General features: G+C 44.1%; 1 protein-coding gene across 1 annotated transcript; it reads right to left on the reverse strand.

The window, feature by feature from the left end:
- Positions 1-517: 517 nt before the first annotated feature.
- Positions 518-30,165, reverse strand: PLAT (plasminogen activator, tissue type). The gene is made up of 14 exons (XM_054998369.1): positions 30,044-30,165; positions 17,398-17,497; positions 15,189-15,228; positions 13,039-13,170; positions 11,938-12,051; positions 10,102-10,276; positions 9,770-9,861; positions 8,751-8,922; positions 7,493-7,578; positions 6,678-6,873; positions 3,322-3,458; positions 3,077-3,217; positions 2,290-2,438; positions 518-1,695 (listed from the first exon to the last, which is right to left on the reverse strand). The coding sequence occupies exons 2-14, from the start codon at positions 17,464-17,466 to the stop codon at positions 1,537-1,539; spliced, it is 1,662 nt and encodes a 553-aa protein (XP_054854344.1). The 5' UTR covers positions 17,467-17,497; positions 30,044-30,165; the 3' UTR covers positions 518-1,536.
- Between the last annotated feature and the right edge of the window lie 25,782 nt (positions 30,166-55,947).

Consider the following 55,947-nt stretch of genomic DNA (forward strand, 5'->3'; position numbering starts at 1 on the left):
ACATAGCATTAGCTGCCTCTACTGAGGGCTGAGCACCCAGGAGCCTTTCATTTCTTCATTACAGAATGATTGTTTCATGTGGGTAGCTGTGCTGGTCTACAGTAGAAGAGCAAGACGGGGGTCCAGTAGCACCTTCAAGACCAACTAGATTTCCAAAGCTTTTGATAGACAAAGCTCCCTTCTTCAGATACATGCTAGCAATTTTCCTAGAGCTTATTAGAATCTCTTTCACCACCACTGGGGAATTACTAGGCTGGAGCCATATAACCCACCATTCTATCTATTCGTGCTCCGTACTTTATTTAGGCACAGCTACTTTCATAGTAGTAAGACAAGATCCAGTAGGAACATCTGTGCAAGCCTCATCGGAATGATTGGGAACTGTGAAAAAGGAAGTACTGTGCTACTTTCATTGCATCCATCCCCAGACCCTCAACTGGTTTTTTTCCAGCTTCACAAATGCTTTGATTTGTCAGAAAGGAAATGAAGCGCTCACCAATTAATTAAAAAAACAAAGTCCAGTAGAGTAACAGTTTAATGCATGACAGACACCAGTGACAAAAAAGTTGCCAGTCTTGCTGAACAATAAAAAAATCAACTCTGCTGTTCAAGTGCATTGCAAGAAGGTTTAATACCTACAGAGTATAAAAATAATCTTTCAAATTTGGCCAGGAAGGGAAGTGTCAAGGACGCTCAGTTTGAGAAAACTTTGGATAGCAGTTCAGCTGGAGTGTGACACAATTTGATCCTCTGACAGGAACAAAAGTACTTCCTAACAGCCAGTTGCGCTTTAGTTCTGTTTTGCCAGTTGCCTTTTGTTGAAAGAGCAGGAACCCCCCTTCCAAAGGCTCTCTTCTCTTCTTGGTAACACGGCAGGCTTGAAAGGGTGACAAGCTCAGGCATGGGCAAGGGGCTGCAGGCCCTGCAAAGGACCCACTGCCTCAAAAGAGCACCATCATTCTCACTTAACAGAGGGTGCCCTTGAAGGTCAAGGGCGGGGGAGATTAAAACATTCTCCATGTGCCTTGACAAGACCCACCCATCCCCAATTCTGGAACTGCTGCCATCATTGTAACTTCAGAACAGACTGGAATGGGAGTGCTCTGAGATGTAGCCAGTCACCCAAGCATTGCACCCATGCTTCTCTGTACACAAAGTTCACAGTTCAAGCACCACTAATTTTTCTCCTCATTTAAAAAAAAAAAAAACTAAAAGTTTCCAGATACTCTTGCATGTATTTCCAGCAGCACGTGGGGCTCTCCTACTACCAATCTCTAGGGCTGCCTGGGGAGGGATGTTGGCACAACTGTGTCCTTGTGACTTGATGAATACGCAGAGAACACACACATGACCCAAACACCTAAACTAATCACCTCTGAAGAGGAATGAAAGGGTACAGGCCAAAGCATGCGCCTCCTCTGCCAGCCTATCCTGATGCTCGTGAGAAACACCCTCATTTTGCCATCCACGGCACCTGTAAGGAGATTCCAGAGTGGAGGACAAGAGGGAGGCTCTAATATGGTTTCACTGAGGCCATCAGGGCTTCATGTTTTCCTGAATCCAGTTCAGGTAGCGAATCACATTTGTGTAAACACCAGGTGTGTCTTTCTTCCCACAGCCGTCACCCCAGCTGATGATGCCAATGAGGTTCATGTGGCCATCTTTCAGACAAACCAGCGGCCCCCCAGAATCTCCCTGCAGCAGAAAAGAAAAAAGAGAGAAGTGAGAATTCGGCACTTTGGTCATAGTTACGTGCTTGGGACTGGTCGGAATAATTTCTTTGGAATCCTTCACAAGACCAACTCATGATATTTTGGTGCCCCATGAGGAACATCCAAAATGGCGCATGCACACACAAGTAAAAATATAATACGTATTTGGGAAGTTGTCTGGAAAGGTTATTTTTTGACATCTTCAGGAAGATCATTCAAAAGAAGCGGCTACTGCAGAAAAGGTCAATCCGTGGGAAGAACAACTCTGAGGCAAATTTACACATTAGGGATCCCACAGGTTAGTCTTAGTTAATCCACCCTGTATCACAGTCAAATGTGAGTTGTGGTTTTGCTTCAATTCCTATGCACACAGATTAAGACTACAATACACATGGAAAATTGGGTTCAGCTTCAACACACACACACACCCCATGCTGTTTTCCTAACCTAATGCGTGGCTAGTTGACCTTTTGGGGAAACCACCTGGCTGGTCACAGTCAGAAACATAGTGCTTGACTAGATGATCCTTGGTATGATCCTACAAAACAATTCTCATATTCTTAGAACTTGGGTTTACCTTGCAGGCATCATCCAGCTGTCTAGTATCTCCTGCACATAACATGTTCTCTGTGACAGTCCTGTTAGAGAGTTGGCGGGGTGTGCAGCGGCTGTCCGGATAAAGCCTCACATGACCTTCCTTCAGGCGTTCCGAGTAGAAGGGAGAAACTGGTGAGAGAAAGAGAACATACTAAATGAGCGAGAACAATGAGGACGAACTGCCCATGCCTGCTCAGCTTCCAGGACTTTTTGCACCCTCCCCCTCCCCACTCCTTGTTTAGTTTTGAAAATCAAGACACAAAAGTTTGAAAATAAGCAGGGAAGTATGTGAAGTTTTGGAGATGAAGGGCCAGGACTCTGATGATCTGACTTGCTCTAATGGAAGCCAGATGCCCTTCTGGTGTATCAGTGGCTCAGTCATAAGTAACCAGATAGGAATGCTGCTCATGGATGTTTGCTACACCAGATTCCCTAGAGGAAAGAGGTCTGTTTAGGGAGTTGCTATCGACAAGGCCATTTCTCCAGCTGCAAACGAGATGAGATCTGGCATCTGATCACTTTCCATTTAATCAAGTGGCCTGAATTTTAGGAAGTACAAAATCCGTTCTAGGGTGCCTCCAGTCCTACCACAAGACAACCCCCTCCCTTAAACAGCAGATTCTGGATGCCATAAAACGTGGCAGATGGAGAGACCAATGACTCAAAACTTAGAAGTGGCCTAGGAAGAGATTCCAGCCATTGGGCATACAACTCTTCCACAGCACAGCTATTCTTGTGGGGCAAGTACGGAGAGCAGGCATTCTTACATTCCTCGTGTTTGCCATAGCCCGAGATCTCACATTCTGTCCAATCAGGCAGTTTCAGCCCAGGCTCTGGGAGACAGGCAGTACGAACAGTGTCTGTTTCCTTTGCACACTCTCCTGAGCTAGTTTTAAGTTTCAGCAAAACTGGAGGGAGAAAAAAAAAAGAGTGCATAGGCATTAAGATGGAAAGGTTGCATCTGCTCCCACAAGTGTATCTGCTCCCACTCGTAAGCGGCAAGAAGTCTTACTGATATCATTGTCGTATGTATTTCCGTCAAAGTTTTCGTGCATAATGTATTTCTCCACTTGGAACTGCTGCTCATTTTCTTCGGGGATCACACGGTATGTTCTACCCAACACAACCTTGAGGCGACTGACAATGAACCTGCAGAACAGAAGATTCTTCCATGGGAGTTTGCAAATTTCACATGCAATAACTCTTTCTCTGAAAGTGAAGACTCCCCTTTCCTTGCACATCTAATAAAGGACTTTAAAGGCCCACTTACAACCAAGATTTGGATCGTTGATGTAACACAGAGATTGAAGTGAGAGCTGGAAGCGTTTCTAGATTCTCTCAACATGGACACAAACACGTTGAGGTGGCCTTCAGTACACCTCCTCCTTCCCCTCATAGATAATATTTACTTCATTTACACCCCTCCTTTCTTCCTAATGGGGACTTAAAGTGGTTTACATCATTCTCCTATTCTCCATTTTATCTTCACAATAATCCTGTGAGGTAGGTTAGGCTGGGAGTGTGTGACTGGCCCAAGGTCAGCTAGCAAGCTTCCATGGCAGAGGAGCAATACTGGTCAACTCACAGACGTTCGCTGCATGGATTGTTAACATATGGGAAGCATTAGGAGCAGGGCTTTTTTTCAGCAGGAACGTGGGGGAACGGAGTTCCCGAACCTGTTGAAAATGGTCACATGGCTGGTGGCCCCGCCCCCTGATCTCCAGACAGAGGGGAATTTAGATTGCCCTCTGTGCCGCTGGAGCAGCACAGAGGGCAATCTAAACTCCCCTCTGTCTGGAGATCAAGGGGCGGGGCCACCAGCCATGTGACCATTTTCCCCGAGGGCAACCCACTGAGTTCCACCACCTCTTTTCCCAGAAAAAAAGCCCTGATTAGGAGTCTTAGAAAAACTGAGTCTCCATGCTCTGAAGTATCATATTCCACTACTAGGAATATTTGCAAGTTAGGATAAACTCTACAAGTGAAATGCATGTGTATATGTTGGCATAACTTTTCTTGGTCTATTCTACTTCCATCTTCCAAGTTTTTGAAATGAATTTCGAATGCTTTGCCAATACAGAGACTGGAGAGGAAAAGAAGCAATGCAAGAAACAGGCTGATACTTATTTTAAAATGTATAGCAACAGACTAAAACAGTATCATTACCTAAAAATCTAATTCACAGTCACTGGAATTCAAGCTAGTGGCAGCGCATCTCTTCCCTCACTTATGTAGCCCCGGAACTAATAGCAGTAGGAGCAAACACCCTTCTGACAGGTATAGGGAAGGGGTGATGTGGTGTGGAAAAGAAGCAGTCTCTCAAAAACTGTGGTTCTATGCCCAATGGATGGGACCAGCTGCCCTTGCCCTTCTAGGCAGGAGGGGGCTACAACCTCCCAGTGCCCCTTAGACATCTTACTCTCAACAGATTGTTGCAAACTCTTGCGCCATCAAGAGGGCTAGAAACGTATTTTCCCCCCAAATGAATGTCAAGACTTTTTTTTGGAATACCATGGCAGGCTACTTTCACGTGGGGATTTTTTTTTTCTGCATGGAACACAGCCAGCCCCCACATTAAATGGGAACATCCACAGGATGATGAGCTCATGATCTGTGGGTTTCCCAGAGCCGCTACCTTTAAACCAGATAAAAAATAAATGTATTTTGATCTTGTTCAAAGTGGGAACAGCATTAGTTTGGACACTCCAGTCCTTACCACCGTGGGGAGCGGGGAACAGAGCTAAGATCCACTTTCAAAATAGTGTGGGGTAGCTTGCTACAGAGTGCCACCCCCTCCCTTTGGCTACCAATCGGCAAGTTAAAGATTCTTTGCCATTGGGGGCGAGGGAGCAGCACAATCATTCTAGTGCCTACACTTTTGCACAGGTGTGATGGAGGTAAGGGGGGAGCAGGGGGTGAAGGGCAGTGGCAGCAACAAACAGCAGAGGGCAGGTGGGTGACACTCTCATCCATCCCCAAGCTACTGCTGCTGTGGTGGGGGTTGTGTTTCTTGCCCCAGGTAGATGCAGTCCCAGTTAGCAGATTCCACTTGCACAGCAACACATGCAGCTCTCCGGATAACGTTTTTTTTTCCCCGCAGACTCAGCATTTGGGCAGGGCCGTATCTCAGTGGCATGTAGAAGGCCCAAGGTTCAACTTCTAGCAACTCCAGTTGCCCAGTCTTGGAAGGATCCCGTCTGATGTTTCAAAGCCTCCACTGACCTACAGGCTGACTCATCAAGCATCTGCCTATGTGGCTATTAAAAAATTGTTACCATCTCTTGCAAAAAGAAGAAGAAAAAAAGAAGGATGCTGTATCCTTCCAAGTTTCTTGAATCCACAAGAAGGTTATGAAGTCTGAAGAACAGATTAGACTTTACAAAATATACTATTTTAACTAAATACTTCTCCAATATGTTTAATACCATATGCAAAATGAAAGGCCAGGGCTCGGAGCTAGAGCATCTGTTTGGCATGCAGAAGGTCCCAGGTTCAATACCTCGCATCTCCAGTAAAAGCATCAGGCACTTATTTATCTGGGGACATTTTTAGGCTGCCTGTCCAGAGTATTGCTAGTAGGTGATGTCGAGGACCTCTGCCTGAGACTCCAGAGAGCTGCTAACAGTCTGATTGTGCAGTATTGGCCTTGATAATCCAGTGGTCTGACTCAGTCTTAGACAGACTGATGTGCTCATATGAAACACCAAACCTTTCCCTTTTGGCAAGCAGTTGTTTCCCTCTTGCAGGCAGCTCAGACTAGCTCTTGGGAGCCTGACCTGAGATTAAGATTCTGGATGGACCATAGGTCTGTGTTACCAGGGTCTGCCTCAATCAGTAATCAGGCTTTGCTGCTACAACAGCTATGAAACCCTAAGGCTGGGCCCACAGCAGCCCCTGTGCTGGCAACAGTCATTGCAGGGTGGAGATAGTTTCAGGCGGGTAGCCATGTTGGTCTGCAGTGGAAGAGCAAAAGGCGAGTCCAGCAGCACCATAAAGACCAATAGAATTTCCAGGGCATAAGCTTTCAAGAGTCAATGCTTTATACCCTGGGAAATCTTGTTGGTCTTTAAGGTGCTACTGGACTTGAATCTTGCAGGGCAGAGGATGAAGACATACTACCAGCCTGCTGCCGCTGCTCCAATCAGGGAGTTTATAATTCATTAGTCATGGAAAGCAATGACCCCAGAAGCCACTCCACTAAAGTGAGAACTCCAGGGGCATTGAGACAACTGTCCCATGTTGCCTTAGGGGTGCTGTTCCACTTCAATAGGTGAAATGTTAGTGACAATTCCAGTTGAATGACAGGTCAGCATGCTGTAACGAGACTTTCAGGAAATGCAGAGATGCATCAGGCACCCTTTTCCTTACCTCTCTGCAAAACAATGGGCTGCTGAGAGGACCCAGCAGGAGTTGATTAGGATCCCTCCACAGAGAAAGTGTTCTCCACGTACCCTCCGGTATCTGACAAAAATGGCTGCCTGCCACGGGTGCGACTGGATGTTTGAATAGAGACCGCCTTTGATCCGGAACTGGGCCTCTTTTTGCTTCCTCAATCCACATGTGGCTATAGAAATGTAAAATGAAATTAAGAAATTCCACAGTGTGCAAGCCATTCCTTAAAGCTAACATTGCCAGGAAAGAGACCGGTGCAGAAGACAAGGAGTGGATCTACACCACAGAGTTACGCAGGTTGAATAGTCATTCCCTTTTTCTGAGAAACTCTGGTAATTGTAGTTCTGCATGGGAGATCATGCAGACCTGGAGGGCCAAGGCTAGCCCAATCTCATCAAATCTTGGAAGCTAAGTAGGGTCGGCCTGTGTTAGTAACTTGGATACGAGCCCTCCAAAGAGGACCAAGGTCATAATGAAGAGGCAGGCAATGGCAAAACACCTCTGTTAGTCTGTTGCCTCGAAACCCCTATGGAGTAGCCATAAATTGGCTGTGACTTGATGGCACTTTCCTCCACCACAGGAGACCAAGGATGTCTAACAGAGAATACCCAGATTACAATTCATAAAATTCCCTCGGAGAGGAGCCATCATTAAACCAGTATGAAATCAGTGTTAAGTCTACCCCACACTTCCTCACTGCCCTAATGTGGACAGCATTAGGCCTGGGTGCTATCAGCTAGCAGTTATGGCTCAGACTGGGCAAGGAAGGCACTACAGCAGTGTTCTCTTACAGCAAGCTGGCACACTGCAGAATTCCCAGTGAGTCTGGCTGCCTTTCAGGATATGGCACCATGGTCTGGTGTCGTTGTCTGGATTCCTGCAATACACAAAAGAGAGAGAGGAATATTTCAGGGTTCGCCTCTCCCACAAGGCACCATGGATACAAGTGCTGTATTATTGGGAAAGGCTATGGCTCAGTGGTAGAGCATCTGTTTTGCATGAAGAAGGTTCAATCCTTGGTTAAAGGGATTAGGCAGTATGTGATGAGAACAGCCTCTGCCTAACACCCTGGTGAGCTGCTGCTGCCAGTTTAAGTAGGCAATATTGACCTTGATGGACCAATGGCCTGACTCAGTATAAGGCACTTCATGTATTCATGTGAGCAGGGATGAAAGGAAGCTGGCATAGGCTCCAGTAAGAAACTCGCTTAAGTGGTACCTTTCATCTTCTGCTTTGAGCACCACAAGAGAGTTGCTACTGATAGGATATTTAAGTAACTTTCCCCCCTGAGTGCACAGAACAGTTAAAATCCCCACATTAGCCAAGAGGCCTTGCAGAATTCACTGCTTCATGCAATACTTTTTAATCATGTCTAGGCTTAAAACCCTTACTGGTTGCACTTGGGACATAAATATAAAATGGGAGATCAGTCATTAGAGAGAATTGCAAGATTTTACTACTAATGAGCTGCCTCACATAACTACAATGAAGACTGGGGAAGTGGTGCTGAAGGGGGGTTTAACCCTTTCCTCCTGTGTAATTTCCCCCAAATATACACGGCTCACAACTGCAATTATCTTGGGTAGGGAAAAGAGTCCAGATGGACCATGCACTAATTGCCAGCTGGGACATGCATTTATATTGGAGAAATTATATGAGAAGGAAGTGTCAGAATCTACCCTCCCCCAACACATACCACTCCCACAAACTTCACAACAGTTGCACTGGAAAGCTATTTATTAATACACAACACACCCCTTCATGGATTAAGTAACGGTTCCCAAATCTAGCCCTCCCTGAGAGGGGAGAAGGGAACAGTGTAGTTTACTATGGCCACCAAATCAATGGGGCACTTCCCAGCCATAGTAGCCCTCAGAGGCAGTGCACAAGAGCCTGGATAGGTATGTCTCTGGCCACCCCTTTGGAAACCATCATAATCTCCTATAATAGGCCAAAGCGGGGGGGGGGGGGAGCTGCCAGCTGGCTGTTCGGTGGTCATACAATGGGCCCTTTAAGAGGCTCCAGAAAGAAAGTGGGGGCTGTGTTTACCGGCAGTAGTTGTGGCTACCAAGGCCTAGTTGCTGCGCGTTGGTCTTCCAGGCTGTGTAGAACTTGTTAGTAAGGATTTTGGAGTCCCATCTCAGGCAAGTTACACCAGATTCTGTGTGGCTGTGGCTGCCTCGGTACTCGGTGCCCCTTCCAGAAACACAGTTGTCCTTTCCTTTGACAAACATAAGAAAACATGGCAAGTTCAAAATCAGAAATAGTGGGTCACAACTCACGTACCAACAGACTGAAAAAATATAGAAGTAAATGTTCCTTCCTTCGCTCTGTTGTCTCCCTCACTGACAATATGTCAGTGTCATATTGCAAGATTTGTGAGACAAGGACCTGTCCGCTTGTTTCCAAAATTGTGTCAAGCGTCATGGGCACACCATTTGTCAAGACAGCACTATCAAAGAAGACTAGACTCAACATTTGTTAGTTATGCATTTCAAATGCATCCATACCAGTGGTGTAAATAGGAAAAAAAATTCCATGCAGACAATGGGGGTTTGGTTCTGTCCTTCTTTCAAACTTTCCTCCGTATATCCCCACTGACAGGAACTTAACCTCAAAATCCCAGAGAAAATGGTATCCTGCCAAACGCTTCATACATACCAGGAATAGGGTTTCAGTGTTTGGTTTGAACCCTGGATTATTTTAATGAAAATGTCTCTCAGCACAAACAAAAACATTTCCCTCACTTCTGACCTACTGCAGCCCACTCTTTCCCTGCACCCCTAGAGCCAAGGAAAACAGCAGCACCAGCAACGGCTTATTCTGGGATCAGTGTATTTTAGTAAAGTTGAGTATGGGATTCAGAACCAGATAATAAACTGTCGCCTTCATTATTCTTCTGCGCTAATTTAGTCAGCAGTTGGAACTTGAAAGTGAAAGCCTGGATACCCACAAACCAGAAGCTGACCGGACCCCCACCCACCCAATCCAGCCTCATTTTGCCCCCCCCCCCAGCCATTTTCAAGGCATAATCTTCACCCTCCCTTCAGAAGGAGCCATGCACTTACCTGTGGAGCAGGAAGAGATGCTGCAATATTCCCTGGAATATACTCCTGCTTTGAAAACATGGCACCAGGGTTTAGTGTCCCCATCTGGATTTCTAGGGAGTTATTTAAAAAAATAAATAAATAAACCCTACAGCCTCACAAATGCCAAATTTCATAAAATAGAAAAAAAATTCATATAGGCCTATATGTACATGTGTCTTTGATAAGTGCTGCTTTCTCCCTCTCCCAGACTTAGATATGGAAGAGCAACTTGGGCACAGGCGGGCTGTGAAGTGGGGATGGAATATTTGGCAGGCAAGGTTTGCAGATCACCCCTGGGTCCATCCTCTCACCGGCAGTAGTTGTGATTGCCGAGCCCCAGCTCCATGGCGTCCACCCGGCGCCCATTGTACCGCTTCTGCACCAAGGCACTAATGTTCCAGTTTAAGCAATCGGCTCCACTCTCAGTTGTGCTCCACGTCCCCCTATAAGTAACTCCTGCATCCTTGTAACAAGTGGCTTCAGCATCTGTACCAGAATAAGAAAAATCACCTGCATTAGTCCTGTTTGGCTGACACGAGTTCCAAGCAGCAGGGCCTTAACAGAGGGCGATTCTGCACATGCGTTACTCCAAGTAAGCTCTGCACTGGCACATCAGTGAAATTAAAACAGAGGACTGGGTGAGCCATCCCTGCTGGTGTCTGCATGGGGCTGGAGTGAAACTTGTACTAGATTATTTTATAGCAGTGGGAGATGCATTCATAGTCCGTTAATGACTCTATGGCTTATGCCTGTACACTGAGTCTTGCTTCCCTGCTTGGGAGCAGGGGTAACTCAGTCCAGCTAGTAGAGTTCCTAGACTGAGCAGTAAAGCAGGAAACACTCACTAGGGTGTCCCCAGGCAAGCCTTTCTACCCCCTCCCTAATCTGCAACATAGGGATAATAATCCTAACCTACCTTTATCAAGATGTTGTAAGGATTACTAAAATGAAATGTAGCGCACTTTGAATACTCTAAAATGCTACATAAAACACAAAATGTTGTTATGAAATTCAGTGTTGTGTAGTGCATAGAAGGCTGGCCTTAAAGTGAGGAGATCCAGGTTCAAATCCTGTCCCAGCCATGATATTTAGTGGCTGATTTTGGTCCTGCCAGCAGTTTCCAGCCTCTTCTGAGTCCTTATGGGGATAAAATAGGGAAATCACTATGTACCCCAACCCGAGTACCTGGCAGGAATGGCAGGATAATATTATAAAATGTGTGGAGAGAACCGTGTGAGATCAGCAGCTGCGTATTAGAACTACTTCCCTTGTGCAGTCTGGAGCTATTGTAGGATGCCCTAGTCTATGGTCCAGAGAATGCAGGATATTTTATGACACCACGATGCAAATCTCCACCAAGGTGACTCCCAAATTCCACGTGCAGAAAGCCACAATGATCTCAGAATGATTTCTGCAAACCGTGCCCTTTGGACCCACGGATCTATTTTCAGTTCCCTAATTTCTGTAGATGTCATCACTGAAGATTTACAGAATGCAGAAGAATTCAGGCACTAAGGAGTAAAACAGGAGGGGAAGGGAGAAAAGTGATATAGCAGTAGCAAGTGTACAGAGATTAAGATCCATAGCAATGGACTGGAAACTGGGTAAGGCACCGAACAAATTTGCAGTTGTCTGTCTCTGCATAGCAACCCTGGACTTCCTTGGTGGTATCCCATCCAAGTACTAAGCAGAGCTGACCCTGCTTAGTTTCTCAAGATCTGATGAGATCAGGCTAGTGGCCAGATATTACAGCTGCTGAATTTCACAATTATATATCAGGGTTTTGAAAAATATTTATTATAATAAGCAAAGACTTGGATCCTAAGCTTTGCACCTCTTGATCTGTTGCTGAGGCAGTCCTCCGATGCACTGCACTTTCCTCTGGCACCAAGTGCATTTTGGGTCATTGAAAGATGCACATCTTAACGGAGCAAAATTCCTAGGGCCAGAAGAACATGCTCCACAGCAGGGGACTGCTCCTGTGACACAGTACAAGTGGAAGCACAGCCTTAGGACTGCACCAAATCTGGGATTGCACCATGTAGGAAAAGAATATGGCATCGGGTATAGAATTCAACATCCTAAGGATTTCATTTTTCAAAAGTAAACTGAATCTTTCCATTCGATCTCCAGAATGGCATACTCACCAATCTCACACTGCTTCCCAGAGAAGCCCGGGAGGCAGGAGCAGATGAAGTGGTTGGGGGAGTACAATGCTTGCTGGCAGATGCCCCTATTGTAGCACTGTTGCTGCGCACAGGCTGCCAGATAAAAACACAAAGATGGAGATTCTTAGTTTCCTCTTTCCATGATCACTTGGATTCTCCTGCCATATTTCCACTGCAGACTGAAACTAGGTCAGTCCTCATCCCAAATGGTGGGGGAAAGCCTAGGAATACATTATGGCACTTATGCATCCTTCTTTTGTCTCCTCTCCTCCTTTTGAGTCTTACAACCATCACCCTGTGAGGTAGGGTGGGCTGAGAGTGTATGACTGGTGAAGGCCACCCAGTGAATTTCCATGGCACAGTGAGGATTCAAACCTGGATCTTCATATTGTAGTCTGGCGTTTTAACTACCACACCACCTTGGCTCTCTATATTGATGAGATGGTCTTAAGGCACCTCTTAACAAATTTACTGTGGCATAAGCTTTTGCGTAACAATGCAGCTATCAAGCTTCAGTTACACAAGGCCCTCCTGTTTTTACTGTAACAAACTCCCATGGTTACCTCTGCAGAATATATGCTGATGGTGCCATTTAAACAAACAAGCGCTATAGCGCTATAGGAATTTCTCATTTTTTAAAAGAAGCTCATCTATGGCACAAAGGAGAAATGGCAGGTGTGAGGGGCTGATGGCAGAAAAATGGGGCTGATGTGGTCAGAAGCTTTGAAAATGTGCACCTTCCCATCCAGACAGTGTGCAGATGCACTTTCCCTGTGTTCTTTCAAACCAAGTTCGAAAAAGACCATGCCAAGGAAGGGGGACGATTAGATGCTGATGTCATGAAGATGCTCCCCAAACCAGAGCTCCAGCGTGGAAGCAAATGAAGAGGAAATGTCTAGTGTGGAAGGAACCTTAGCTGAAATTATTTTTGGTACACTTTGGAATGTTTGTCTTCTTCCTGCATTTCCCAGGAGTCTTCAAAGGAAACCGTGACTGTTTCTCATCCCCATGCCATCTCTTTCCTCAACCAATCTCAGTTTATTCCGATTTCTGTCTCATTCACTATCCAGACTGACCTACCTCTGACAGGCACTGCATGGCAGCGGCTGCGGCCACTCTCACACCGACAGTATTCGACCCTGCTATTCACTAGACGAAGCCAGCTCTCCCTCTGCTGATAAATCTGTTGGGTTGATGGGTCTCTACATATGGCTGCAGTCAAGAAAGAGGAAGTCCTCATGAGAAGACAGATCCTGCAACTCCATTTTCACCTTCCCCCTTTTCCTTCTCAGCCCTCTCTTCCTCCCAAATGGCCCCTCTTTCTTTGTCTTGTTTTTTCCTCTCTCTACTGTATGTGGGGTGTAAAATGATTTGTAGTCCCTCCAGGGTTACTAGTCCTGTTCAGAGGGAAGGGAAACGCCTTCCTTCTCTTCTAAATTCTTGGCAAGATTTGCAGGTCTTGTCACATTACCCGTATATGAAATATCCAAAAACAATATTCATGGGTCTGTTCTTAATTTGCACACACACAGAATTGCCATGCAAACACAAACTTTTGTATCCTGATAATAATCAGTGTTTTCTAACAAAGCAAGTTTCCAGTTCTCATGACTGCAGAGAGAAGGATGAAAATCAAATCAGAGACGCTAGAAAATGACTGAACAGGAGAAGTTCTTCTAGTGCTCTTTTGGTAAAACCCTTAACAATTACAACTTTCTAAGTCCATTGACTTCAATGAACTTAGAAGGGCAGGATTGCACTGTTAGGGTCCCAAAAAGACTCACATAAAGGGATGTGCAGTCACACAAAGAACACACACAACACCACAATGCAAGCAGCCCAAAATACCCCAAGCTGCTTTGAGGATTCTTTTTACAACTCAGCACAGACATTTAGGGCTAAACTACACAGTATGTCTGTGCATGAGTCGAGTCAGGGTTCTCATGAGCTGACGCATTTTCTCTACAACCCCTGATTGGGCGGGGGGGGTGCAGCTGTGGGGAACTTGCTCACCCAAGCACTGCAGGACTTGATTCAGACAGGGACCACAGCACCAGGCAAGGAAGGGATCCAGTCTCCCCTCCCCACTTGCACCATTTCCCCTGAGCTGAAATCGAGTGGGCAGATTTTTTTGCCCTATTGCAGGACTGCACATGCACTGCTTTGCCCTATACCACAAATGTAAAATTCTGCATGTATGTTTGTTTTTTTCTATGGAAGGGTGACCTGAGTGTATGGAACGTTAGACTCTCAGTATTGTTGCCCATGTTTGCCTGCTTAGCCACTGTGTACATTGCTCCACATAATATCCTAGAGTGTGGCACTCTTGTGTCTCAAACGTGAATACGGTATACATGAATTTAATATACAACTAATCAGAAATATTCTCTCAGTCTAAAACTCTGATATCCAGCATCCGGTGTTTAAATGTGGCTGTCTTGTTTTTAGCACAACTGAGCTTGTCACTATAGTTTTGCCTAACCTGACACTATAATATCTGCAAATCTATTTACAGCCTTTGGAAAGTCATACACATCAACCAGTAGAAGGATTAGTGAATAATATGAATGATAACAGAGAAAAAATGCCAGGAAGTTTAGCAGAGCTGGACCTTGGATGCAAACTGGGTAGATGTGGTCACAATTGGTGCTTTTGGGAGAATCAGAATCTAGAGGATTAATTCCTGTGAGGCCAGTTTTAGGAGCCTGCTTTTTTTCAAACATGCTCTGCTTTCACATTTGTAAACAACAGATGATTCAGGCACCATCGGTTTCAAGAACTCTCCCTTGTTCCAAGAAAACAGATCATGACAAGAGGCCACCTCTGGAATTTTCTTCCGTTTGGGAACATGGGATGAGCTCCCCAATTGCAACAGTATCCCACTACAAGTCCACAGTACTTCTCCTTATCCCTGAAAGTTCATTCCACCCTAGCCTCTATAGCTCTGTGTCCATTCCCATTCTCCTAGTTCTTATTAAAAGTTTGGTTCACTGAAAACCCAGATTGAATCAATTGTTACAATTTTCCAGATTTGCTCAATTGCTTAATTCTAGTTGCAGAACCCAGAGCTTTCCTGGACACAGCACTTAGCTGTAGATGTTTTTGAGCATGTAGTATGCTCAGAGCAGTCTGTGCACAGGGTCCCCTTTTGCATTACAAGAGATGGGTCCATTTTTGCACTGTTTTCTGCTCAGCTTGCATGGGTCTCTGCAGTAAGCATCGGTCCTTACCTCTTGATCGAGCTCCTCTTTTTACACGCACAGGAAATTCCTACAGGGAGTGAAATAATATTTTTTTTTAAAAAAAACAGGCACTAAAAAAAATCAGTTACCGGTGACTGCTATTTCCCAAGCTCTAGAGGAGCTTGCAGCACAGATCTTAAACATCAGAGTGCAATGCATAGCCAGCCCAGAGCTGAGCATCAACAGCTTTTGAGCCTCAAACTGCTTTTTTATTTAACCAACTTTTAAAAATTAACCCAAAGTATAGTAGTAGTAGTAGCAGCAGTAGTAGTAGTAGTAGCAGCAGTAGTAGTGGTATTTTATTCACGGTCAATGACCAACACTTAAAACAATAAAAAGGGTACCACAGAAAAGATAGAAACATCAGTAAAATCATTCAAAATACAATAGGTTAAAATTTAAATACTTGGTGGTACAATAAAATCTTAACATTCATTCACATGAGCAGATTAAAACCTAAAGTGGTTTATAGTACAATCAGTCAATGGTGTACCAATCGGGGAGGCCTAGCCTCCCAGTGATATTCCAGGGTCTTTCCCTGAATTTTCAGTTGGTATTTTTTTAAAGAAAGTTTCTAGCACTCTTGATTTTGGACCCAGAAGGAAAAGCAGAGAGGCAGAATTCAAATCAGTCGCTCATTCTAGACATGGGCATGAACCGCATTACGAACCAAAAAACCCCACGAACCGCCTGATCGTCTATTCACGATAGGGTCCATGGCCAACGAACCAGCGTTCGTTGGAAAGCCCGGTTCACTGCGTTCGCCCATGGTTCATGAAGCCAGACAGTCAGGCACCATCAATCAACTCCCTTGGAAACTGAGCTGGGGGAATGCCTGAACTCTGTCTGCACTCCTTCTGTCACCCTGGAAACCTGAATAGAAGCCCAGCTTACTTTGATCGGCAGGTCTTCCTTCCAACCATGGAGCTGCAAATTGGTTACAATTGGTTACATGGGAGAAGACACCCGGGGGGAGGGAGGGGGAAGGGGGGGTGTTCTGTAGCCATGGGAACTCCAATCTCATCCCTGCAAACCCTGATAGGCAGTTCTGACAGCCAACCCCTTGTATACTGGGCCAACATCAACTGGTGGCAATAACTGTATCGAATGGGAGTTTCCTGGAGGCCTCGGATTGGAGAGGGTATAACTCCAAGATCCCTATTGCAATCTTGACCAAACTTGGGTGCTGGCTGGAGGAGAGCCTGCTAAACACTCCCTGGGAATACAGGCTCTCTAAGTCCAACGGGGGCCGTTCTGACGCCCACGAACCAGTTCGTCAGTGGGAAATGTTCATTTCAGTTCATTAGTTCGGGTTCAGTGGCGGCACCGAACCACAAACCACTGGTTCTTTAAATTTTTTTTGGTTTGTTCCCATGTCTATTGAGGACTTGTAAGCTTACTGTTGCCTTCCAGGGTTCCAGTCAAAGGCACGGGCATAACTGCCAAAGTCTAGGCTTTTATTTTACATATAAGGCTATTTTAAATTCTGGTTGTTTATCACAGGGTTTGCCCTGATCCGGAGAGCCTGCTCTCATCAGATCTCAGAAGTTAAGCAGAGCTGGTCTAGATTAGTAATTGGATGGGAGACCTCCAACGAAGATTAGGGTTGCAGTGCCAGGCAATGGCAAACCCCCTCTGTTAGTCTCTTGCCATGAAATCCCCACCAGGGGTCGCCATAAGTCAGCTATGACTTGAGGACACTACCACCACTACCACTAGTTGGCCCCCTCACCACAAAGTTTCTGGTCACAGTCTTAACATGAGACAAAAACACAGCATCATAGGTACAAAAGTCAAGGCTGACCAGAGGTCTCCTGAAAAGTTTTATTTCTGTGTCCCCTGAAATTCCTTGGATGTTTCATTCAAGCAGAAGCTCCCTTGTTGGGCTGAAAAAATTGTGGTCATTCTTACAATCATCCATACAACAAAATCATACAACTGAAGCCCTAGCCAAAAGCCCTTCTGAGTAAGCTAGTTTTCACCCACTTAATTCATATCATAAGGCCAGAATTAGACACAGGAACGAATAGGGGGTTCCCAGCAAAAAAATATCTCATCCCAGCCTACTGTTTGGGGAAAATCAACTCTGCAGCACAAACAACCGTTTCCTTTGGGCACGCCAAGGTACCTGGCAGCAGAAGGACAGAGAAACCACAGCAACAACAAAAAAAATACTGGCATGTTGGCAAAGCCTTACCTGGCACTGGAAAGTGGTGATTGCTCCCAAGAGCAGCAGAAGTGGGAAGAGTTCCTGTTCCAGTCTCATGGTAATGCTTTCCTCACCAGAAGTCAAAAATCTTAAACAAAAATATGGGGAAAGAAGAAGTTGATACCTAATAAAGAGCCAATAAGACCATTTCAGATACACATCTGGAGCAGAGGTTGCACATGACAAACACGAGAACCAAGCAAAACAGCTTCCTTGGGGGAGCTTTGCTAGCATCAATAGAATACACAACAGATGGCTGAGAGCAGATTTGCTGGTTCAAGAGCTGAAAGCAGAGCAGCAGCTGCTACAGCCCAGCAGTATTTACTGGGGGATTTAAAACCAGACTCATCTGCTCAAGTAGTTTAACCCCGTCTTGTAGTGTTGCCTTCGGCTTTTAATTTCCATCCTGTTCCCTTCCTTTGGCTGGCTGCTGAAAGTAGGTTACTTGGCCTGGGAAATCTGGCTTGTGGACTTGGCACTCTGACTGTCTCGGTCACTGGTGCTTTGGCCTCCTTGACTCACTTCCCTGAAACCACAACAGCCTCCCAAACCCTTTTGAGTAGCTCCAGGCTTGAGTGGTTCCAGCTCTTTGGGCTCCTACCCTTGCATTTTTACAGTCTTGCTTTCGTTATGGCACTGGGTCTCCTGTAACCATGGGAAAAACTCGATCACTGTGGCAACTGCCAGCTAGACCATCTTCCAAGAAAGAATTTGTTTCCCTCTTCTGTATCTTCCTAACTGAAAACCATCATACACAGAAATGTCTCCAGGACTTATAGTGACAAAAGCACCCTTCTAGGGAGGTCTGCCAGAGCTTGCAGATGTGTGAAGCAATCTGAGATAATTATATTTATACTGGCTTTTATTGACTGGGGTAGAGCTATATATTTAATTTGCATTTTAAGCTGTAGATTAAGTTCTCCCTTCCCCGCCAGTCGAGAGAACCTGTGCTAATGAGCATTCTGTCACCACGTTGGATAAGGACTGCCCTGATTGCTGGGAGGGAGAACCTAATTAACATAAATGCTTATTAGTGCTTGAATTAATTAGATATTTGGAACCTAATGCATAAGCCTGGATTAAAATGGAAAAGAACTAAACAAACTGCAGGGCAATCCTAAACAGTTACATCCTTTGAAATCCACTGAAGTCAATGGGCTTAGAAGAATATAACTTTGATTAGGGCTGCATTGCTAAAAACTTAATTTTAGAGAAGCACCTTTCTTACCCTGACTTGAATAGCCCAGGATAACCTGATCTCATCAGATCAAAATAATATAGGTTCTCTAGCCCACATTAGACCCTTTAGTCTTCCAGAAAAAGCTGCTTAAATCCACCCTGAATTGATAGTGATCCTATTCTCAATAAAATTCCAGAACACAGGCTGGATATACTGTTCGCAAAAGTGTAAATGAGGCTCATAATTTGGGGTACTACATCAGCTCCCATAAATCACTTTGCTTGCTCTTTAAACAAGCAGTGCACCAATCAAAGAGAGGGCTAAAATCTGTTGGAAGGTAACCATTTTTAAATCCAATTTTCTGCAACAGATTCCACAGGAAAGACAGTTTATAGCAGACGAGTGACTGCAGCACTGCCTGCATCTCTTCTCTGGAACCCTTCAACATCAGGGCAACTTTTCATTTTTCACCCTAAGACAGAATTCAGTCTCTGCAAAGCTGATGAAGGCAATTAGATAGCGGGATGGGAGCATAACAAATCAATTAGTCACCAGTCCAGAAACCAAAACAAAGAACAAAAACTACTTTAGGTTAAACAAAGTGAGCCTTTGTTTAAGCCCAAAACTGAGTTAACTATTTCATACCCTCTCAGTCGTTGCAGCCCATGCCCTCCCCTATTACACACAGTGGAAGGCCTTCTGTCGAGTACAGGACCTACTTTGCTTGTTTTGCATGGACTTCAAATTCAAAGTGTTTGCACTTGTGGTTAAAGATCTACAAGAAAAATGCAAATAGCTCGGAACAGGTTAACCAGACCTTTGCAGCTGCAGCATGTGAAAGTGGTCTGCAAAGATGGCGCATCAACATCTTTCTCTCTCTTTTTTTTTTACTTCATTTATACCCTGCTTTTCTCCCCAGTGGGGATCCAAAGCTGCTTACGTCATTCTCCTTTCCTCCATTTTATCCTCACAACAATGCTGTGAGGTAGGTTAGGCTGAAAGAGTTAAGACTGGCCCAAGGTCACCCAGCAAACATCCATGGCAGAGCTGGGATTTGAACCTGCGTCTCTCAGATATTAGTCCTAGTCTGACACTCTAACCACTTGGCTTTTTTTCTTTTCCCAGCATGTGGCTCAGCTAGGAAAGGGAGGGGAAAGCAGGTTGCCAGGTGTGGGGGTGATCTCTGTCACATCTGTGCTTCTGCAGAGACACAACAGAGGAAAAGGGGAGGACAGGGCAGTGGTGGCAGCAAACGGTATGGGAAAAGGACAAGTGGGTGCTGTAGCCACCCACTGCCATACCACTTGCTTGTTGCTGCCATAGCAGTGGTGCATTTTTACACTGCCATCCGGAGGCAACCAAAGATGGAAAAGGGAGGCTGGCCTAAGGTCACCTTTGAGGCCAAACAGGATATGGGCCTGGGCATCCCTGATTCAGTTGCAATGGTCTGTACCGCACCAGCTCAGAAGCAAAAGAAAGCTTTCCTCCCACCCCCACCCCCGCTGTTGAACGCTGCATCTGCTGTAATTTTGTCTCTCCCACAGCTGTTAACGTGAATGCTCATACTGTGCCTGCAAAGATTTTTTGGACTATTTGCCAGGCAGAGGGTCAAGTCCCTTCTCAAGTCCTTTTTTATGTTAATGAGGCTTAAGATGATTCATAGGAGAGGTCTCTTAGTCAAGAAAACAACAAAGACGCGTTTGAACTTAAATGCAAAACAAAAGCCATGCTGCTCAGCTCTTAGAAATCACTCTGGTTCAAAGGACAGCAGTTCTGTACGGAATCACTGAGCTAAGAGGGCCCTGGTTTCCAAGCCTGAAAATCAAACAGCGACATATTCAGGTCATGCAGGGCTAACCTGGCACAACAGGGAATGTCTCTGGCAGTAGAGATCCAAGCTGAAATCCCTGAAGGGGGAACATTCCCTGCCTTAGAGTACATGGGCATTGGGGTCTAAGACGTGGGGGCAAATGCAGCACCTGCCCCCCCTCCCCGCACCGTACAAACAGCTGACATCATCAGTTTGCTTCAGCTATAGTTTGAAATGAGAGAATGAACCTGGGGGAGGCTCAGGACGATGCTTGACAACTTGAGCTTATCTTGAAAACCAGGTTTGCAAGCCATGGAAACGTTTCCAGCTTACAATCCTAGCTTGCAGTTAAACCACAATTCACAGATCACCAGTTGAGATGAAATAACACACTGTGGTCTGCCAAAAGCCAAGATTTAAAGATCCAAGTTGGTGCATGCAAAGAGGAGGAAAAAAGAAGGGGAGGGGGGCACCTTGAAGTCCTCCAGGCTCATTCTCATAGTATCAAACCGTATTTTGCAATGATATCTAAACCATAGGCTCCATTCACTTGTACGGAGCTGAGGAAGGACTGTAAACAGGAAAACCTTTGTTAGAGTGGGGAACTGCGGGGGAGAGGAGATCTTGTTCTCCTAAAGGTATAAGGCAGCTGTGCTTCCCAGTTTTATCTCTCCCAACTGGTAAGTGGGTAAGCAATGGAAAAAAATCCTTCAAGAAGAAACATAATTGAACCTGTGCCTTGTACTCAAAAGGGAGGAGGGGAGGGTGACTGGATCTCAGGGTCTGACCTGAATATTCAGGATTTTAGCCTTCTCAGGATCTCCAGGAGAAAGTTTCAAGTTGATGGGCTGGAATCGAGAGGACAGACCTTTTTCTGCTTCACTTGAGATCTCCGTGCCCTGCCCTATGTCCATCAAACACTTCCCTTGACTATCCTCTGCTGTCACCATGTATTGCTGGGTGAAGCTCCATCCCATCAGACTCCACCTCCTGTGGTACCACCACTTAGCTACCAGTCTCTGCCTTTTTGTACTTCAGGATCTGAGCCTCAGAAAACTTGAAAGCCGTCAAGGACACCAAATTTAATCTTCACCCAGGGTAGCAAAATTGCTTGACCTACCTTGGAAAAAGAACACAATTTCCCTACTAGCTCACCTTCCACAAACATTTGCAACCTCAATTCATAACCCCCATCCTAAACACATACACATATGTATGGTAGACACCCCTAACCTGCCTATCAGTAGCATTTCTACTCTGGGCCATGATCCACAGAGAAATCCTTCCTTGGAGCTCCTCAGATTATACCACTTGGGCCATTATGTGATTCCTCTTCTTCCCAATTTGATAGCTTGTTTTCTTCCCAGATGTCCTTACAGATGGAGTCTTCCTTCTAAAGCACCAAGAGACCTATCAGTTCTACAGAGGAACAGAAGCTGGGGATAGGCAGCAGTTTTTAGAAAAGTTGAAAGTGGTTTGTAAGAGATTTTACTTTACATTTCTTTAGTCCCACTGTCACCTCCTTAAAGTATGACATCCCTTTTTCAGTTTGCTTTGAACTGGACCAAAAAGCTGTTGTCTGTCTCTATCCACAGCCTGCTGTTTGCTTTGGTTCATCTCAAGGTTTTCTTCTGTTTTGATCAAAAAGCAACTCTTCAGCTCCTGGAGAGAGACTTCAAGGACTTTGGGAAGGAAAAGTACCAGAACTTTCAAGAGTTTTTCTGCTGTACTCTACAAATGGTCTTTCTGCATTTCTGCATAAAAGAAACATGAGCTTATTCAATCAGTAATCTTTGCGTGCGTGTGTGCGCGCGCGCATGCAATCAACTTATGGTGACCCTAGCAAGGGGCTTTCAAGGCAAGTGAGAAGCAGAAGTGGCTTGCCATTGCCTTCCTCTGCAGAGTCTTCCTTGGTCGTCACCCATCCAAATACTGTAACTTCCGAGAACTGACAAGATTGAGCTATACCATACTGCTTTCCTTCCCCAATGATCTTCAGGTAGTTCCATTTTTGCAGTCTTTTGGGAAAGTATTGGATTTTCCCCACTGTCTCTTGAGCATTCAGTAAGACAAGCTGGGCATAAGGGTTTAAATAAAATAAATATTTGTGCTGTCTTCAGATATTACATGATAGTAAATCACTGCTGGATTAAATCAAAGCAGAGGTTTTCTAAAAATTAAAGGCAGCGTTGATTTATCCATTTATTTATATATTTCATTTATACCCCACCTTTCTCTCCAATAATCCGAAGTGGCTTACATCGTTCTCCACTCCTCTATTTTAATTTCATAACAACCCTGTAAGGTAGGTTAGGCTGAAACAGCAGGACCAAGGTCACCCAGAAAGCTTCCATGGCAGAGTGGAGATTCAAACCTGGGTATCCCAGATCCTAGTCTGACACTCTAACCATTATACAACACTGGCTCTGGTCGAGAGTGCATAGAGGCGAAGTAACAGCTGAATTGCAGGTTACCTAGAACCTAGGGTGGCAAAATTCCAGATTGTTTCATATCAGAAGGAATGGGGTCATTATTTTGAATACTCACCTACATAACCTAGCTTGATGCATCTTGTAAAGAGACTAGGATGCAGAGGAAGAACAAGGAGCAGTTGGGTCTGCTTTAAGAGCTGAGCCCTGGAAGTGGAGAAGCCCTCCCACACACATTCACACACACTGTTGATGTCTGTTGCTGAGATAGCCCCTCACTTAAAAGTAGTTGCTGGGCAATCTCCATTCACTTTACTGCAGCCTATAAAGAGACCATGTGCAGTAGGCCAAGATAAGGACTTTGTCCTCCAGTGACGCTGCAAAGGTTACCAGTAGCTTGACCTTATCTTTCCCCACCTTCCTTATAATTATTTTGTTTCAAATGGTTTGATTAGTATTCTAAGGCAATTTGGGTGCAAATCTGGGCAGAAACGCAGAGTACAAACACAGTTTAAATATACAGACCTCCTGCACTTAGTGAACTAGAAGATGAGGTAGAGAGGGCTGGGCTAAACCATCCCTCGTCAATGTATCCGTTTTCTACATTCAGAGAGTGTTCTTTATGAGTAGAACCAGCATGACTCTTCCCATGTGGACCTCCTTATTCTTTAAGATGTACTGAACAGATTAGGATTCCTTCTACACACAAAGTTCAATTTTGCCAGGCCTGTTACCAGAGCCTTCTTTGAGGTGGCACTGTGATTTTAGAATCCGTTTCCCAAGGAACAACATTCAAGACATTTCACCTCAGGCAGAGAGATTTTTTAAAATTGCCTTTGCTTTGAAAAGGATTCTATTTTATTTTATGTGTGATTGAACAGCTTACCTTAAATTTCTGCACATTACCTCAAGAGCCGAGGGGATTAAAAAATCTTATAAAACCCCCAAAAGTCCAGTTTTTCCCTGAGCTCAGTGTGATTAATCCGACTATCTGTATCTCTCCAGAACAGCTTAATGGTTGCACGGCTCCAGCCAGCCAGTCCAAGCCCCTGCCTACTTGTCAACATGGATGTTCAGAATGATAAGCTGTATCTAACTGGAACCACGCAGCCATTGCTGTGTGAAAAATATAGCAATGTTTACATGGCTGGAAATCTAGTTTGGCGTTCACCGCTCATAGGAGTACAGAGGGGGAAGAGATCAAAACACTATCAAGTTATACCCCCCACGCTGCAAGCCAGTTCCCAAGACATGAGCACTCACACACATCAGTCCTCAGAGAACTGACTTCCACGTCCCATGCAGAAACGATGCACCACAAATACAGCACCAAGCCAAACATAGAAAAGGAAGATGCATAGCAAGAGTCATTGGCCACCCACCCTCAGTCCTTAATTCAGGGATTGCCAACAGATCAGAAACAAAACTTTCACTCTGCATCCAACTGACAGGCAAGCAGGGAGCAAGTCTGAGGGTTTTTTTTTTTTAAAAAAAGGGAATTGTACAGCTTAAGCATGTACTGTTTTTGTACTGGATTGTGCTGAGCTACTTCCTCATCCCTGCTCTGGGATCCATCCCCTCCTCACCCCCCAGAATGTTTGATCTCAAGAGTCCAGATCCCTACTCATTACTAGCCGCTCTAAGGTGAGGGGGAAATTCTTTCCCATCCCCACCCATTGACTGGTCCCACCCAAAGGAAATTTTATCAGGACAAACATCACGCCATTCAAAATCTAGTCTTCAGTTGTCATATGAAGAGAAAGCTGCCTTGTTTTCATTGGTTCGTTTAATCCGGTACTGCTTGCAATGGCTCTCCAAAGTCTCAAACAGAGGGGTCCTTCCTTGACTTGCTGCCCAGGATCCTTTCAACTGGAAATGCAGGAGACTGAAGGGCGGGGGGGGGGGAGGCTTGCACCTCTTATGTACGCAAAGGCGGCACTCTCCCTTGTGAGTCAGAGGCCCTTCTTGTTTCTTGCGCAGTAAGGCTGGGATCTGCACCCAGGCAAGGTCACCTTCAGCCACACAGCAACCGCAATAGCGCTGGACTTGCTAGTTTTGGCGGCGGCTGCTCAGAGTTTTCTGAGCCAGGCTTTCCTCCCCATGGTCCAAGTATAATCCAATTTTTAAAAGGAGGAAAAACATCTACCTAAGCCTTCAAGAGCAAGCAGGTGCCGTATAGTTCCTTTCACGATGGTATTGCCTGCAGGATGCTGCTTGGCTGAATCTCAGTGGAAATCAAAATAAGTTGGACACTTTGAGGGATACTCATAAATATACTGAAATGAAAGGATTTGCTTTGAAGGAACCAGTTCCTAGTTTGAAGTTAAGAAGAAGCCTAAAGAGCAGAGAGCTGACATCTCACTACCGTGCCAGAGGAAGCTGCGTAATTTATTTTGTCAGGTGAAAAAAGAGTGGATCTCTTTGAAATGAATAACAGACTGCTTAATAGGACAAGAAAATACACATTATAGAACAACATGCTGTGGTTAAATAACCCTAACCTGGATAGCTTGATCTCATCAGATCTCAGAAGCTAAGCAGGGTCGGCCTTGGTTAGTAATTGGATGGGAGACCTCCAATGAAGAAAAGGGTTGCAGAGGTAGGCAATGGCAAACCACCTCTGTTAGTCTCTTGCCATGAAAACCCCACCAGGGGTCGCCATGAGTCAATTATGACTTGAGAGCACTCTCCATTCATCACTGTGGTTAAATACAACAGGTAGCTGGCTCAAGGTTGACTCAGCCTTCCATTCTTCTGAGGTCGGTAAAATGAGTACCTAGTTTCTTGGGGGTAAAGTGTAGATGACTGGGGAAGGCAATGGCGAACCACCCCGTAACAAAAGTCTGATAAGAAAACATCGTGATGCGACGGTCCCCCCATGGGTTAGTAATGACTCTGTGTTTGCACAGGGAACTACCTTTACCTTTTTACCCTCCATATATTGAAAAAGTGCATTGTATTCCTCCATTCTGCATTCTACTCATATGAAGGAAAGGTACAGAAAATAAAAAGCAGATTTGGAATTCAGCCCATTAACAATCATTTAGAATTAATGAACTGTGTGATGTACACAAAGCAGATTCTAATTCCAGCTTTTCCAGTTATGGTCTCATGAGGATTAATAAACTACGGAAAGGATACAGCATAACTGTGAAAGTGCTGAGATTTTTTTTTTTTTTTTGCAATCAGCCACATTCGTTATTTTTGTAACTTTTTAATACTACACATATTTTATCCTATTAATTGGTCTGTTGTTTATTGTATGAGCTCTCCCCTCTTCTTGTCTGTTCATAATTGTAGGAGAACAAGCAGGAGTAAAATATGCAAAGGTGCGACCGAAATTTATTATTTTTTAAATTCACTCAGTGCATTTCAAGCCCCTGTTCTTTATCAAATGGTATTTTCCTTTCTGTTGCTAAATATGTTGTTTTCCTTCTGCAAATTCCAGAGAAGTAGCCATGTCAATCTGTTGCAGCAAAAACAAAGATGGGCTTTAAGATGTTACAAGACTCCACTGTGTTCTTCTTTTGTCCCTTTCCATGGCATTTATATGTATTTTCCTCTCCCCGCCCCTATGAATTAGTACAATCTTGCCAATCTTGGTTTTATTGTTAGAACATATGACATTGCAATCTTAGATATTATGCATTATTGATGCCAGTAACATAGTCCATGCCTCTACATTCAGGCTGCCAACTCCTGGTTGAGAAATTCCCTGAGATTTTGGAGCATAGGGAAGGAGGAATTTGGGCAGAGGAGAGACCTCAGCAGGGTACAAGACAGACACCACCCTGCAAAGCAGCCTTTTCCTCCAGAGGAATTTATCTCTGTAGTCTGGAGATCAGTTGTAATTCTGGGAGGTCTCCAGGCCTCACCTGGAGGCTGGCAACCATACTTTAAACTGCTCATCAGGTTGTAAGCAGCAATCAACTTGGAGACACTGCAGAACACAAAAGGGTGATGCCCCCAGCTACCATAAAAGAGGGTTGTCCCAGACAGGAAACCTGACCCAAACGCTGCAGCGCTTCCACATCGACTCCTACTTTGCCAGTGCCATCCTGAGCAGAGTTACACCCTTCTAAATCCTACGCTGGCATCTCCGTCTGACAGAATGGTAACTGAGTAAAGGCAAAGTGCTCAAATTTGATAAGGCCACGGGGGGGGGGGCTGATGATATAGCTTCAGGGCAGCGCTGGCCCTCCCCGTTTTATGGAAGCTGAAGATTCAGGGAAAGGACCTGCAACATCCCTAGGATTTACTTCGTATTTGCTGAAATCTGGCATGATTCATTCTACTTCTAGCCCGTGTTTTGAACTTTTAGCTATTTCATCATGAATGAGCCATATATCATTATCTATGACCAACTTGATTACCAAGAATGTAATAAAATGGCTGGGAACCTTTCTTGGGATTTAAGAATGTGACACTCACCAGAGGTTGGGAAATGGGCAGAGAGACAGAAGGAGTTTTGAATTTGGTACAGTCACCGGTAGAGAGAGCTGAAAGTTTTTAGCTGGAAGCAAACAGAAGACTGCAAGGATCCACACTGTTGTTGTCTGGGGCTGTTTTGCCTGCTGTAGCGGTCTACGTTTTGCTGCTCCGCTTCATATTTGGAAATAAAACCAATGTTATAATAGACTGTCATCCAAAGGAAACTAAACTCCTTTGGTACCACATCTGGATTTCTCACTCATTTCTCAGGGAAGTTGGGAATTACCTAATAGGCTAATGCCAACATTTTTCATAACCTGACACAATAAACAGAGACAAACACACTTTCACCATTGTGTGTAATGTTGTGAAATGTACAGCCAAGCATTGTGTAGTGGTTAGAATGTCAGTCTAGGATCCGGAAGATCGAAGTTTAAATCCCCACTCTATTATAGAAGCCTACTGGGTGACCTTGGGACAGTCACATACTCTCAATGTAACCTACCTCACAAGGTTGTAGTGAGGATAAAATAGAGGAGAGGAGATCAAAGTAATCCACTTAGAAGGCAGGATATAAGTGAAATAATCTTGTCTGGGGGGGAAATGCTGACTACACAATAAGCGTACAAGTCAGATAACCTGTTGTTTGACTCTTACGCTTTTAACAAAGAAACCATTAATACATTCCTCTGCATTGGCACAACAGGGAATCTGAGAAATTTATTATAGGGTAGCAAAGAACATTACAGAGATAAACATAATTTAAAAAGTCCAGGGGAACCTAAAAGACTAGCATCTATTCCAGCATAATCTTTTGTGAGTCAGAGCTCACTTCATCTGATTCATCATTAGCAGTTATTTACACTTAAAAAGATAAACAGAGAGACAGTACTAGATCAGGGATTAAAAACTAAACAAGACCTGCACCGTTTTGCTTCGTTTTAACACAGCAGCTTGCTGTTTAATAACTTTGATGTACCATATGATAGTGACAGAATATAGTAATTTGAAGCTCTTGCAAAACTTCTCCGACCTGCATTGCTGTTATCAATATTATATGTTGACATCACATGTTGTAATTGCTGTACAGGCAGATAATCCTGTTTGAATTTTCCCCACTCAGTATACAGACCCACAAGCAGATGGTATTTCCTTGTCCACCCCTGGGAGACCTAGGTTTGAATCCCCCTCTACCATGGTAGCCCATTGGGTGACTTTGGGCCAATCACTTATTCTCAGTCTAAGATTTGCAGTCGTAATCATTATTCATTAGAAGTCTGAAAGACAGTAACTGTATATATTTAGCAATGCAGTTCTACTATCTTTTGTTTCAGAAATGTTTCACTGCTGTATTTGGAATTATGTTTGTTTGCCTATTGCACTGAATATCCCAAACGATCCTCCTTGTCTCAGTGAGAAAGGCCGACTAGAAATAACATTTTAAAAATCATCTTGAGTTACATCCTTGTAATTTCAACGTACTTAGCAGCGTGTAATGTTGCATAGTTTTAAATTATTAGTGTTGTTTTTATAAGATGTTGGCCAGGATAACTACCTGCTAATGAGCAATCCTCATCTGTGGCCTTTTGAAAGTGAGGGAGGAAGAGTTAAGATGTCATGTGTGAGTATGAACTTCTCTGTGAAGATTTCTTCTAACACTGGCATAACAAGTGGTTGATGCAGGGGAGGGAAGAGAGCTAATAGAGAAACCAACACCTGGCATTTTCCCTGCATTGAGAAAGCTAGGAAGTCAGGTTCAGCCTAAGCTTCTTCCTGAGAAGTATTCACACATGCATGCAAACTCTCACAAGGTGCAAGGAAATCCACACAAGATTTACATTATTTTCAGTGCCCTACAAAGTATTCTCTTTTGTTCCCCCAGATGTGAGTGAGCAAAACTCTGATTTCTGTTCCACAAGCCAGACACGCCTCAGAGATCTGAGCTAAGCTGCTCCCCTCCTTCCCACCCCTTCTGAGTTCTAACATCCCTCAGGAACAATACAAAACATTGTTCAAGCCTTTGTCCTTTTAACATCTGCTCCTTTCCCCCTTTCTTCGCAGGAGGCACCTCTTTGAGTTCTGCACTAGCCCTCCCTTGTCTGAATGAGGAAGGAGAGATGGGAGCAAAAAATGTCAGGGGGAGATAAATGCTTCTTTTTCTGCTGTGTTCTGTACTTTTTGGACTGCAATGGATTGTTCATGAGTGCAATCTGAGCCTGCTACGCTCTGCAACTTTCTTTGGGAAAAAGCCTCTCAGAACTCAGCGCATAGAACCGGGCTGTGTGGCTGCAATCCTAAACGCACTTCCTAGCAGCAAGCCCCACGGAAGGTTAATTGAGTAAAACAAGTGATGGCTGAAAACAGGCTTTTGGAAAGGTTTTCGTAAACCCAATTGTACCACATCTTAACCGATGGCCAGGGCACAGGTACCCACAGATTGGGATGAAAGCACAGCCTCTTTCCTGTGCCAGCATGAGTGGATCGGAGTGGGAGCGGCTAATGCACTCTTCCTAGACTCCCTTCCATCTCGGGCAAGGTTTAGTTTCATCCGGGGCGCCACAGCTAAGTTTAGCTTCTGCACCAGGGTTCACTTCTGGAATAAGCAAAAGCCACAACAAAGAAGGCTTCGGAGCCCTTTCAGAGACCTTTTGCTCGCATAAACGCACTGGGGTGGAGTGGGGGGGACTTAACAGCACGGCTTCCAAGCACGCCGGCCGCTCTCCTCAATCTGCCCTCCATTGGACTGTGACAAAAAGAAATCACCCAAAGCAGCATGAGACATACCTAGCGTCAGCCCTCCCGGTGAACTTCGTCCCGGTCTATTCCTTCCCGCCGAGATGCTCTTCGTGCATCCAGCCAGCACCCTCCTTCTCTCTCTACAGATCATCGCTCTCGGCTTCTGCTTAAAAACCTGCAGCCACGGGGCGGCCCGGCACTGTGGTCTAGGGGGCGGGGCCAAGAAAGGTACTGGTTCTGAGGCTGCGGAGAGAGGGAGGGGGCCCACAGAACTGGGGAGAAGGAAATCGCTCTAGTGAAGTCAGCCCGGGGTCAGCTATTCATCATGCCTTCACTGCGAGGTTTCTCCGCAGAGACTTTAGCTGTCCCCAAGAAATAAGCAGAGATCTGAGTACGAGACGACCCCCGCCCCCCACACACACACACATGTTCCGGGCAGCACGCCTATAAGGCGAGGTGAGAGGGCCACCCAAGGCAACAGATTTCACGAAGGACTGTTAATTTGGGGGGGGGGGCTAAAGGAGACGAGGTTTACAGAAGAATTATATTGAACATGGAGAGAAAGAAGTTTTAACCTCTTTCAAAACACTAGAATTTGGTATCAATACAATCAAATGGACTGACAGGCAAGTTCAGGGCAGACAAAAGGAAAGACTTCTTCAGCATTCATAACATTTGCTGCTACAAGGCTGGGCGATGGCCACTTACATGTCGAAGAAATGAGATAAGGATTCTTCAGTAGCTATTAAACTATGGCAGTTAAGTGGAACCTCCATGTTCAGAGGCAGTGTGCCTCTGAATAACAGATGATGAGAACAAGGAGGGGATGGACAACTGCTTCCTTCCTGCCCTGTTTATGAACTTCTCTGAAGCTTCTGGAGTGGCCACTGTTGAAAAAGGATGGCATGACTAAATGAAACTTTGGTCTTATCCAGAAAGGCAATTTAAGAGTGGCAGAGTTCGGAAGCAGACACAGCTAACTTATATGGCACAATCCACCAGCAAGTTCTATAATGGAAGCTGCACAAAAGCACAAAACATGCTCTTGTGTAGCTGCTGTTTGCTTCAATGGGGCATGCACAGGACAATCTCCGTGTGGATAGTGCCATGAAAATTAATGGAAGGCTACCATCTTAATTTCCTACCTCAAGCCCATGTTATGAGCTTTCACATGGACCTGTCCTGGCAAAAGAAAAGAATTAAGCTACTTGCTGGCATGCAGCATCCACAGATGGAAGAGAAAGGGGAAATATTATTCCTCGTCTAGATTACAGCTGGGACTACAATCTTGTTGTGATTAGTAAATTAATCAATCCGCACAGTGGCTTTCAAAGTCTCTATCTTGAAGAAACCCTTTCCATATTGCCTTGGCTGCTGAAGAAGTCCACAGAAGATTCTGGGGCAGTTTGCAGCTTATTCTGGGATATGTTCCAGGGCATACACACACTCCATTCAGATCACTGGCCAAGCCTGCTGAGCCTCATTGTTGCTCATGGTTCGGCTGAAAGATTAACAAAACCATTAATCTGTATGTAGACAGGAAAGAACAGTATGAAAGGGCAAAACTGTCCTGCATGGATGTGTGGCATAGGCTGCATATACACATAACAAGGATTTTCCATTTTCCTGTCATTGTTGCAAAAACTGCAGAACCATTCTCATTGATGATGGAACATCATATCAGTTTTGTGCACACTTGCCTCCATCAATGGCCATTTTGCCTGCATTTTTCCTCTTCTGAGCCACCTGAGGATTTTGAGGGCTTTAAAAAAAAGAAAGAAATTACTATTGTGCTCTACCATGATAAGTTTAACAATGTATTGCCACAATCTCTAGTTTATTGAAATTCCCAGGTTTCATTTTTCAAGTCTCTAGTGCTTTTTTGTGTGTAGCAGAAATATTAAAATGGTGGCCATCAGCAGCTGAAGGAAGGCACATGGCATTGTGTGAGTGGGACTCTTGATAATTCACACTTTCCCATCCAGACAGCTTGCTAGCATGCTTGGATTACATTCTTTCCACAAAGATCTTACCAAAATCGAGGTGGCTTCAACCCACCGCAGATTCATGGCAGTTGTGCCATGCTATTGAACTGCTGGGCAACTGCAGACTGGAGGGACTCCGCCATTTTGTGGGCACCCAGGGAAACTCTCAAGCACAGAGAGTCCATCTTTCTCTGGGTGCTTGATTGACATCATTCATTGTTCAGAAACCAGTGATTGGAACCCCCCCTTAAAATATTGCAACTGCACAAAGCGATTACTTTAAATAAAAAAAAATGGACTGTCAGCTGACACAGACTGGTGTGACGCCACCATTTGCCGGGCTACCAGGGAAACTCTCTAGAGCAGGGAGCCTATCTTGGTGCTTTAATCACATCAGATCACATCAGAATCACATCTGAAACCGGCAACTTCATGGAAACTGCGCAAGGGCGCAAAGTGCTTTTTATTTTAAAAAAACCATGGCTGGCTGGCCAACACAGAAAGGCGGAACTCAGCCATTTGCCAGGCACCCATGGAAACTAAAGAAAAACTAGCTGCTGTCAGTCCAAAAATCTGTCTCAATGCATAATTCACACAATGTATTGGATTACGTGCCAAACCGGCCACCACATTGAAACTTCATAATTGCGCAAAAGCCATCTTTTAAAATATATATATATTTGTTTGGACTGCCCGCCAGCACAGAAAAGGAAAAGGAAAAGGAGGACGGGCTTCCCCAATGGCAGAACATTCCAAATAGTTAAGAATCATCTTCAGAAGTTCCCACAAAATGCTTATAAAGCGGAATGAAGCGGAATAAACAGAAGCAGGATAAGACACGTATTCTCGGGTTTTAGCAGTAGAACAGCGATAGTATGCACGAGGTTCGCACTATACTTAGGACTGTGTGGAAATGGCCCATTTCTGAACACTCCAAGGACAAGGAGAGTCTGAATAGTGAATGGTCAGAGGACGACTGTGTGAAAGCTAAAAAACAGAAACAAACCCCCAAACCTGCCATAATTTAGAAGGCAGGGTGGAGAAAAAACTGTTTGGCTGTAGCCATGTTTGTCATTGCTCATCTTGTTGATAAACCACAGATAAGAGAGCTAGTGTAGTGTAGTGGCTAGTGTGCCAGACTAAAAGATGAGAAAACCTAAGTTCAAATCTTCATCAGCTATGAAGTTCAGTGGGTGATGAACTTGGGCCCATAACTTTCTCTCAGCCTAACCTATCTCACAATATTTTTGCAAAGTTAATATGAAGGAGGGGAAAACCATGTATGCCACCCTACATTACTCTGAAGGAAAGAAATTTGATAGATAAGCTTCTAAGGGACACCCCAGAACATTGTCTGAAAAAGCGCTAAACTTATACGTGTAAATTTTTTGCTTGTTGAGTCTGGTGTGAACCTACTTTCAGGGTTGCCAACTGGACAGTTTTCCACTGTCATTGCTGTCTTTTACCCTTTCCAACTGGTTGTGAGATGTGGGCTTTTTCTTATAACAGAGAATAGGTGAGAGGCCATTTTAAAATTAGCTATTTATCTATTACTTGTTTCCTTCATCATCAGAACATCTTGGATGACCTTGGATGGGACCTGAGAGACCCCTCATATCAGCTGAAATCATCCAAGTTTTTCCAAACATGTGGAAAGTGAGTAGGGAGAGCGTGGCAGGTGAGCATTTTAAAGCCTTTGTCTCTGCTCAGCCTTTTCAATTCCCTTCTGCTTTTGTTTCCTTCAGTATAAGCCATTCCATAATAGAGCCAATTTACATTTATCCAATTGTTTAATCAGTTAAAATACAAATGAACAGGACTGTCGAGAGACTAGAGCTACAAAGTTCCAGGGCCTTGGATGACCCTGGTGGTCTAGGGAGAAAAGGGCAGTACTGGGGGATCGTAGCAGCATATATTTTCTAACCAAGAATGTTGTGTGTTTGGCGGGGGGGGGGGGGGTCAACAGTGTGACAGGTTCTTAGATGTGATCATCATATTGGGCAGGGAGCTTGGTGGCCGTTGACAGCCTTGAGAATGACTAGGCAATGAAAATGCCTTTCATAATTTAAGGGTCTTAATAGGTCATCTTTGGTGTGTTGGGTGTGAAACAGAGACTTGTCCAGGATAACTGCCAAACAGGAAAGCCATGCCTTTTGGGTTCATAGCTCACCACCATGTGAGCTATGTGTGTGTGTCAGCAGAGATATCATCCTGGTCTTCTCTAACTTGGAAACTAAAACGTCCCTAGAGAGTAGAGCTGTAAGTTGCCTATCGTGCTGGATTAGAGAAAGAGCAAGGGAAATGAGCTGGCAAAAGCATGCAGCTTAGAGTCTCCTAGAAATATCCATTCTAGATTGAAGTTTGGCAATATGCTAGTCCTATGGGGAGGGAAATTACGGAATCATTTGCTTTTGTTTTCATTACCCCTCCCTACTCCTGTCCTGTGCCCTTTGAACAGCAGTCTGAGACATAGAAATGAAGCAGCTATGACTTTCCCTGGTACAGAGATGAATTGCGATAATTCTGCATATTACACACTAGTGCAAAAGGACACAGGCGCAAAGCCAGTAAAGAAAATGGGCAACTTTAACTGCTTCATTCACACTCTGCTATGAAAAGTACGGCACAGTAGATACAGAATTTACACAGGCTTGGGTTAATTTGCAGAAGGGCTCGCTTAAGTTCAAATCCCCTGCAAAGTTCAGCAGAAGGCTTTGGGTTCACCCCAGTAAGAAAATAAGAAATAAAAAAAATAAACTTTGCTTCTCTTTTTCCTTTCCTTCCATCCTCACCCTTCTTTATTTTATGTCCATCACATTTTGAATGTAAGATCCATGGGACAAAGAACAGTCTTATGAAGTTCTCTAATGATACATACAGTCTTGCTGTGCTATGTAAAAATACATTGTTAAACAGAAGGATGCATGTTTTTCACAGGAGACAAGGGTATGGAACAGCCATGGCACTGATTTCAAAAAGTATAAAGAACAGGCTGTCTGTAAACCTGAGTGTTGTGTTTTTTCCTCCTCTGCAAGCATTTCAATATACCACAATTGTGTATTAGTGAACACAGTTCAATTGGCTTCCCCCAAGAATGCTACAGGATGTAATTAGGTAAGGGTATTGAGAATTAGCTAATAAAGATCTCAAATCCCCCCACCGAACTACAGTTCTCAGGGCTCCTTGGGGAAACAGAATGACTATTAAGCTGATTGCTAGACACATCCTGTTACCCTGTCAGAAGGAGCTATTATTCATAACTATCAAAATGAGAAAAATCCAAAGGAGAAAGTTTAACCTAGCTGCATCTCCTGGCTGAAAGTAAACTAACAAAGTGGCACACTCCCTCAAGAATTCCTCTCACCCAAGCCCCAATGAAAGAGACTGGAGCTCCACGAAAAGGTGTTCAGAATATACAGAGCTTCATTCCCATTGCTGACAGCAGGGTGCACATTTATTTCTGGAATAAGTATAGACCAGCTGTGAGACATGCAACCTAGAGCAGAACTACAAGTGACAAAAGGCACAGGCTGGACACTTGTCAGCTTCCCTCAAGTTTTGATGGGAAGTGTAGGCATCCTAGTCTTGCAGCTTGGCTCTCTGACTGCTGTCCAATGGACTTTTCAATTGTCACTTGTCCAACATTCCGCCAAGCTGCCTACATTTCCCATCAAAACTTGAGGGAAGCTGACAAGTGTCCAGCCTGTGCCTTTTGTCACTTGTAGTTCTGCTCATATTCTCAAGGTAACGATCATCCTCCCCAAGAGTCATGGTTCTTTCGGGGCTTCTACCCTATATCATCACCTGGTTGTCCTCTTCCTGCATTTCCTCAAGCTCTGCTGTTACTTTTTCCCAATGTGCTTTTGTACATTCTTTTCTAAAAGATCCTCTCCAAACTGGATTTGGGGAAAGTGTTGGAAGGAAGGTGCAAATTTCCATACCACCCACACCCAGCGCTGTATCAGGCAGCCATGAGATGAAAACAGGGAATCTTCCTGCAACCTTTGAGGAATGGGATCCCCTTGGAGGAGCATTTCTACCCTTTTTGCCTTAAGAACAGGCTGCAAGGTGGTTCTTTTAAGGAAAGCTTTTGGAGTCCATTTTGTGTCGGTTTTGTCTATTGAGGACACGGATTGTGTGTTTTAATGTTTTAAATTGTTGTTCTTGTAAGCTGCAAGGGCCCCTGTGGTGTGTGGGGGGTGTTAAATGTGTTTTCAGTAAATAAGTACATAATAAAACATAATCGCATCTCCACAGGCATTGTGGTAGGCTAGCATGTAAAGTGGTGAAGTTGGCGCTAGCAGGTTCAGTCTGAAGTTTTCTTTTGGCTTATCAGACCATGTTGGCACCTAGTTCTATTATGCTGACCACACAAGAAGAGAAATTCTGTAGTCGTAGGCAAACTTTATGGTTATTACCATTCACATCAGTTTATAAGGTGGCAACTTTGTCATCTAGGGAAGTCGTCGTTGTTATGGGCCGGAAAGTGTGTGAAAGATTCCAGGCAGTGTTCCAATAACCCTGTTTTTTACAGACTGCCCTTGTCTGAAGACCATAACACCATTAGTTCTCAACTTTTTGCTGTCAAGTGTTTCCAAATTCCAGTTTCAAGGTGAGGTTTAAATTTGATGGATCCAGCAGATCTGTTCTTTTGAATCAATAGTGGCAGTTGTTTTAAGGCTGAAAGCAAGTGGTTCTTGGCCTCCTTGTGGGGGTTAGCATGCTGGTTCCCATTTAGAAAGGAGGAATGGTACTCATCCGAGAGGATGCTGATCACAAGACACAACAAGAGAAGAATCTGTAACCAGTAAACAAACTTTCCTGCCCCTCCCCTCAGTCCTACCTACACTTGACTATAAGCATCAGCACGCAACTATACTTCTCGGCCTACTTTTCCCCTTTGCACAAGGTCAAAGCTGTATCTCTGGGGGAGGATTTTCACACCCAAAAGCTAGCTCTAGAAGCTTCCAGATCCTAGCTGTCTGCAGGTGCAAAGTCCATCAGCGTGAGGCACAGAATCCATGAGGAAGTAACTCTATATTTCAGGCTTTTGAGAATAAAGTCATGCTATTTAATGAAAACACAGTTGAACTGGATGGAAATTTTATGGGAGACCTGGCTTCAAGAGAAGGCTCATATTTTTTCTTCCCTTGACTCAGGGAGGCTCATTGAGAGAAAGCCTGGAAAAAAATCTGCACTAGCAGCGTCCCATGAATGCTAGGAAATTCCCTGAATGGCAGCAAGGAAACACAGTGCTAACCCCACAGGCTTTGTACTGTTCCTTGGCTTCAGCAGGGAGCCATTTCACACTTCGGCCATTTCTACATGGGTTATTTGCCATAGTTTCAATGCTGCTGTCAGGAAGTGGGATTTCCCCTGCTTCTCCACAGCATTGTGGGGCTTTTATGCACTTTTTGGCTTTTCTCCAATCCTTCCATACCTGCTTTTGCTGTGAAGTTCTGGAAAAGATCACACAAAGCCAGGATAGTTTCCCTGTGGGTGAGAAAGTTCAAATTTTCCCAGTCCTGCCCCAAGGAAACCATTTTCCCTGCTCTGTCCCCACAGCAGCCATTTCCTCTCCCTGCTACTGAGGGGCTTTTTTTGTTTTTGTTTTTAACTGCTAGTTCAGTATTGTGATGACGTAATAACAACCCATGTACTGGGTTTTCTAACTTCCCAATTTTCATTTTTTAAAAGAAGTCTCTACCTCTTTTCATTGCAGGGATATAAAGGAAAATGCATATCTCTGCAATGGACAGTGCTAGAGAACTACTTTTAAAAAAATTAAATCTGGGAATTGAGAGAGCCCGTTACACAGATTGTTATACTATTGTAACAATATTCAATCACCAATAGCTACCCTCCCTGGAAAAAGCCTTGTACTTTAAGTGACACATGGAAAGTTGACCTAAGTACCATTAAAATGTGTCCAATTCATACATTCTGCAGAATACATAATAAAGCCTTTTCCGTATTGTAACACTAGAGGATGCAAGTGTGTGAGGAGAAATTATTTGATTTCTATATCACAAAACCCATCATTGACATGCTAGTTTTCTTTGTGCAGAGGGGGGTGCTTCCATTTTGATCTTTTTTACTTTGTTTTAATTGATTCTTAGAATATATAACACCCCACCTCTGCCAGAAATGGTGAAGAACTTTACTTTTTGTATAAACCTAGGCATGATTAGCCTTGTACCAGATTACACCCATGCTTTTTTACCCAATATAAATATATTCTTTTTGTCATAAAATCCAGATGAATGTTTAGAATTTCAGTCATTATACATTGTGTTTAAAGCAAAAATATAGTTACTACAAGGTAAAAATGCATTACTGATTATAATCATTCATGACCATAAATTGCGTAATGAGTATAACTCATTTCAGGACAATCAAACGAACATCAAAGCTGACCACAATTACGAATAAACCATGGGTGGATGAATGTTACAGCACATAAGGGGTAATAGTGTTTGCAGAGCTATATCGTTTTCTGTATACATTCCTGCCTCAACTATTTTTTTCCATTACAAATCTGGCAACTTTAAACATAACACACTTCCCTTGATTGGCCAAAAGATAAATCACATTAGATATAGAGAAAAGGACAAAACTACTCTTCCCCATGTCCAGGCCAAAAAAAAAATGTCTTCCTCAAACTGCTTTTAATAAACAGTTGAGGATGGTATGTGTTTTCATTTTGGTGGATGTTAAATTATTGCATTTTGGTTTCACAGCTATTGGTTTTCCAGCTTGTATAATTTTGGGTCAACATGTATTCCCAAAAGCATTTTTTTAAAACTATTTTCAGCCAAGCTGAATTTGAAGTAATACAGGAAGACTGCCATAAAACGTAGAACTCAATGTGCATAAACTCTATTTCTATTCTGTTCCTGAAAGCCAGCAAGGTGGAATGGTTAACATGTTGGACTAGGATCTGAGAGATACAGGTTCAAATCCCTGTTCTGCCACAGAAGCTTGCTGGGTGATCTTGGGCCACGCAGTCTAACCCTCACACGTTTGTTGTAGGGATAAAATGGAGGAGAGGAGAATTACATAAGCCACCTTAGGTCCTCATCAGAAAGAAAGGTGGGATATAAATAAAGTAAAAAAAAATACATAAAACAAGCAGCAGAAATAGTTTAGGGAATCACTCAATAAGAACCTGAAAAAAATTGGTTTGCAAGGGAATATTAAATATATTTACATCCAACAGTCCCTATACTACTGCCCCATATATCAATGGAGGGAAAACCCATCTTCCATAGTGTCCTCAAGGCTGGTGAAAGTACAGCCCCTTTTACAGAATCTCAAAGGTTTCAGCTTGGCAGATGCTATACAAGTATTCTATTTCTTTTTCTTGAAATTATTCCCAGGAAACTAAAACATCTGTTTTGGTTAAATACTTGGCCATCAAAAAGGGAGATTCAGGGCAGCTTCCAAAAACCATCACCTAAGCTTGATGTAATTCTTCTTTCCGGCAAGCCATCCCAGAACCTTTTAATAACATCTCAGTGCTTCTTTTGAGGGATGGGGGTGGGGGAATAAAGGAGCCAGTGCTCATATGTAAGGTTCTACCAATTCCCCTCTTCCTCTGTAGATCCCCACTTGAATGTTACTAAGGGTCCACTGCCCCCCCAAGAATGACATTTCATAGGGCTCAGTTGGCTACAGCAGATGAAGGAGATCAAAACTGCCTCCTCTTAAGAAAAGGGTATGTTGATTTTTTTAATGGTGTAGCTGGATACAGGTCATTATCTGGTAATCTTTACTACAACCTTGTAAAGTAGATCACTAGTATTGTCTCCAGGGAATAAACAGCAATCTGAGACTGAGAAACTGGCTTGCCTAACCTAAAGCTACCTCTGAGTTCAAAGCAGTGTTGAGAATGGATCTGGGGGAACTCTTTCTGTAGCTGAGTGGAACAGGCTGCAACACAAGGATCAAGATTTGAGAGAGCCCTCTCCGCAAAATGTGCCCGGACTCAGTACCAGTGAGCAGAGTCACAAAAATTCCCTGTGCATAATAGCTTGGAACACAATGTTGACCATACAGCAACACAGATACTCTCTGAACGGTAATAATTGGGAGGAGGTGATACAGTGGACCCTGCACTTGTACCACGTCATTCACTTAAGAAAACAAATCTCGGCCTCACTACTCAAGGCACCAATCCGTTAATTGCCTACCTAACCTAAGCATTACATTATATACTGACAATGCTCTGAAATTAATACAAAACATCTGGGATTTTCCTAGCCACTGGAAGGGATACTATTTGAAGATATGTTCTAATAAATAAGGACAAATAAGTTACACACCTGCAGCTGGTACACAGACTGAGAAAATACCAGATTGCCAGTTTAAGTATATATACTCCAACTATCCTCTCTCACTAGAGGAAGTCCCTGTTTTCAGGTACATGTCCCAAGTAAAACACAACTGTGACTCAGCATTAGGGCACACGGTTTGCATGCAGACAGTCCCAGGTTCAGTGCTGGCTTCTCTCAGAGTCTCGGGGAATTGATTGACTGCTACCTACTTAGACTGGGCCACTGCTTCCTCCTATGATTTACTTCCCTGACTGGGTCTTCCATCTTCTTCCTCCTTCCCATCACAGACCCCATTGATGCATCTAGGGACCTCACAAAAGAGTGATCCCAGAACACCCACACATGTATTAGAGTTCTACAGGTTTTAGCTAGCTCCATCAGATCACTTGATGTACAGTATGTGTTAATCAGGGCTTTTTTTTCAGCCGGAATGCAGTGGAACAGAGTTCCGGCACCTCTCCCTGCAGCCCAAGACTTCCGCATGGGCTAGCTGAAGCCAGGGAAGTCCCAAATGGACTTTAAACATCAGCTGAGAGGAGGGGGATTCCCCCCTCCCAGCTGAAGCCTTCTGTCGTGTATGCCTGCCTGCATACATGCCAGTAATGTGTTTTGCATTTTGTGCTGATCATAAATGTTTGCTGAAGTTATATTCTGTGCACTGTACTAATCATCTGAGAGTGCGTAAACTGCTAACATGAAATGTACAAGAGAGCCAGTGGGGGTTCTGTGTTATCTGTTGAAGGTATTTACTTTCACTTTTACAGTAAGTGTCCTTGGATGCAAGCTGCGGGCAGTGAGCGATGTATCTTTTCTCAGAGACTGAGATGATTTTATTCTGTACTATGTCAAGCCTAACCTAATCAGTTCCCATGTAACTCTTTGGGGTTTTCGCGCCAGAATGTTAACGGACCCAAAAGGTGGCAAGTTTCCCTATAATTAACACTACCCCTTTTTGAATATCACTTGGACTGTATAGATCTCTAATGAAAGTTACTTCAACCAATGCACCTGAGTGCTTGCTGTGAGGGACTTGGGGGTCTACCTGCCAAGGACTGACACCTTCCTTCCTCCCTCCCTCCTTTCCTTCCTTTCTCTTTCCTTTCTTTCCCTTCCTCCCTTCCTCCTTTCCTTCCTTTCTCTTTCCTTATTTCCATGTCTTTCCATTTCTTTCTTTCCCTTTCTTTTTTTTTCTCCCGAGGGGGGCAGCTGCACTGTGCATGATGACGTCACTTCCTGGAAATGACATCATCACACGGTCCTGGGAGCAAGCGCGCACTTTGCACCCGTGCGTATAGTGACAGGGGTGCCACCTCTTGCCAGGAGTTGCCCCGGTGCAAGTTCCCCCACCTCTTTCCCCAGAAAAAAAGCCCTGGTGTTAATTATTTCGATTGCTCTCAGTGGCTCTTTCTTCCTATGCCATTCCATTGGGCTACAGCTCTCTGCCCATTTGCTGGCCTTGTCATGATTGTCATGGCTCCCAGGGTTAGTTTATCAGGGGAGGTTAGGAAGGTCCCTTCCATGTCTTTTAGAACATGTTATAAAAGAATGCAATTCCAGAGGTTCTGTTACTAAGCTATGTTGACATGCACACATGTGAACAATAATATCCAGGTGCACTGCTTCTTTTCTGTCTCTCCTTCACTACCTAGGCAGATGCTAAATGTTGCTGAATACATTTGCATCATAACTATAAATAAATACTGAGCTCAACAAAATCTGCTCCGATTGCCAATACCCTGTCTCAGAAATCTGTGCAAGATACATTGTTCCAGAATAAGGGGCAAATAACACTCCCCAAGGATCAGATTTAATGCACCAAAAGGACTGAGAAGTAGTGGTATGTGTTTATCTCTATCTCTGCTTGCAACTTTTCTCTACAACCCATTCCTTCCAAACTTCTTTTTCCACCTGTGTAAGGGTTCCAGTCACACAACTGGAAGCCCAAGAGAGAGAGACGGGATTGCAGTGGGAAACGGGAAGGAGTAAAGCATCCCTTGTCCCATTGCTGCTTCTTGGCCGTTTCCACACGGCTTACCTTGTTCCGGAAAACAGCAAAATCTCACGTGAAAAGACCCTGTTATCGCATCTTCTCGCATGATAACAGCGTCTTCTCACTCTCGCGTGAAAAGACCCTGTTACCGCGTCTTCACGCGTGATAACAGCGTCTTCTCACACGATTTCATGTGAGATTTCGCTGTTTTACAGAACAAGGTAAGCCGTGTGGAAACAGCCCTTGAGAAAATGGTAGCTTTTCTTCACTAAAACTGGTTGTCAGGACTTTCTTTACACACATTTGCATACAATTGGTAGCGTGTGCTTAAATGAACAGAGCAGATGGCAAAGTGACTTTAGTAATGTGTAAATGGAGCATGGAGGTGATGGAATCCAGGCCCTGGTTTTTGGCATGATGTGAAAAGAGAGATACACAAGAGTAGCTTTACTATCTGTAATGAGGAAGATGGAGGGGAGGGGAAAGTCACTGCCACGGTGGCATCTATAGCAGACAAGAAGAGAAGTTCTTTCCTCCGCAGCAGGGCCTGCTTCTCCGACCCAACTTTTCACTTATGAGATAATTGTTATAGCAATAACCTCACTGGAAGGACGGGAAAGCTGATTCAAATTTAAATCACATTTTGGATCTCAGGAATGATGCACACATTGCAATTAAGTTGCTCATCAGAGAAGCCAGGAAGGGTCTTGCTACCAGGAAAAAGCTGCCGTGCCCTGAGATGAGACTGTTACCCATCAACTTTTACTGGGAGGAAATCCTGGCACATCTCCACAGGCAACACAGTTTCCATGTGTGCCCTTCTAACATTTTATGCACGTCAGTGCTGAGGTCTTATCACAACACGGTGATAGGAGTCTTAAAGCAACGTTTTTGGAAGGTACATTATGCCGTCAAACTTGGTTAAGGGCAATGATAATATATCTGATGGGAGTTAACGGGAATCATGATGACCCATTGCTGCAGTTACGGAGGAACTGCGCAGGATACGTAGAAATTTGTTGATGTAAAATTATGGGAGCAAACAAACAAAGGGACTCCATTTCCTGTTTGAACAGTTTTGTGACTTTTACAACATACTTTTGAAAAAATAAGAGTTAAAAAATAGACCTTTATGAATAGATCAAAATGATTAGTAAACTTTCAAAAGTAGCAGAGAATTTGGCAAAGACTGGAAGTGAAGACAGATGGACAAGTTAATGTGAGAGCAGAGGCATGAAAGGAGGGCTGTAATTCTATTAGGGTTGCCAACCTCCAAGTAGGGGCTGGAGATCTCCTGGAATTACAACTGATCTCCAGACTACTGCAAGTCTTTTGCAAAGTAAAGGTGAGAGGAAAGGAAAGAGAAACCAATGTTTTGCTCAGCATGAGAGAAGAAAAAGAGGAAAAGGGTAATAAGCGGCTTAATGACTCCTAACCATCATAGTAGTAGAATCTTTGTTAGTTTTACAAACTGCTGAGGGAAACAGGAGAAGGGAGGAAGCCTGTCAGGTATACTACCATAGGAAGGTCTGCCCAATATCCTCCCAGGTCTGAAAAAAGCTAAGATCACCATATAGATGTTGGCTCTTTAATCACCCTAATATCTCTTTCAGAACTCTAACAGCTAAACTTCCATGAGATTATTATTTGTGTTTGGAGACTGCATTGGATGACCAGAACCATCTTCATGGGTTTTATCCAAGTCTGACAGTTTTCAAGAGTGCAGGACTCTTCCTCATATTTTCAACCTTCATTTTTCAAAGTCTCTAGTCTATTTACTCTGGAAGATATCAGGGGAAATGTGGAGGCAGCATTCTGTCCAGTGCTTAGCAGGACATTGAGGCGATTTACAAGCCTTTGGGCATTTGGTGCTTAGGCTGCTTGTACTTGATGCTGATTGCATCTCGATTGGCTGACTTCAGTCTTACTTGATCTACTTTTCTCCTCTAGAATTCTCATCACCCATTGGTATGTTTCACATTTACAAAGACTGCATCCTCAAGATCACATAATACTAGACAGAACAAATTGAAGACCTGAGGATACACTCTTAGTTAAGGACATCAAAAGTGCATCTAGAAACACATATACTCCATCACCCTTTGCAAGACTCAGCAGCCATTAGATGTTAAGTAGTTTACCAGAAACTGGCTAGTAGTCTACTGCATATGAAGCTTTCTTATATTGATTACTAGTCCATTTAGCTCAGTTGTACTATCTATTCTACAGGCTCAAGTTTTTCCCATTATTGCTACCTCTGGCTTTTAACTGGAGATGCCATAGACTGAAACATGGACTTTTGCAACATATATTCTATCACTGAGCTACTAGTGGGCTATCTTTGATCCACCCTTGCTTTGTATTGAATTACAAAGGCCCTCCAGAGCTATGTTGGAACAGCAGTGTCCGTACTCCCTCTTAGGACTGATTCATGCTTATCGGCAGCAATGTGGACAACTGCTTCTGCTGTGGCTTGTTCCTACAGTACTTTAGTGGATAAATATCTGAAGCCAATGATGTGTGAATGTTTACATCAATGTTTCCCAATCTTTTTTCCATGGAGGAACCCCTAAATTAATTTTTCAGATCCTAAGGAACCCCTACTTGTGAAAATGTCTACAGGCTAGAAGAAGTTGATGGTGGTGAGCACAATTCAATTCTGCTAAATTATTATTAAGAAAATTTATTTGTAAAGAGCTGCTATATATGTGCATATGTGTCAGTTTACATCATAAGAAAAAAAATGAAGTGTTTTTCCTCTCGTATTATCTGATTTTTTTCAAATATCAAAATATCAAATCAAAATAAACTTTACTTAAACATCAAAACAATGTTCACATCCAAATGAAATATGAGGTTTACTTTCAGGCCCTTTCCACACATCCTTAAATGGACAGCCCACTCATCGAACTCTGGCGGCTTTTCCCCTTGATGTCTCTGTTTTCAAAATGGTTGCAGGCTGTTTGTCTTCTGTTTTTTTTTTTTCAGTGCCTTTTTGGGACTGCAAGAAGTGCGCTCCCAGAAAAGGCGCTGAAAAACCCTCAGTGTGATATTTGAGCTTGTTTATTTTTGCACAAATGTTGAATTCTTGGCCAATTTCTCATAGAACTCCTAACAGTATCCTGCAGAAACGTGGTTGGGAAGCCCTGCTCACTCATGGCCTGGTGTCAGTAGAGGAGATTCCTCACGTTCTGTGTTTTATATGGCCCTCTTTTTCAAAGATCCAATAGAAGTTCTTTCACCCCCACTAATACACTGTAACTGTTTCTAATCAGTACTAGTTTGCCAGTCACTTAAAACTCATTATTTCAACCCACTGCTACCAATGAATTTATTTACTGTCAAGTGCAATTTTCATTGCTTAATCCTGAAACCATTTCTATTCTTGAAGAATATCAAAGGCACACTTTTTTATATTTTCAGAACTTCCTGTTCCTTGAAGCAACACAATGACATCAACACATTTTATCTCTGCACCACACATCTGACATGACATTTCACAGGAAAATATGAAATTATACACACCCAGTATATGCAATTCTGCAATGAAAAGGGATAGAGACTTCCCCCCCCCCAATGAAAGCTGAGAATTCAGAGGAACTAGTAGATTATGGCAATAGATCATTTAAACATTATAATTAAGGTAGCCAACTCCAGGATGGGAAATTCCTGGTTGTTTAGGGGGTAGACTCTGAGGAGGACACAGTTTGAGGAGAGGAGGGGCCTCAGCAGGATATAATGCCATACAGTCCATCCAACAAAGCAGCCATTTTCTCCAGGGCCTTGCTTGGAGAGTGGCAACTCTAATTATAATGCTCTCCAATTACCAATTTTTTAATAAGCACCCCCTCACAAGCTGCCCAGTGGCATGGAGGGTGAATGATGTTTGGCTGGGGGAGGACACCAAGGCAAGGAAAATGGCAATGAGGCAGCACCTTCAGAAATATGCAACTTACTGTCCACATCCTACTATATAAAAGGCAAGACGTATTGGCGATGACTCACTTTTTATTCCCTGCACAGGTGCACTCGCAAGCCCCTCTGTGGAGATAAAAAGTGAGTTGTGGGCAACACAGTTTACCTTCCCGCCACTATCACAGCTGCCTTGGGGCCACTGGAGGCCCAGGAAGGCCCGGCGCAGCAGCCCAGCTCTCCAGAGGCCCGGGAAGGCCTGCCATAGTGACACGGCCCTCCGGAGGCAGTTTTCTAGAGCCTGTTATTTACACACAACACAACGGGCTTTGTTGCTAGTGGAGATATAAAAGGAAAGATGAATCTCCACAACTAAAGAGGTTAGAGATTTACATTTTTATAAACAAAAGCTGAGAAATTAGAGAGCCTGTTACATTTGTTGTTATAATTTTATATTTATAGAATGATATTCAATTGCCCATTTTGAAAATAAAAACTGAAAAAGCCCTGGTGGTGTGTAGGGAGGAAGCAAGAAACAGTTACTTCCAGGGGGTGAAGGCAGGGGCACTATGAGGAAAGCTGCCATCTGGAAGTCCCATTGCTGCTGCATTATATTTAGAAATTTTTATTGTATATGGAATAGTGTTTTAATGTTTATTTATATGGGGTTTTTTTGTTTTTAAACTGTATGTTATTAATTGTATGTTGTCACACCACCCTGAGCCTGTCTGATGGGGAGGGCAGTCTAGAAATGCAATAAATAAATAAATTATATTGGCAGCCACAGCAGCAACCAGGAAACAGCACATGCCTGTCTCCCTGTGGAACACACCTGTAATTCTCTACAGTCAGCTAACCGTGGCTTAATCAAGGTTCAGAACACACTGAGGATTTTAGATTAACATGCAGCTTGGCAGCTTTACTCTGAGCCCTACACAGATGTTATAAATTGTATATATAGAATGGGGTAAAAGGGAGCAGGATAGAATAATGCCCACATGTTCAGGCAAATGTCAGTAGCAAGACTTACATTTATACAAGAATAGGATCACGCAGGAACCTCCACATGATTGGGAATACAATTTTTAACATCTGCATAGGGAGATTGTGTTTTGTATGTTTGGTGGAAAGCAAGGAAAGTAAGTGCCAACTAAGACACACCAAGGCACAAAGGCCGTGTTTCCATAACAGGAAAAAGCCACCCCATTTCAATAGTTTAGCAACATAATAGCTCTTTATAGTTGCACAGGAAACCTGCTAGTTTCTGAGCCTCTTCCCAGTGTGTGTGCAAGATCTACAATGGCTTCTGGTGTGAGGGGCCCCAGTCCATGCAGGCATCCAGACTGTGTTCTCAGGTTGCTGTTGTTGTTCAGGTTGATTTCATCCACCCAGACATCATTAATTTCTGTGCTCCTACTAGGACTATATAAGCTTCTGAGTCAGGCACTAGCTTTGACCTTGCCATTCTTGTGTTTCGCCTCCTTGCCCAACGTCTTCATTTCCCTCAGGCCCAGGATCCAGGAATCCGTGCCTCCTGCTTGCCACTTGGGCTGTTTATAGCCCACCATCTCAATATCTGAATAATTGCCCCAACAACACTACCCCACCCCTGCCCCTTTCCTTTACATGGAATTACTATTCTATCGTATGAGTTCTGTAGGATTCATGTATAGTGAAATCCTAAGCAGAATTGCTCCAGTCTAAGCCCGTTGAAATCAATGGGCTTAGACTGGAGTAACTGCTTAGGATTTCACTGTAAGTGACCCAAGGGCCTTAACATCCCATTAATGAGGAAGGAGGACATCTCCTAGCCATTCAATACCTTCTGGCAGATGATGAACTCAAGTATGTGGGTCTCAGGCTATGAACCAGCACCTTGAATTGAACCTGGAAACAGGCAACTAATGAAGATACTTCAACTCAGGTGAAATATTATATATTCTAATTACTGCTTCTAGTCTACAGAGATGTTACAACAATTCACACTAACTGAAATGTAAGTTGTTTTCAAGGGCCACCCTGCTCTAAGTGCATAGTCTAATCTCAAAGGTACAGCAGCATAGATCACTATATCTAGATCAGTTGAGTTTAACTACTGAAATATATGAGATGCTGGGAATTCTGTGCAGAATAGTGATCCCAACATTATCAGGACCACCCATATCTGTACATTTTGCCCCAGTGAGGCAAACAGCAGCTTCCAGAGGGCATTTCCAGTCAGAAAAATAGTGTAGGGAGAAAAACCTCCCGTATTGGTTCATATTGGAATAGGAGTGATATTAATTTCTGTGCTAGATGCACAACAGTGGACTGGGAAGATAAAATAGCCCCAGAGCAGATTCAGCTAAGCTACTCTTGCTGCACTATAAGCAACTGCATGGAGAGATACTCAGCTCAGTATCACCAACAATGAGCAATGGTACGCCCACAGCTGTGGCAGAGGCAATTGGCAAGCGTTGCTGCTGCTGGAGGGCCTGGGTAAAGTGACTTCTGAGGCACTGGCAGAGTTGCTAGGATTTGTGGCTCTGCTTGACCTTCACAGCCAGTATCCCTTTAGGGAATCAGACGATCAGAAATTTCTCTGTAAGTTAAATGGCCAGATCACCTTGTAGATGTAACTGGATATTCTTAGCCACCAATATAACCTGCTTCTATAACAACAGGGCAGAATCTTAAAGAATGCCTAGGCTTCTCATAGAGTCTGCTAGAGAAAGTTCTAGCCCATCAAAGGTAGGAAGCACAATCCCCTCTAGCCTCACCTTCCAATATCACATCTGTCTTGTCTGCACTGAGAACGTAACTGAAAATGAAACTGTGAATGTTCAGCCCAGCCTATTATGTAACTCAGAGGGAATAAACAAATGCCCCAGCTGGAAGCATGGTGAGAACCTTCCTGCTAATGTGAGAGCAAAGACTGCTGTGGAGAGATAAGAACATAAGCATCATCAAAGAGATACCTCTTCTATTAATATAAGCCCCTGCCACAAGCAGAGAAGAGACAGAATGGGTATATGAGGGCTAAGCTGCATGTGACACAAATTACATTGGGGCATCTGTATTTTTTTTCCAATGCAGAACTAATAACATGGGGGGGGCAGACTTGCACTGCTGCCCTCTCTCTAAAGGACTTTGGAGGGTAATTAAGCCCTGTGCTGGTGTAAGTAGGAAAGATGTTATGCCAGTGCCAAGCTCTGCCACTCTGAGGCTGGTATAGAATTGGGCAGTGTCACAGGCATGTCATAACTCTGCTCCTTTGTATCTACTCTCTGCATTGCCCCACCAGCCTTCCCCCTTCAACAGCTTGAAGTATGCATAGTACAGAAAGGGGGGCTTAAAGAATCATTGAATCATAGAGTTAGAAGTGGTCTTACAGACCATCTAGTTGGGCCTCTTGGACGATGCAGGAACAACCTAAAGCATCCCCAACAAGAATTAGTCCAGCCACTCCTTGAAGACTGATATGCCAACAACATGTCACTTCACTGTCAGTGTGCTATCATGCGGATGTACTTCCTTCAAGGAGTTCAACTACAGTCTCCTCTACTCTGGCCATTGTTAGTGCAGGCCAAACACTTATTGTGCATATTGGTTTGCACAATCAAGGACACTTGGAACAGCCCAGTAGACAATGCAGACACATTTATACAAGTATTGGTCCAATGGGTACACAATGACCCCAACAGGTGCATCCTACCAGGTAGAGGAGAAGGACTTGCAAGCGCACCATGTGCAGCCTTTGAGAGCTCACTTGCAGTTCACTGTTGCTGTTGAAAGTCACTTTGAGCAAAACTAGGTACATCTTTTTGCAGGAATTTGGGGGATTACAGATGACCCAGTAATACATAAATTGCTGGGAACTGAGAGCCAAGTTACAAGAGATGAATTACACAAGGAGGAGCACATGAAGGGATCACAATGTTAGCTGGGAAGAGGAAATTAACAACCCCTCTGAGCCCCATCTCCCTGGTTCTGTAGAGGGGAAATTGACAAAGCCTTCCATCTCTTTTGAAACTCCGGTTCCTGGCTAATATTGCAACTCCTTTCACGTGAGTGTCCTCTGATATTTCGTCTCTTGTAGCTTAGCTCTGAGTTCCCGTGGCCCTGATCCAAATACAGCTCTCTGGCTCTTGGGAACTTAATTCCCAGCAGTTTATATATGACTATAATGTTATAAGATTTGGGTCCAGGGAAACCAGATTCAATGCATGCAAAAAGTAATGCTTAGTTTGGCCCCTACACAGATTGTTTGCGCTGGCTTGGATGATATTGGGAAGTGTTTTTCCTGCTTCCCTACAGCATCATGGTGGTTCTGTGCATCTCCTGGATTTCCCCCATCTTTTCTGTGATCTTTCCCAATCTGCTTTGTGGTAATGTTTTGTGGTAAAGTTGGGGTTGCACCCATGTGGACGGAAAGGACTAAATATTCCAGATCTCACCCACATTTGCACCATTTTCCCCGCCCCAGTCTCCTGCAGAAGCCATTCCCCCTAATGAAAGGGAACATTTATTGTTGTTGTTGTTGTTATTATTACATATGGTGCTGCCTTATACTGAATCAGACTACTGGTTCATTGAAGTCAATCAGAATTGTCTACTCAGACTGGAAGCAGCCCTCCAGGGTCTTGGACGGGAAACTTTCACATCACTTACTACCAGATCCTTAAACTGGAGATGCTGAGGATTGAACCTGGGACCTTATGTATGCTGAATAGATACTTTACCGCTAAGTCATGGCCCCTTGCCCCAAGGCTAGTTTTTTTTTAATGGCAGTTGAGTATCACACCTTTCATTACCTTTCCTCTTATATGTCCCCAATGACAAGAACTGGAGACTTCCTTTTTTAAAAATGAAAATTAGGAATTCATAGAACCTGACAGGAAGGTTACTATGTCATAAGACTATAACAATAGACAATTGAGACAATTTCTTATTTTAAAAAAAAACTGAAAAAGCCCACAGTGGCAGCAGCGGGCGGGGGTTGAATGAGCATTGCTGAGAGACTGGGGCAGAGAGAATATAGAGAAACCTATCATGATCAAGCTCCATTGCTATTGTGTTGCTTTGGCAGCTATAGTAGCAACAGGGAAATTATAGAAGCTCATCCCTCGTGTAGAAAACTCTCTTGCATCTCTTTGGACTTTTTGTAGGGAGCTCTCAAACAGGTGTAGGGGGCAGGGTAGACCCCATTCACAGTGCAATACCAACTATCTGCTGAGCCTCCAATATGACCTACAGCTGCAGTGGCCAGTGTGCATCTAACCATTCTGCTGTTGGTTTGCCAAGCATTTTTGTTTTAGCCTGGATCATATACTGTTACAAGCTGCTTATCAGGTAGTTGTTTCACCAACACAGCTGTTCCTCTCATGGGCATGCAGGGATAGCTTTATCTGGGATTCTGCAGTCTGTCAGGGCAGCTGGAAAAGGCATAGGAGCCTTGTTGGAAGAAGAGAATTGGCAATCCCATTCATCTTATTTGCTGTCCAGATGCTTGTTGCTTTTCTATAAACAGGTGGATTGTCTCACAGCTGTGTCTCTGTTTGGTTGGTGTTCTGTAGATACGAATCAGCTCCTACACCCTTCAGCTATCTTCAGCATAGGACTCACACTGGCAGGGGCTGAGAGGAGCATCCAATGCTTGCACAGGAATGTTCTTGAAGGAAGAAATGACTGCTGACGTCTAATAAGCCAGGCAACCTGCATAGTGGATATGGAGGATACGTGGATGGAGCACAAGGACTGCTGTGATTAATGAAAGTGGGGGGTCAGTAATGAACACAGAGAAATGATGACTGGGGGATATCTGGTCAAATGCTTGTTCTGCATGGCAGCCCATCCCCAGTGGCTGTGTTTGATGGTCCAAAATCTAAGCTGTGCCTGGATCCGGTTCAAGGTGTTGGTTCTGACCTATAAAGCCCTAAACGGACTGGAACCAGCATACCTAAGGGACCGTCTCTCCCCGTATGTGCCCCAAAGAGTGCTTTGTTCAACCAGAAAACATCTACTGGTGGTCCTTGTCCCTAGGGAGGCTCGGCTGGCCTTTACCAGGGCCAGGGCCTTTTTGGTCCTGGTCCCAACCTGGTGGAACTCTCTGTCTGAGGACACTTGGGCCCGCCATGATCTTGTATCATTTAGGTGGGCCTGTAAGACAGAGATGTTCCGCCAGGCATATAGTGGAGGCTAATTTTAGTCCATCAGTGCTGAGCCTTCCACCGGTCTCCTTCTATGAGGGGTTATGGTCCACTGCTGGCTGCCCCGAAAAGGGGTACAGTAATCTCTCTGTCCATTACTACCTCCCCTTTTTGTATGCTGATGGGCAGGAGTGCAGGACTGCCCGTCTTGGAATGGTTTTATTGATTGCTGTTTTTATGCTGTGTTTGTTTTTATGTTGTTTTTTAATCGATGTTGTACCTTGCCCTGAGCCCGCTTGTGGGGAGGGCAGGTTAAAAATCAATCAATCAAACAAACACAAACAAACTCCTTCCAGGACTGTCTGGAAGCCTGCTGTATAAAATCTTTGAAAGGGATTCCCTGGGTATTCTGTAACTTCACTTTCACACTGTAGCAGTAGAAAAGAGCAAGAGTCCAGTAGCACCTATAAGACTAACAAAATTTGTGGTAGGGCATGAGCTTTCATGAGCCGCAGCTCACTTCTTCAGATACTTCACTACTTTGGTATCTGAAGAAGTGAGCTGCAGCTCATGAAAGCTCATACCATACCACAAATTTTGTTAGTCTTATAGGTGCTACTGTGCGCTTGCTCTTTTCTACTACTATAGACAGATTAACATGGTTACCCATCTTTTACACTGTATTATGCCTTCCTTTACAGTCTTCCCTGCTCTACAGCTGCTACTAGATTCCTCATATTCTATGCTGTGATTATGGAGCCTAACTGTAACCTCACATAGATTGTGATGTATTATACAGGCAGGTAATACTCCTAAGCCAAGGACTGGGGTGCTTGTGTCATATATTGATAAAGTGTCTCAAGATCATTGCGAGTATCTTATGAAACAGAGTGGGAGAGAAGGATGGACAGTTTCCTGAGGCTGCAGCGGTGGGTTCAACGGTTGCATCATGTTCATGAATGCAGACACTTTAAAGAGCTGATGCTGGTATTAGTCATCACTTCCTGAACTACCCTGTTCACGGATGGCCTTCCACTCCAATTCAGCTATTATTTTCAAATAGCCATACAACCACCTAACTTTATGTTGCTACCAAACAGAAGCATATCACATTCCTTCCATTATCAAAGGTATTTAAAATGTGTTGAGAATTGCCAAAGTGGTGGTGTAAAAATGCTATTTCCATACTCTGATTCTGCCTCATGCATTTTTTTCCTGAACAATAGTATCAACATCTTCCTTTAGCTGGTCTTACCAAGGCAAGTTGGAGTCAGAGGTCACCCCTTCCTTTGACACACTACAATAAGCTCAACTAATTAGAAAAATTCTTTAGATTCCAAGGAGAAAGTATGTTGTCTCCATGCCTGCACATGCCTCCTTAAATACTTAGAGAGCAGCGCTATAAGATTCTCCTAGGAAACCAGCAGTGCCAGGGAAGATTAAGAAAGCAAGACATGAATCACCTGCCTCCAGTTTGGGAGAAGATCCATAGTTCAGTGGGAGAGCACATGCCTTGCATTCCCAAAGTTCCAGGTTTGGTGCCTGTCAAGTCCAAACAAGATCTATATTTGGAAGCAGGGAGCCCTAATATCTGCAGAGATCTTCCTATTCAAAAGCCATCAAAGAGGAAGGTCATGGCAGGAAAAACTTATTGCATTGACTGAGCCACCTGACTGGTCAGGTGATTCACCAACTCCGATTATCAGACTCGACATTGGGTCAGCAAGCCACTTGGCTCTCCATCCGATCTTCAAGAATGATGTCAGCAATGAATTTGCTCTGCAGAAATGAGATATGACAACCAGCATGAACACTGCGCACTGGACAATCTGACCTTCTGGGGCAATGAAAAACAGATAGTTTTGCAAGACTGGATCCCTAGTCAGTTCTACAGTTGAGCAGAGCAGACTACTTCCCTGGCTAGACTAATGAAGCCATCAGTCTGGGCAGCTACTAGGCAGTGCTTACAGATCAACAAGATTTTCAGGGTATAAGCTTTCGACAGTCAAAGCTCCCTTCTTCAGATACAAAGATATCTGAAGAAGGGAGCTATGACTCTCAAAAGCTTATACCTTGAAAATCTTGTTGGACTCAAATCCTGCTATTCTACTGCAGACCAACACAGCTACCTACCTGAAACTATTATTGCAGAAGCTGCCTGTCTTCAAACCTGCCTCAATAATTTTATCCTTGAATCAGGCTAGCTATTTTGTTAAACTATTGATCAGTCCCTGGATCCTTGGATTCTATACCAGACTAGCCTTGTACTTTGGTTGCTAGACCCAGGCTTTAGGCCTGGTTTGGGGAAAGCGACTACCTTGAGCGTTACAGTAAATGCTTTACAACTTGATAATGATAACTCTTCTTTGTTGATCCAGCTGGATTTGCGTTGGCCTTTGACACATTCTGTCCATGATTTGGAAAATGGAGGCGGTATTACAGGGGTGGGGTTTCACAATGCTTTCAGTTCTTCCCCCCAGGGCCATGTTTACCAAAGAGAGGGCACCAGGCACGGCTGCTGGCCGGGAGCATGTGGAGCTGGCAGCAGCAGCACAGGCAACTACACTGGAGGGCTAGGAGGCTGCCCACCCTGTCCTGGCTGCGTGCTGCACCAATGGGGCGGCCAGGTCACAGGGCACGTGGAGCTGGTAGTGGCAGCGCAGCCGGCTGTGTGGGAGGGTTGGGAGGCCGCCTGTGTGCCACTTTGGCTGCCTGTTGTGCCAACGGGGCAGTCGCAGCCCGAATCATGGGAGTGCTCCTGGGGGGTGGCCATGCCCTGCACAATGACATCACTTCCCAGAAGTGACACCATCACGCGGTCCTGGGAGCGCGCACTTCACGCGCGTGTATGTGTAGTGGCAGAGGCGCCACCTGACAGGAGTTATACAGCACTGCTTCCCCCACATGTCATGTCTAGCATTGCCAACAGGCCTGATGAAAATTGTCTTGTCCCTTTTCTTAGAAGCGTAATTTGTGGAAATGGGCAGCTGAAACTTTTCATGGTATAGAACTAAATAACATTACCAGGGCAGTTTAATGTGAAAAATCACATTAAGCCTCCATTAAAGGCATGGGACATTTTTCTCTAAGCACGTTGGCATCTGTAGTCCTATCCCAAAGATATGCCTGAGCTTCTTCAGTGGAAAAACTGGATGGATGTGAAGAATTTCCATTGAACAGGCTGTGTCCTCCGTTTGGGATATGACTTGTGGGGTACCAGAGAGTTTAGGGTTATTGCCAGTGCTCTTTAATATTTATGTCAAGCTGCTGGATGAGATTATATGGAGCTTTGGGGTTGAATGTTATCAGCTCATTGGCTTGGATCCAATGACTGTGTTCTGCGCTCACTGGACAGCCTCCTCAGTGGAACGTGTTTCCTCAGTTGCTAACATTTCTACTTGCACAGGGACTAATTGAAAAACATGGATCCTGTGGAGGCTGTCCAGTACCCACTGAATACAGTCACTGGATCCAAGCCTATATTTCTGTAAAGAAGCCCGCAGAAGCTGCTGTTTTGGTCCTGAGCCAGTACCTTAAGCCTCTAGTCACATGACTAATACAGAACAAACTGAGGCTTCATCTGGACAAGATGGATGTGATG

The sequence above is a fragment of the Eublepharis macularius genome, chromosome 14 (assembly GCF_028583425.1).
Source record: "Eublepharis macularius isolate TG4126 chromosome 14, MPM_Emac_v1.0, whole genome shotgun sequence".
Lineage (NCBI taxonomy): Eukaryota > Metazoa > Chordata > Lepidosauria > Squamata > Eublepharidae > Eublepharis > Eublepharis macularius.

Coding starts and splice junctions, on each gene's coding strand:
- PLAT (XM_054998369.1), bottom strand. CDS start 17,466: ATGAGACTGGAACAGGAACTCTTCCCACTTCTGCTGCTCTTGGGAGCA. Junction 13,171..15,188: donor AAGAGGAGCTCGATCAAGAG/GTAAGGACCGAT, acceptor TCTTGACTGCAG/CCATATGTAGAGACCCATCA. Junction 3,459..6,677: donor GCCCATTGTTTTGCAGAGAG/GTAAGGAAAAGG, acceptor TCTGTTCTGCAG/GTTCATTGTCAGTCGCCTCA.